The 71,753-nt window shown below is 49.5% G+C and overlaps 10 non-coding genes across 10 annotated transcripts; 5 read left to right on the top strand and 5 right to left on the bottom strand.

Annotated features, from left to right (window-relative positions):
• Positions 1-1,923: 1,923 nt before the first annotated feature.
• On the bottom strand, positions 1,924-1,996 carry TRNAV-CAC (transfer RNA valine (anticodon CAC)). Its single transcript has one exon. It is a non-coding gene; the product is annotated as a tRNA-Val (tRNA).
• Positions 1,997-2,814: 818 nt separating this feature from the next.
• On the top strand, positions 2,815-2,897 carry TRNAL-CAG (transfer RNA leucine (anticodon CAG)). Its single transcript has one exon. It is a non-coding gene; the product is annotated as a tRNA-Leu (tRNA).
• An 11,861-nt stretch (positions 2,898-14,758) lies between these two features.
• TRNAV-CAC (transfer RNA valine (anticodon CAC)) lies at positions 14,759-14,831 on the bottom strand. The gene has a single exon. It is a non-coding gene; the product is annotated as a tRNA-Val (tRNA).
• Positions 14,832-20,231: 5,400 nt separating this feature from the next.
• Positions 20,232-20,314, top strand: TRNAL-CAG (transfer RNA leucine (anticodon CAG)). The gene has a single exon. It is a non-coding gene; the product is annotated as a tRNA-Leu (tRNA).
• A 10,725-nt stretch (positions 20,315-31,039) lies between these two features.
• Positions 31,040-31,122, top strand: TRNAL-CAG (transfer RNA leucine (anticodon CAG)). Its single transcript has one exon. It is a non-coding gene; the product is annotated as a tRNA-Leu (tRNA).
• A 16,885-nt stretch (positions 31,123-48,007) lies between these two features.
• Positions 48,008-48,080, bottom strand: TRNAV-CAC (transfer RNA valine (anticodon CAC)). The gene has a single exon. It is a non-coding gene; the product is annotated as a tRNA-Val (tRNA).
• A 951-nt stretch (positions 48,081-49,031) lies between these two features.
• TRNAL-CAG (transfer RNA leucine (anticodon CAG)) lies at positions 49,032-49,114 on the top strand. Its single transcript has one exon. It is a non-coding gene; the product is annotated as a tRNA-Leu (tRNA).
• Positions 49,115-50,110: 996 nt separating this feature from the next.
• Positions 50,111-50,193, top strand: TRNAL-CAG (transfer RNA leucine (anticodon CAG)). The gene has a single exon. It is a non-coding gene; the product is annotated as a tRNA-Leu (tRNA).
• A 14,487-nt stretch (positions 50,194-64,680) lies between these two features.
• On the bottom strand, positions 64,681-64,753 carry TRNAK-UUU (transfer RNA lysine (anticodon UUU)). The gene has a single exon. It is a non-coding gene; the product is annotated as a tRNA-Lys (tRNA).
• Positions 64,754-65,837: 1,084 nt separating this feature from the next.
• Positions 65,838-65,916, bottom strand: TRNAV-CAC (transfer RNA valine (anticodon CAC)). Its single transcript is given in 2 exon segments — positions 65,838-65,873; positions 65,880-65,916. It is a non-coding gene; the product is annotated as a tRNA-Val (tRNA).
• Positions 65,917-71,753: the final 5,837 nt, after the last annotated feature.

Here is a 71,753-nt window from a genome sequence, read left to right as displayed (position 1 = left end):
GCTCCCGTTCCCGTTGCAGAGGCTAGCTCTCCCCGCTGTTGTTTTAAAAGCCGGTGAGCGCTGTGTGTATCGTATGGGAAACATGTATGACCCTGCATGGGAAACATGTAAGCCCCTGCATTAACTCTTCATAGAGTTCCTTTATAAACTAGTCCTCTGAACCCTGAAATCTCAGTGACTAGACGCCCTGGGTGGATGAGTGTCTCACAAGGAGAATATATCAAATACATGATGACTGTGAAATGCCCAATAGGGCCAAGCCTGCTGCAAAGAGCTGCCTGTCATCTGCAGGTCTCATCTTCATCTCTAAAGATGGGCGGTGCCAGCATCCTTTCAGCTCCCCTTGGGTTAGAAGCCGCTCTCAGGCTCCCACCTGCAGCCACAAGCAGGTCAGGGAGATTCACTCTGGGTGCAAACACCTGCCTGTCCCCCAGCGAGGCATCAAAGTGTGAATCCTTGCAGGGCAGTCCTGTGGTTTATTCTTATGAGGTCAATACAACGAGTGCCGCTGGGGTAGGTGGCACATGAAAGAAGTAATGCAGCTTGCAGTGTTTGCTATCAAAGCCAATTATTAATTCATGTAATACATATAGCACTCTAAGTCACATAAAATCTGCTTCATATGGGCGGGATATTTTCTCTATACAGCCCCTTCCTGCACCGACTGAGTTGCTTTTTCATCTTAAGGTCATTGCATGCCAACACCTTCAAAAAACACCTTCCCTCACCCGCTATCTATTAACTTTCAGTACCGGACGCCACCCCCCCCTCTACCAAAGCATAAAGAAACATATGGTTCACTGACCATCTGGCAGCCCTAAGACATCACTTTAGGGCACTTAAAGGTGCTAAAAAGAAACGTATTTATAAGTAACCAAACATTTCCATTACAACGCCAATAGCTCTAACTCTAAAAAATGCGCGACCAATTGCATTGCCAATGCTTGTTTATCTTGGTTGTATTGGGCCCTGCGCGCCCTGGCCTCCTCTCGGCGCTTTAATACAGAGATGCGCAATGCCAGCTTCACACTCTTGTTGGCACTTTAGATGGATTGAAGAGAGGGCATGTTTTCTTTTGATTCCACTCAGTCTATCATTTCTTCTGTATCTGTCGGATTGGACCGGTATAAACCATATACCTTTCAATTCGTTTAGCTCCTATATTGAATAGAATTCAGAACATGATTTTTAGTCAGTTATGTCTTTTGAACAGCAAATTCATTGGGAGTGTGTGATTTTCTTTGTTTTGCAGACATTAATAAGAGTTTACTGCCGAAGTAAAATGGGAAACATCATTTATTTATTATTAATAATTTAATATATTATCATATATTCAAAATGGGAAACATCATTTACCACGAACGCATTACCACGCTTTACGTTTACAACGAGTCACTTACCACGCAAACGTATTTTCACCGCGGGTGCATTCCACGAACGTTTTTACAACGCAAGCTTCATTGCTTCCAGTCTTCGTTCCTTCGTCCTGCGTGTATATCATTAGGTGAAAGGGACAATAAAAAGAGGGGGTTCTCCCCCCTAAAAAACAAGCGGATTTAAAAAAAAAAGAAAAGTTTAGAAAAAAAAACACTATTCAGTGCCAAAGGAGAGAAAGGAAAGAGCCTCAACAACGATGTGGCGTGCACGTCCACATAGAAGTCCTATCTCTATTTTGAAAGACGTGTTTTGACGCTGGTTATCGTAACGTAAATATGGCGGAGTATAGTCTTGCGTGCTCAAATGCTGCGTGGTAAAGACACATGCGTAGTAAAATACGCGTGGTAAGCCATGCGTGGTACAGGTAAGCGTTGGATTATCATATATTCAAGTAAAATGAAGTCACCTGCCAGTCGCCTTTGATAATCACTTTCTTTTCTAGCTATATTCTTTAACTCATCTTTGAGTATATATTTCCGTAAAAAGTGTTTCCGCCCGGTTTCGAACCGGGGACCTTTCGCGTGTGAGGCGAACGTGATAACCACTACACTACGGAAACCCACATGGACAGTTGGACGGGCCTTTTACACACATTGCTGATCAGCGCTCCTGGTATGTGCTGAAGAGCCATGATTATAACTCTTAGCTTCAGAAATTATTTCCAAATCTGTTATCGCTACGTTTATTCGCTTATTCGCTGTCTTTCTTTGCAATCTGTGTTTTGCTCCTGTCCGGCTGCAGCAAAAACATTACTAAGCCCTTTTCTTCGTAAAAAACAAATATTTTATTCTGACTTTTTATGATCAAGCTAACATTTAGCTATGATTAGTAAGTTCACCGCTCAGTTTCGGAGACACCTCGGCTCCGAGTCAGCCGGCGGCAGCTGCATGCTGGGGGTGTGGGGCTGACGGAGCCTTTATGCTTCCAGCGCCCTGAGGCTGCTCAGCCGAGATCCGGGCGCTACAAGCCCCGAGCCCGGGCAGAGCCCCGGCTGCGGGGGCAGAGCTCGCCTCCACGGGTCCCTGAATCTCGTCTCCTTCGCTGTGAATCCCCCTCAGAACCCGGTTCTTCGTCTTCAGTTGTTTTGTTCAGTTTGAAAAACATGAAAACCCGAAACTGGAGGCCGCCAGTGTGCGCAGGAGCTGTGGGGATTGACCGCACCCACCGCGCCCCACAACTGTGCAGCCCTGAACCCCGCTCTACCGCGATCTGCCGCAGGGGCTCAACTTTCCAGGAACGCGAGTTATCTTTAAAAACATCTCCAGCCCCCGGGACAGGAAGTGTTGAAACTACAGAGAGGCAATACAACCACAATAGACTCTGTGAGACGCATTCATTTGAGGAACAAGAAAGAGGGTCATAGCTGAAAAGAGACATGTCAGGATGGCCGAGCGGTCTAAGGCGCTGCGTTCAGGTCGCAGTCTCCTCTGGAGGCGTGGGTTCGAATCCCACTTCTGACAGTTGATTTTGTAACACCCATTTTTGGACTTTTAATTCGATGGTTTTTTTTACCAAGCACCCGTGTCTCAGACAATGTCAACATTATATATAAGCATAACATAGTTCTGTAAATCGTTGCTAAGCTCTATCGTCCGTTTTATTCCGCCAATTGCCAGCAGGGGGCTCTTGAAACCGTAGATCCAAGAATCTTCATCAAATCGCTGAAGAGGGACTGCGATAAAAGGCTTCACTCTCCGCATCAAGCGTAGCTATCAATAGTGCAGCAGGTGCAGTGGCACCAGGGTCCACTGTGTTTCAGTTCTAGCTGTGCTCATTCATTGTATTAGGAAGCCCTCCTGACTCATATTGAAATAGTCCGTCCAGAAATGTGGCCCTCGGATGTCGGCACAGCCGAATACATACAATCCTCACCGCAGAATGTGCCATGGTGCTCTGAACAGTGTTACTGCAAACAAATGATGGACGGAATGCTGACAATGCAAACATTCTCCGCCAGTCAAAAGATCTGGCTTAAATCCATTGTTCTTTTGCCCACTCCGCCACCCCAGTTTGGTACCCAGCCATATGCAAATCTGTCTTGACCCTGCGCCTCATGGGAACAGTCCAGACCGAACTGCCAGGCCTGGTCCTCCCTGGACCGGAAACAAGCATCCTGGGACCGGTTTCAGGGTATGTCACCCTTCTTCAGCCAGGATAGCTGGAATCATTATTTCACCTCACCAGTAATGCTCAGCAGCTTTCAGAGTGGGGGTGCCAGTGTTATTAGTGCCCTGTGGTGGCCTCAGTGTCGGGGGAGACCTGTTCTTAGGGCTCAGAGGTAGGGCTTCAAGTGGGATTAAAGAAGTGGGGGGGCGGTCTCTAAAAGGGTTTTGGGTTATATAATATAAACACAAACTACACTTCTGTGATTCCCACAGTGTGCCAGGTGACTGGCATTTTTGTTGTTCGGATATATTATCGCATCCGGAAATAACACAAAACTGAGGTACATTTAAGGCAACCCAGGATTATGGCCTTTGTCAATGGTTGTTGCTAGCTGTTTAAGATAAACTAGTAAAAATAATAGTTTTGCTGTAAATAATATTGAATTATTGAGGTCTGTAGAAGGGGAAGTGGTCTTCAGAGGTAGACGTGCCCACCCTTTTAATCCCCACCTCTCCTCAATCTGGGTACCACCCACACCTCATCTTCTTCAGCACCCTCTCCCCGCTCTCACCCTCTTCTCGCTCTCACCTCTCCTCGCCTCTCACCCTCTCCTCGCTCTCACCCTCTTCTCGCTCTCGCCCTCTTCTCGCTCTCGCCCTCTCCTCGCTCTCACCCTCTTCTCGCTCTCACCTCTCCTCGCTCTCACCCTCTTCTCGCTCTCGCCCTCTTCTCGCTCTCACCCTCATCTCGCTCTCACCCTCTCCTCGCTCTCACCCTCTTCTCGCTCTCACCCTCTTCTCGCTCTCACCCACTTCTCGCTCTCACCCTCTTCTCGCTCTCACCTCTCCTCGCTCTCACCCTCTTCTCGCTCTCACCCTCTTCTCGCTCTCACCCACTTCTCGCTCTCACCCTCTTCTCGCTCTCACCTCTCCTCGCTCTCACCCTCTCCTCGCTCTCGCCCTCTTCTCGCTCTCGCCCTATCCTCGCTCTCACCCTCTCCTCGCTGTCACCCTCTCCTCGCTCTCACCCTCTCCTCGCTCTCGCCCTCTTCTCGCTCTCGCCCTCTTCTCGCTCTCGCCCTCTCCTCGCTCTCACCCTCTCCTCGCTCTCACCCTCTTCTCGCTCTCACCCTCTTCTCGCTCTCACCCTCTTCTCGCTCTCACCCTCTTCTCGCTCTCACCCTCTCCTCGCTCTCACCCTCTCCTCGCTCTCACCCTCTTCTCGCTCTCACCCTCTTCTCGCTCTCACCTCTCCTCGCTCTCACCCTCTCCTCGCTCTCACCCTCTCCTCGCTCTCAACCTCTCCTCGCTCTCACCCTCTTCTCGCTCTCGCCCTCTTCTCGCTCTCGTCCTCTCCACGCTCTCACCCTCTCCTCGCTCTCACCCTCTTCTCGCTCTCACCTCTCCTTGCTCTCACCCTCTTCTCGCTCTCACCCTCTTCTCGCTCTCACCCTCTTCTCGCTCTCACCCTCTCCTCGCTCTCACCCTCTCCTCGCTCTCACCCTCTTCTCGCTCTCACCCTCTCCTCGCTCTCACCCTCTCCTCGCTCTCACCCTCTCCTCGCTCTCACCCTCTCCTCGCTCTCACCCTCTTCTCGCTCTCACCCTCTTCTCGCTCTCACCCTCTTCTCGCTCTCACCCTCTCCTCGCTCTCACCCTCTCCTCGCTCTCACCCTCTCCTCGCTCTCGCCCTCTTCTCGCTCTCGCCCTCTTCTCGCTCTCGCCCTCTCCTCGCTCTCACCCTCTCCTCGCTCTCACCCTCTTCTCGCTCTCACCCTCTTCTCGCTCTCACCCTCTTCTCGCTCTCACCCTCTTCTCGCTCTCACCCTCTCCTCGCTCTCACCCTCTCCTCGCTCTCACCCTCTTCTCGCTCTCACCCTCTTCTCGCTCTCACCTCTCCTCGCTCTCACCCTCTCCTCGCTCTCACCCTCTCCTCGCTCTCAACCTCTCCTCGCTCTCACCCTCTTCTCGCTCTCGCCCTCTTCTCGCTCTCGTCCTCTCCACGCTCTCACCCTCTCCTCGCTCTCACCCTCTTCTCGCTCTCACCTCTCCTCGCTCTCACCCTCTTCTCGCTCTCACCCTCTTCTCGCTCTCACCCTCTTCTCGCTCTCACCCTCTCCTCGCTCTCACCCTCTCCTCGCTCTCACCCTCTTCTCGCTCTCACCCTCTCCTCGCTCTCACCCTCTCCTCGCTCTCACCCTCTCCTCGCTCTCACCCTCTCCTCGCTCTCACCCTCTTCTCGCTCTCACCCTCTTCTCGCTCTCACCCTCTTCTCGCTCTCACCCTCTCCTCGCTCTCACCCTCTTCTCGCTCTCTCCTGAATGCACTTCCTTACTTCACCTTAATTTCATCACTCCCCAAACACAACACACACACTCATTTGTAAGAACTACAGTTCTTTCACTTATTTATGTATTTTTATTTTATTTATTTCTAAAGCGCAACTCTTAACCCCAAAGGTATGTCACTCCACTGAGTCTTCGTCTGACCCAACCACTGAGAGATGACCTTGGATAAGACCCATCATATCATCCATTACCCTGGAAAAAGCCAGGTTTTCAATTTCTTTCTAAACCTGGTATAAGTTCTGCCTTGTCAATGTTTCGGTGACTCTGCACCCCCATCACACATTTGCACAGAACAACAATTGCAACCAGAATACAAGACCATTGTCTGTGTGCTTGGCAGAGAGGCCATGGTTTGGATGATCATGTACCCTGAACACCTTTTTAACCCACTGACAGGCACTGTGAGAAACAGGCACTGCCTTCTGCCTCCACTCCAGAGCACTTGTTCATGCCCTGTTATACGCACCTGGAGGCGGCTCGGTTCAAAGTGTGCACTGCCCAGGAGTAGAGCCCTGCACTGACAAAGTACAGAGACCCAACGTCCTGGAAATAGCAAACACTCCTAGGAAATGCAAAATTAGGTAAAGCTTGTAAAGTATAAACATGAACTAAACCGCTGTTGAGGATTACCTTAATGTTTACTATGTACATTGTTCAGATATCGTTCAATGTTTGGACGGCAAAAAAGTTAAGGACATGAACGTGGAGCCTGACAGGGACCCATTCCAATCTCCGCTATTAATTACTACTGGGAATGAGACCCAGAGTGACCTGGCCCACTTAAAGCCCTGCTCTGAGGCTGTCTCCGTGTAGTGAGAGTCCTGTTATTAGTGCTCTGAGGCTGTTTTGGTGTAGTGCAAGCCCTTTTATTAGTGATCTGAAACTGTCTCACTCTAGAGTGAGCCCTGTTATTACTGCTCTGAGGCTGTCTCACTGTAGAGTGACAAATGCTGGCTGAAGAGGGGTGAAACCCCAAAACCGGTCCTAGGATGCTTGTTTCCAGTCCAGGGAAGACCTGGCTTGTCAGTTCAGGATGGACTCTTCCCATGAGGCACAGGGTCAAGACTGATTTGCATTTGGCCAGGTCTAAACTGGGGTGGCATGGTGAGCAAAAGAATCATGGATTTAACCCAGATCTCTTGACTGGGGGGAATGTTTTGATTTGTCCTGCATTCCGTCCATCAATTGTGTGTCTTTTACTCACTGTAGAGACAGCCTGTTATAAGTGGTCTGAGGCTGTCTCGTTGTAGAGTGTGCCCTGTTATTAGTGCTCTGAGGCTGTCTCTGTGTAGTGCAAGCCCTGTCGTTTCTGCTCTGTGGCTGTCACACTCCAGTGCAAGCCCTGCCATTAATGTTCTGAGGCTATCTCAGTGCGGTGGGAGCCCTATTATTAGTGCTCTGAGGACTTCTCGCTGTAATAGGAGTCCTATTGTTAGTGATCTGAGGCTATCTCACACTAGTGCGAGCCCTGTTGTTAGTGCTGTAAGGCTGACTCAGTGTAGAGGGATTCCTGTTGATAGTCCTCTTAGGCTGTCTCACTCTAGTGGGAGCTCTATCGTTACTGGCATGAGAGTGTCTCAGTGCAGTGCGAGCCCTATTATTAGTGTTCCTAGACTGTCTCACTGTAGTATTAGTGCTCTTTGGATGTCTCACGGTAGTAGGAACCCTATCGTTATTACCCTGTTGATGTCTCACTTTAGGAGAGGCCCTATTAGTGTCATGTAGATGTCCCACGGTAGTAGCAGCCCTGTTATCAGTGCTCTGGGTCTGTCTCAGTGTAGTGCGAGCCCTGTTATTAGTGCTCTGAGGCTGTCTCAGTGTAGAGGGAGGCCTAATAGTGCTCAGTGGATGGCTCTCAATAGTAGGAGCCCTATCATTGCTGCCCTGTGACTGTCTCACTGTAGGGGAAGCCCTATCACTGTCACACGGATGGGATATCACGAAGAAGCCCGAAGACACCAGACTCTGTTTCCAGGAAGGAAGGAAGGACGTTGCAGCCTGGATGAAGGACAGCTGTTTGAAGCTCAACTGTGAGAAAACCGAGGTTCTCATCCGCGGACCCTGCACCTCCCCCTGGGACAACACCTGGTGGCCCGCCACCCTCAGGAACCAGCCCACCCCCAAAGACCATGCACGAAACCTCGGCATCATCCTCAACTCATCCCTCTCAATGAATTGCCAAATCAACGCCATCGCCTCCACCAGTTTCAACTGCCTACATGTCCTCCACAAGATTTTCAAATGGATCCCGCTGACTGCAGGAGAACCGTTACCCACACACTCGTGACCAGCAGACTGGACTACGGCAACGCCCTATAAGCCGGTATCAACAGAACCCTGTTACACAAACTCCAAACCATCTAGAACGCCGCAGCCAGACCCATCCTTGGGACACCACGTCACGAACACACGACCAAACACCTACGAGACCTCCACTGTCTCCCCGTCGAGAAGAGGGTCACCTTCAAACTCCTCACCCACGTCTACAAATCACTCAACAACATCGGACCCAAATACCTCAACGAAAGATTATCCTTTCACGCACCCAAGAGGAACCTCTGCTCCACCGACCTCGCCCTGGCAGAGGTCCCCACATACGCAGAAACAGAACAGGTGGGAGAGCCTTCTCCTACATCACTTGTAATTTTCTCATCATGTATCATTACTTTTTCTATTGTGAAGCGCTCTGACACCTTCGGGTAAAGTCCGCGCTATATAAAAACGCATAAATAAATAAAAAACAGCCAAGACCTGGAAGGAGCTCCCAGTGAACATCAGACGCCCCCCGACCCTGCACACGTTCAGGAAGGACCTCGAGACCTTGCTTTTCAACTGATCCGGAACTGTCGCCCCTACGCCTTATGGAGAAGTGTGGCTCAATGGCTAGAGCGGCAAACCCTGATGCAAAGGTCTAGCCCGGGACCAGGGTTCAATTCCCCACCTCAGCGGGTCTTGGGCTCAAAATTCCACGGACCTGATCATTCTCGCCTTTGTGCCTATTCCAATCATGGAGTCCCACTCTGCAACTCTGGGCAACAGCTTGCTTAATCTCCACATCGGCCCCCACAATGCTAAGGATGCCTGGCCTCCACCTTGGGAGTGCCCAGGAGTGGACACCTCACAGGGAAAGCCAGGATGGGTTCCACAGCGGTATTCGTACAAGCGCGTTGAGACCCTAGCGGGTGAGTAGTGCACTATACAAGTATCCATTTACATTTACGCCTTGAGACCCTCAAGGGTGAGTACAGCGCTATCTAAATCCCTGATTGATCAATATCAGTGCATGACGCTGATCTACATAAGCTTCTAGACTACACAAATGCATTTAATTGGACATATGAATTGACGACAGGACGTCCCAGACTACAGAGTCAGATGCACCCTCTTATCTGCGCCACACACACTTCCCTTCCATAGACTGTTCCTCTGGTCGTGACTACAAGTTGAGAACTCTGTAGGCCAGCAGCAGTCTCACTGGCAGCAGAGAGCGCTGTGGGCTGGGAGCACTCTCACTACAAGCAAAGATCGCTGTGGGCCGGCAGCAATCTCACTGCAAGCAGAGAGCGCTGTGGGCTGGCAGCACTCTCACTACAAGCAGAGAGCGCTGTGGGCCAGCAGCAGTCTCACTACAAGCAGAGAGCTGTGGGCTGGCAGCAGTCTCACTACAAGCAGAGAGCGCTGAGGCTGACAGCAGTCTCACTACAAGCAGGGAGCGCTGTGGGCCGGCAGCAGTCTCACTACAAGCAGAGAGCTGTGGGCTGGCAGCAGTCTCACTACAAGCAGAGAGCTGTGGGCTGGCAGCAGTCTCACTACAAGCAGAGAGCTGTGGGCTGGCAGCAGTCTTACTACAAGCAGAGAGCGCTGGGGCTGGCAGCAGTCTTACTACAAGCACAGAGCGCTGGGGCTGGGGCTGGCAGCAGTCTCACTACAAGCAGAGAGCGCTGTGGGCCGGCAGCAGTCTCACTACAAGCAGAGAGCTGTGGGCTGGCAGCAGTCTTACTACAAGCAGAGAGCGTTGGGGCTGGGGCTGGCAGCAGTCTCACTACAAGCAGAGAGCGCTGTGGGCTGGCAGCAGTCTCACTACAAGCAGAGAGCGCTGTGGGCTGGCAGCAGTCTCACTACACTCAGCCCTGCATGCTGGTGATTGACAGGAGCAGCCATGGCTGTGTCACTCTGCACACTGAGGTCAAGTGACACGTGTCAGAAGGTCTAGCAGTGCAGCTCAGCAGGTTAATGCTCTTTGATATTGATGTTTGCGCCATCTGCTGTTACAAGTATCCCTTTTCAGTCAGAGCGCTCCTAATTTGCACATTCTTCTGCAGGCTCTGCGTACAGAGCCCCACATACTACTACTGAAGTTCTGGGAAACATGAGAGACCCTGTATGGAAACATGTAAGACCCTGTATGGGAAACATGTGAGACCCTGCATGGGAAACATGTAAGAGCCTGCATGGGAAACATGTGAGACCCTGCATAGGAAACATGTGAGACCCTGCATGGGAAACATGTGAGAGCCTGCATGGGAAACATGTGAGAGCCTGCATGGGAAACATGTAAGAGCCTGCATGGGAAACATGTAAGAGCCTGCATGGGAAACATGAGAGACCCTGCATGGTAAACATGTGAGACCCTGCATGGCAAACATGTGAGAGCCTGCATGGGAAACATGTGAGAACCTGTATGGGAAACATGTGAGACCCTGCTTGGGAAACATGTGAGACCCAGGGAAACATGTGAGACCCTGCCTGGGAAACATGAGAGACCCTGCATGGTAAACATGTGAGACCCTGCATGGCAAACATGTGAGAGCCTGCATGGGAAACATGTGAGACCCTGTATGGGAAACATGTGAGACCCAGGGAAACATGTGAGACCCTGCCTGGGAAACATGTGAGACCCTGCCTGGGAAACATGTGAGACCCTGCCTGGGAAACATGTGAGACCCTGCCTGGGAAACATGAGAGACCCTGCATGGGAAACATGTGGGACCCTGCATGGTAAACATGTGAGACCCTGCATGGGAAACACGTGAGACCCTGCATGGGAAACATGTGAGACCCTGCATGGGAAACATGTGAGACCCTGCATGGTAAACACGTGAGACCCTGCATGGGAAACACGTGAGACCCTGCATGGGAAACACATGAGACCCTGCATGGGAAACATGTGAGACCCTGCATGGGAAACATGTGAGACCCTGCATGGGAAACATGTGAGACCCTGCATGGGAAACATGTGAGACCCTGCATGGGAAACATGTGAGACCCTGCATGGGAAACATGTGAGACCCTGCATGGGAAACATGTGAGACCCTGCATGGGAAACATGTGAGACCCTGCATGGGAAACATGTAAGACTCTGCATGGGAAACATGTGAGACCCTGCATGGGAAACATGTGAGACCCTGCATGGGAAACGTGTGAGACCCTGCATGGGAAACATGTGAGACCCTGCATGGGAAACGTGTGAGACCCTGCATGGGAAACATGTGAGAGCCTGCATGGGAAACACGTGAGAGCCTGCATGGGAAACATGTGAGACCCTGCATGGGAAACATGTGAGAGCCTGCATGGGAAACATGTGAGACCCTGCATGGGAAACATGTAAGAGCCTGCATGGGAAACATGTGAGACCCTGCATGGGAAACATATGAGGCCCTGCATGGGAAACATGTGAGAGCCTGCATGGGAAACATGTAAGAGCCTGCATGGGAAACATGTAAGAGCCTGCATGGGAAACATGAGAGACCCTGCATGGTAAACATGTGAGACCCTGCATGGGAAACATGTGAGAGCCTGCATGGGAAACATGAAAGAGCCTGCATGGCAAACATGTGAGAGCCTGCATGGGAAACATGTGAGAGCCTGCATGGGAAACATGTAAGAGCCTGCATGGGAAACATGTAAGAGCCTGCATGGCAAACATGTGAGAGCCTGCATGGGAAACACGTAAGAGCCTGCATGGGAAACATGTGAGACCCTGCATGGGAAACATATGAGACCCTGCATGGGAAACATGTGAGAGCCTGCATGGGAAAGATGTAAGAGCCTGCATTGCAAACATGTGAGAGCCTGCATGGGAAACATGTGAGAGCCTGCATGGGAAACATGTAAGAGCCTGCATGGGAAACATGTGAGACCCTGTATGGGAAACATGTAAGAGCCTGCATGGGAAACATGTAAGAGCCTGCATGGGAAACATGTGAGAGCCTGCATGGGATACATGTGAGACCCTGCATGGGAAACATGTGAGACCCTGCCTGGGAAACATGTGAGACCCTGCCTGGGAAACATGTGAGACCCTGCCTGGGAAACATGTGAGACCCTGCCTGGGAAACATGTGAGACCCTGCCTGGGAAACATGAGAGACCCTGCATGGTAAACATGTGAGACCCTGCATGGGAAACGTGAGACCCTGCATGGGAAACATGTGAGGCCCATCATGGGAAACATGTGAGACCCTGCATGGTAAACATGTGAGACCCTGCATGGGAAACACGTGAGACCCTGCATGGGAAACATGTGAGACCCTGCATGGGAAACATGTGAGACCCTGCATGGTAAACATGTGAGACCCTGCATGGGAAACACGGGAGACCCTGCATGGGAAACATGTGAGACCCTGCATGGGAAACATGTGAGACCCTGCATGGGAAACATGTAAGAGCCTGCATGGGAAACATGTGAGACCCTGCATGGGAAACATGTGAGACCCTGCATGGGAAACATGTGAGACCCTGCATGGGAAACATGTGAGACCCTGCATGGGAAACATGTGAGACCCTGCATGGGAAACATGTAAGAGCCTGCATAGGAAACATGTGAGACCCTGCTTGTGAAACATGTAAGACTCTGCATGGGAAACATGTGAGAGCCTGCCTGGGAAACATGTGAGACCCTGCATGGGAAACATGTGAGACCCTGCATGGAAAACATGTAAGACCCTGCATGGGAAACATGTGAGACCCTGCATGGGAAACGTGTGAGACCCTGCATGGGAAACATGTGAGACCCTGCATGGGAAACATGTGAGAGCCTGCATGGGAAACACGTGAGAGCCTGCATGGGAAACATGTGAGAGCCTGCATGGGAAACATGTGAGAGCCTGCATGGGAAACATGTGAGAGCCTGCATGGGAAACATGTAAGAGCCTGCATGGGAAACATGTGAGACCCTGCATGGGAAACATATGAGACCCTGCATGGGAAACATGTGAGAGCCTGCATGGGAAACATGTAAGAGCCTGCATGGGAAACATGTAAGAGCCTGCATGGGAAACATGAGAGACCCTGCATGGTAAACATGTGAGACCCTGCACGGCAAACATGTGAGAGCCTGCATGGGAAACATGTAAGAGCCTGCATGGGAAACATGTAAGAGCCTGCATGGGAAACATGAGAGACCCTGCATGGTAAACATGTGAGACCCTGCACGGCAAACATGTGAGAGCCTGCATGGGAAACATGTGAGAGCCTGCATGGGAAACATGTAAGAGCCTGCATGGGAAACATGTGAGACCCTGCATGGGAAACATGTGAGACCCTGCATGGGAAACATGTAAGAGCCTGCATGGGAAACATGTAAGAGCCTGCATGGGAAACATGTGAGAGCCTGCATGGGAAACATGTGAGACCCTGCCTGGGAAACATGTGAGACCCTGCCTGGGAAACATGTGAGACCCTGCATGGGAAACATGTGAGACCCTGTATGGGAAACATGTAAGAGCCTGCATGGGAAACATGTAAGAGCCTGCATGGGAAACATGTAAGAGCCTGCATTAGAAACATGTAAGAGCCTGCATGGGAAACATGTAAGAGCCTGCATGGGAAACATGTGAGACCCTGCATGGGAAACATGTAAGAGCCTGCATTAGAAACATGTAAGAGCCTGCATGGGAAACATGTAAGAGCCTGCATGGGAAACATGTGAGACCCTGCATGGGAAAGATGTGAGCCCCTGCATTATCTCTTCATAGAGCGCCTTTATAAACTAGTCCTCTGAACCCTGAAATCTCAGTGACAAGACGCCCCGGGGTTGCCGAGGCCTGGGTGGATGAGTGTCTCACAAGGAGAATATATCAAATACATGATGACTGTGAAATGCCTAATAGGGCCAAGCCTGCTGCAAAGAGCTGCCTGTCATCTGCAGGTCTCATCTTCATCTCTAAAGATGGGCGGTGCCAGCATCCAGTTATGTCTTTTGAACAGCAAATTCATTGGGAGTGTGTGATTTTCTTTGTTCTGCAGACATTAATAAGAGTTTACTGCCGAAGTAAAATGGGAAACATCATTTACCACGAACGCATTACCACGTTTTACGTTTACAACGAGTCACTTACCACGCAAACGTATTTTCACCGCGGGTGCATTCCACGAACGTTTTTACAACGCAAGCTTCATTGCTTCCAGTCTTCGTTCCTTCGTCCTGCGTGTATATCATTAGGTGAAAGGGACAATAAAAAGGGGGGGTTAGGGGGGTCTCCCCCCTAAAAAACAAGCGGATTTAAAAAAAAAGAAAAGTTTAGAAAAAAAAACGCTATTCAGTGCCAAAGGAGAGAAAGGAAAGAGCCTCAACAACGACGTGGCGTGCACGTCCACATAGAAGTCCTATCTCTATTTTGAAAGACGTGTTTTGACGCTGGTTATCGTAACGTAAATATGGCGGAGTATAGTCTTGCGTGCTCAAATGCTGCGTGGTAAAGACACATGAGTAGTAAAATACGCGTGGTAAAGCCATGCGTGGTACAGGTAAGCGTTGTATTATCATATATTCAAGTAAAATGAAGTCACCTGCCAGTCGCCTTTGATAATCACTTTCTTTTCTAGCTATATTCTTTAACTCATCTTTGAGTATATATTTCCGTAAAAAGTGTTTCCGCCCGGTTTCGAACCGGGGACCTTTCACGTGTGAGGCGAACGTGATAACCGCTACACTACGGAAACTCACATGGACAGTTGGACGGGCCTTTTACACACATTGCTGATCAGCGCTCCTGGTATGTGCTGAAGAGTCCTGATTATAACTCTTAGCTTCAGAAATTATTTCCAAATCTGTTATCGCTACGTTTATTCGCTTATTCGCTGTCTTTCTTTGCAATCTGTGTTTTGCTCCTGTCCGGCTGCAGCAAAAAACTTACTAAGCCCTATTCTTCGTAAAAAACAAATATTTTATTCTGACTTTTTATGATTAAGCTAACTTTCCGCTATGATTAGTAAGTTCACCGCTCAGTTTCGGAGACACCTCGGCTCCGAGTCAGCCGGCGGCAGCTGCATGCTGGGGGTGTGGGGCTGACGGAGCCTTTATGCTTCCAGCGCCCTGAGGCTGCTCAGCCGAGATCCGGGCGCTACAAGCCCCGAGCCCGGGCTGAGCCCCGGCTGCGGGGGCAGAGCTCGCCTCCACGGGTCCCTGAATCTCGTCTCCTTCGCTGTGAATCCCCCTCAGAACCCGGTTCTTCGTCTCAGTTGTTTTGTTCAGTTTGAAAAACATGAAAACCCGAAACTGGAGGCCGCCAGTGTGCGCAGGAGCTGTGGGGATTGACCGCACCCACCGCGCCCCACAACTGTGCAGCCCTGAACCCCGCTCTACAGCGATCTGCCGCAGGGACTCAACTTTCCAGGAACGCGGCAAAGAAAACAAGCATTTGCAATGCAATAGGTCTCGCATTAGGAAAGTTTAAGCTATTGGTATTGTAAATGACAATTTTTTTATTTATGTTTTGTTTTTGAAAATAGCGAAATTAATAGCTTTGTCATTTACAATGCCAATAGTTATAACTTTCGCCAATGTGACACCTATAGCATTTGTGTTTTGTTATGTTATGCTATGTTTTGTTGTGTTTTGCTATGTTTTGTTATGCTGTTTTGTTTTGCTATGCTTTGTTTTATGTTATGTTATGCTATATTTTGTTATGTAATGCTATGTTTAGTTATGCTATGTTTTGTTATGCTATGCTTTGTTATGCTATGCTTTGTTTTAGATTATGTTGCTATGTTTTGTTATGTTATGCTATGTTTTGTTCTGCTATGTTGTGTTGTGTTTTGTTATACTATGCTATGTTTTGTTATACTATGCTTTGCTTTCTTATGCTATGTTTTTATTATGCTATGCTATGTTTTGTTGTGTTTTGTTATGCTATGCTATGCTTTATTGTGTTTTGCTATGCTATGTTTTGTTATGCTATGTTTTGTTTTGCTATCCTATGCTTTGTTTTGTTCTGCTATGCTGGTGAAGGTGTGTGAGTGTGTGTGAGGATGAGTGAGGGTGAGTGAGGGTGTGTGAGGGCGAGGGTGTGTGAGGGTGAGAGGGTGTGAGGATGTGAGGGTGAGGGTGAGGGTGGGTGAGTGAGGGTGTGTGAGGGTGAGGGGGTGTGAGGGTGAAGGAGTGTGAGGGTGAGGGTGTGTGAGGTGTGAGGGAGTTTTGAGGTTGTGTGGGGGTGTGAGGGTGTGTGGGGGTGAGGGTGAAGGGGTGTGAGGGTGAGAGGGTGAGTGAGGGTGTGTGAGGGAGGGTGAGGGGATGTGAGGGGATGTGAGGGTGAGGGGATGTGAGGGTGAGGGGATGTGAGGGTGAGGGGATGTGAGGGGGTGTGAGGGTCAGAGGATGTGTGGGGGTGAGGGTGAAGGGGTGTGAGGGTGAGAGGGTGGGTGAGGGTGTGTGAGGGTGAGGATGGGGGTGTGAGGGTGAGGGGGTGTGAGGGTATGGGGGTGTGAGGGTGAGGGTGTGTGTGAGGGTGAGAGGGTACATGAGGGTGAGAGGGTGTGTGAGGGTGAGAGGGTTTGAGGGTGAGGGTGTGAGAGGGTGATAGGGTGGGTGAGAGGGTGTGTGAGGGTGACAGGGTAAATGAGGGTGAGAGGGTGTGTGAGGGTGTGGGGGTGTGAGGGTGTGTGAGGGTGAGAGGGTGTGTGAGGGTGAGAGGGTGTGTGAGGGTGAGAGGGGTTGAGGGTGAGGGTGTGAGAGGGTGTGTGAGGGTGACAGGGTAAATGAGGGTGAGAGGGTGTGTGGGGGTGAGGGGGTGTGAGGGTGAGCGGGTGAGAGGGTGTGTGAGGGTGAGAGGGGGTGAGAGGGTGTGTGAGGGTGAGAGGGTGAGGGTAAGGGTGAGGGGGTGTGAGAGTAAGGGTGAGGGGTGTGAGGGTGAGGGGGTGTGAGGGTGAGTGAGGGTGTGTGAGAGTGGGTGAGGGTATGAGAGGGTGTGAGAGGGTGTGTGAGGGTGCTGAAGGGACGTGAAATATTGTGTCCCATCTGTAATGTACTGGACGGATGGGAGAGAGGTCTTCTGTGCATGCGGTTCGAAGACCTGCTCCAAACATTGTGGCGGGTGTTGGCAAAGTGAAATAAACCTGGTTCGGGAACAATCAGATCAGTAAATGAGGGAGGTGTGGCTCTAATGCATGCTGCTTGCTTTATCTACTTCAGAAGGATGAAAGGCAGAGCCCACTCACAATTCTGAAGCAGGACTCCCTTAAAACGCATTTGGAAACTTGGTTTTCTCACTACAGTTCCCTTACTTCTTGGTTGGTTTGAGTCTGTAGATTAGTCTGTCTCGCAATAGCGCTTTGGTACCTTGGGTTTTAGTGTGCTTTATAAAACAATATCATTTCACGTCATTCCTGGGAATGATTTTGAAACCTGCAGCTTTAAAAAAGATCCCTTCAGGGGATTACTTTCTGGGGGAGCTGTCTGCATGGGCATGAAGTAGAGCAGATTTGCACATCACGTGTGAGTGGGGACGAGCTATAAGAACCCCAGCTTGGCGCATAAAGTTAGCCCTGAATCAAGCAGTGCTGAGTCAAGAAGAGACATGAAGGGGGCGGAGTGCAGCGCAGCAGTACTGAAAAGCTGTCACAGGAGTACACGTAATAGGCCTGCCTGCCTCTGTCACTCTATCAATACACACCCGCGTGCAATTAACATGGTGTAAACCGTCCGCATTCAATGTAATGTGGGGGAGGGGGGGTGGTGGATGGGGGATCCAGGCGCTAACCCCTCAAATATAACCAGGGCAGGAAAAAACGATTCATCAAATAAAAGTGAGGTGCATTCATCAGTATAATCGGTTTCCGCTCTGTGGTCTCTGTTACTCACAGGTAATGTGTAGCTTTTAGTTGCTGTAATACAGCAGATAGTGGGTTAAATGGACTTGGGACTGCTCACCTACAACAGCAAAGTCAGGGAGCAACAGGCTTTCTAAATATGCATCAACACAGTCCAAACTGCTGCCCACAAACTCCCATAGCGCTTGTGGATACAAAACAAAAGGAGGGATGGGCGACATCGCATGTCTGGCCCACGCTGTGCAGTGTAAAAAGTGGAACTACAAATCCCAGAAGGCAAACTGCTTTAGACTTTTTTTAAAAAAAGACAGTGGCTCCAAGTGTAACTCGTGGTATACGGACATCTGTGCAAGGCCCTCGGAATTGTGTTACCTTAACCGGGAATGGCCTTTCAGGTGTAGGCAGAGAACACTGTTTGGGATTTGCCATTGACCTTATTGCTTGAGGGTCTATGCATCAAGCTATATATTGTTTAGGTGTACTGCTTGCGTTTTTTTTAATCGGTATCTGTCTGTTACTTTAAGTGTTTGTGAAAGAGTTATGAATCTGTTGAAATCAGAGCTTCCGATCTCAGCAGAACAAAACGCACACTGGTCCTGCTCACTGCAAGTTCACATACTGCTCATTCAATTGGTGGCCTCTTTGCTGAGGCATCGAGTGGAAACGCTATTTAGAAATAAATTGTAATAGCACAGAAATTACAAGAGCACCGAGTAGTGAGAACACCCAACCATGGTCACCCGTTGCCAAGTAGGGAAACTAGAACTTGCTTTCTTTATAGTCAGTTTCACAGATTCCAGATTAGGTACAATTGTCTGCTGGTTGAAAATGAGAACTCGACATCTCCATGTTTAAAATACTGTCCTGGGCTCTGTAGAGCGCTTGATAAAGCAGTTGATTAGTTTCATAGCGCTTTAATAAACTTTTGTTACTATTTTCTAACTCAGTATCAATATCACAGCACTCCTTAGTATGAAAAGTATAATTGGGCACAGTGGGATTCCAGCTGTGAGCAGCTTGTTACATGCCTGTTTCTGCAGCAAGAACTTAACCAGCTGTGCTTTCTAGCCAGCACTCATCAGGAATGCTCATCTACCTCGCTCGGCTATCGTGTTCCGTGCTGACACGATGTGTTTTCTTTTTCAGGGATAGGCCCTTTGAAGACTAAACGCTCCAGGGACAAGGGTCCATTCAAGGTTGCAGGTTTGTTACGTTATTGGCACAAATGCACTTGCTGTGTCTAAACACGCAAAGACATCGCCGACTGTTGGGAACTAGACGTCATATAAATGATTAATCAGAGTACAACAAGGCAAGTCGCAGTGATGGTCAGCACACAGACTGCGCACTCCCTAAAGAAGGCACGGACGCCAATCTGATAACAAAAATAACACACAGAAGAAGACAAGGTATTACCCGTGAAAGGAAACCCGGGGACCTACCTGTGGGCTTTATGTCTGCAGTCCGGATTAGAACGGAAGCCAGGCAACTTGTTTTGGGACGGGGGCGGGGCCGCAAACAGGAAGCGGACGGGAGCCCCGCGCTTCTGTAATCAGCCGGAAGATTTGCCTGTGAACTAGCGGAGCTCCCGTGGTCGTGGAGAGCCCCGCCTGTTGTCAAGACTGACCCGCAGGCTGCCGAGGGAGACAGGGACACACGAAAAGACCCTGGTAAGTGTGGGGGGAGGGGGTGCATGCGTGTATGTGTATGTGCGTGTGTCTGTGTGTGTGCGTGTGTCTGTCTATGTGTGCGCCTGTATGTGTGTGCGTCTATGTGTGCGCCTGTATGTGTGTGCATGCAGAGGGGTGGGGGCTGGCTGTGTCTGTGTGCCATTAATGCATGCGAGCAGAGCGACGCGAAAGCAGGGGCTGGGAGTTCATCTGCGCAGGCGCGGCTCAGACGCGCGCTCCCGCGGTCAAAACTGAGACTGCAAAAGCGCGCGTCTGAGTCGTGTCCACATTCCTAAAAAGTGATCACAATAGTTGTCGAAGCACTGCAATCAATGCTTTGCATTGAATGCAGGTCGTGCTTCGACCTAAAAAGATTCCCCCCCCCCCAATCAAGACGATATTTTTACACACTATCCCGAGTGTTGGGTGGTAAATTACGGAGCTGTGTCCAGAGCCGAGGCCACAGTGTAGAGGTATCCATGGTCAGGAGTCCTTAGAAACATCTCTGACCCCACCAGGCCCCGGACAGGAAGTCTTTTTAACTGCAAAGACTGAAATCCGAAGACTATCATAAGGCAGTCATTTTATCAGCTGGGAAACACGCCCCCTGTGCGCTGTTGTGGAAGTCAGGATGGCCGAGCGGTCTAAGGCGCTGCGTTCAGGTCGCAGTCTCCTCTGGAGGCGTGGGTTCGAATCCCACTTCTGACATCAGTTTTTGTAACATGCAATTTAAGACTTGATTGCAGTGTTTTTTCCAAGCGCCGGTATTTCAGATAATGCAATGCATAACATACTTTCGTAAATTAGCGCTAAATTCTTTTTCCCCTTGCTTGTTTTAAGTGCCAGCAGGGGGCTCTTGAAACAATAAATCACAGAATCATCTTCTTATCGCCTTGAGAGACTGAAAAGACAAACAAGCATTTACAATGCAACGGTTTCGCCTTTGGAAAAGTTAGAGCTATTGGCATTGTAAATGACAAAATTTGTATTTATGTGTTGGTTTTGAAAACAGATAAATAAATGACATTGTCATTTACATTGCCAATAGCTTAATCTCTCGCAAATGTGAGACCTATTGTACCCTACGGACGAGCTCAGCAGACAGCAATTACTACCACACACACACACACCCAGAGCCACACACACACACCCAGAGCCAGCCACACACACCCAGAGCCAGCCACACACACACCAAAAGCCCCCCCCCACACACACCCAGAGCCGTCACATACACACACCCACTGGAGCAGTCACACACACACACTGGAGCAGTCACACACACACACACACTGGAGCAGTCACACACACACACACACATACTGGAGCAGTCACACACACACACACACACTCTGGGGCAGTCACATACACACACACACATTCTGGAGCAGTCACATACACACACACACACTCTGGAGCAGTCACATACACACACACTCTGGAGCAGTCACATACACACACACCCTGGAGCAGTCACATACACACACACCCTGGAGCAGTCACATACACACACACCCTGGAGCAGTCACCCACACACACACACACACACACACACTCGGGAGCAGTCACATGCACACACACACTGGAGCAGTCACACATGCACACACTCTAGAGCAGTCACATACACACACACTGGAGCAGTCACACACACACACACACTCGGGATCAGTCACATACACACACACACTGGAGCAGGCACACACGCACACATTCTGGAGCAGTCACACACACACACACATACACACACTGGAGCAGTCACACACACACACACACTCGGGATCAGTCACACACACACACACACACTGGAGCAGTCACACACACAGACATTCTGGAGCAGTCACACACACACACACATACACACACTGGAGCAGTCACACACACACACACACACTGGAGCAGTCACACACACACACACTCTGGAGCAGTCACATACACACACACACACACACACACACACACACACACTGGAGCAGTCACACATACACACACTCTGGAGCAGTCACATATACACACACACACACACACACACACTGGAGCAGTCATACACACACACACACTGGAGCACTACTACTTCTCAAGACAAAAATTAAGCATGCAATAATTTTAATGAACTAAAAAAATTTTTTACGCAAAATATACATTTTACTCATACTGTAAGACAAGGTTGAACAGAGGCTTGAAGGGGATACTAGCTCTGAATTATGAAACCAGGGGTCCTAACGGGCACCTGGCGATTCCTTAGTCCGATACTGGCGGGCAGTAGAGAGGACTTAGTTAGTTTACAAACCTGCTACAGACATCGGTTTACACTCCAATTAAGCCTTTTATGCTTCAAAGGTAGAGCTAACAAACCGCACGAGTTTGACAATAAACACAAATTAGTAACCAGAATATTTTTTGATATAGACGATCACGTTTTTGATGTTTTCCGAGCCCTTCCGTTCGCATAAATAACAAAACTGACGTCCATTGTTTAATCAAATATTGGTCACCACTACGGTGACAGGATATTTAGTGTATGGAAAGGTCTTAAACATGTAAGAAGTGTAAACACTGTTCTGGCAGTGTGAATCACGTCACTCATCAGGCTTTGTCACGTCACTGATCAGGCTTTATATCAATTCAGTGAAAGATTGTCTATATCCATTTTCTAAGAACATTTGCCACTTTGATAGGGAAGATCCGCAGTAAACACAGAGGTTTCCCAACTCTACCACGTGGCCCTTTTTCCACATCTTAAAATTATTGTACCAGCCGACGCACTTCTTCAGCACAGACATTTATCCGCCTATACTAAGGGTTTGTTAAATTATGCAGCAAGAGAAGACAGACTTCATGGCCTAATAAGGCCCATTCTGCGGTAGTCTTATTTCGCCATTTTAACATATTAATACTATCTGTGTAGAGGCTCCACCTCACTGATGCCTGAATATAGGCAATAAGCAAGTGAAATGTGGCGAGTTAACCCTACAGGTGTGTGCCACTGCACGGAACGACGTTTGTGGCGTATTAAAGTCACTAGTTCCGTTCTAGTTACAAACCTCACTTAGTTTGGAATCTGCAAATTATGAAGCAGTTAGTGGATTATTTGGCAAATATGGTAATTATACATGCGAAAACGTTGCTGCCGCATAATCAGAGTCGCTGCCTATACCCAAGCACCATGGTGAGGTAGTTACACCAGAGAGATGTTACCCAAAGGAGAATAACTGCTCCCACCACAAACCATGCTCAGTAACACATCAAACGAACACATCAGTAGGGAAGTGAGCAATTACGCGCACTATGACACAATCAAAAACACTAACGCATAGGTCACACAGGAATATGGAATTAATTAATAAAAGCGACTCTCTTCTGGTTTTGCACGAAAACGACATTAAAATTCACACATAGGGAAGAAAAACACATTTATGCACACAAAATGCACAGGAGTGCCCCCCCCCCCCCCCACAATAATCCAACGACAGCTGATCTATCATATATTAATTAGATCATCGGTGTAACTTAGACAAGTATCCAGGATGCGCGTTTACAATTTGTTATTTAAGAGCCATCATTGATGTGAAACGAACAATTCCTATAATGCAAGAGACAAAATCAAGGATGAACAAGCACCTACGGGCACACGGACAGCGGGAGGGGGGCGGGAACGGACAGCGGGAGGGGGGGCGGGAACGGGGACACGGACAGCGGGAGGGGGGGCAGGAACGGGAAGACGGACAGCGGGAGGGGGGGCAGGAACGGGAAGACGGACAGCGGGAGGGGGGTGCGGGAACGAACGGGCACACGGAAAGCACTCACCTGGACCTGGACTTCCGGCGGCGGCGGTCGGCCGTGGAATGACGTAATTATAAATGCGAAAACGTTGCTGCCACATAATCAGAGTCGCTGCCTATACCCAAGCACCATGGTGAGGTAGTTACACCAGAGAGATGTTACCCAAAGGAGAATAACTGCTCCCACCACTGAAACCACGCTCAGTAACACATCAAACGAACACATCAGCAGGGACGTGAGCAATTACGCGCACTATGACACAATCAAAAACACTAACGCATAGGTCACACAGGACTATGGAATTAATTAATAAAAGCGACTCTCTTCTGGTTTTGCACGAAAGTATTGGGGGTCGGGGGTGTTGGTTGGCAGAGTTGGAGACCCGCACACGGAGGGGGGATGGCACATGGACAGCGGGAGGGGGGCGGGCAGACACTCGGACAGCGGGAGGGGGGCGAGAATGGGGACACGAACAGTGGGAGGGGGGGCAGGAACGGGAAGACGGACAGCGGGAGGGGGGTGCGGGAACGAACGGGCACACGGAAAGCACTCACCTGGACCTGGACTTCCTCCGGCGGCAGTCGGCCGCGGAATGACGGAAAGAAACCTCGACGAACACAAAAATAAACCCCGCCCACCGCCGCACTGACGTGTCCAAAGGGGCCGGATGAGAAAAAATGGCCGGAACGCCCCCGAATCTGCTCCGCAATTGACGGACAGATCTCTGTTCCAATGGCTAGCCTCCCGTTATGGAGCTAGCCAGTGGAACAGAGGGGCGGATTCCCAGCCACACAGTGTAAAACATAAGATTTCGCCTGCGCGAAACGCTGCTTGCGCAGCTTTTCGCCAGGTCGAAACCTAAAAAGGCCCTGACTCTCTGTATCGAGAGTAGCTATCTATAGTGCAGCAGGTGCAGTGGCACCAGGGTTGCCTGCGTACCAACTAAAGCTTTGCTTTTAATTTTAAAAAGGTGAGGTGGGTTGGGGGTGGGGCTGTGGGGGCTCATCATTCCTTCTATTAGGAAGTACCCATGCCTATTATTGAAAAAACGCCGCCCTTAAATGTGGCACCGAATATTTGGGGGAGGGAGCAAAGCTTTAAGTGGGATGAATAAAGTGTAGGGGAGGGCTGTAAAAGGCAGAAAGTGGAGGCAACATGTTTGCAGCAGCAGAGGGATTAACCGCACCCAGCGCAGCTCACAACTGTGCAGCCCTGAACCCCACTCGACCGCAATCTGTGGGAGCTGCACCCTCTGAGCCCAGACTGAGTGAGAAACACACTCTTTCTGATGTATGTTTTGTGACTTTTACAATTTCCTGCTGCAGTGACACCTTCCCAGTAATGCAGCACAGAAAAAAAAAAATTACCCGCAGAATTAAAGGCAACTTTACTCACAAGATCCAGAATATCTGGGTGTGTGTGGCGAGCATGGGAGGGGGTGGAATGATGGAGCTGTGTCGAGCCGAGAGTGTAGAAGCTCTTGGTATCCAGGCTCACAAGTCATCTTTAAAAACATCTCCAGCCCCCGGGACAAGAAGTGTTGAAACTACAGAGAGGCAATAAAACCACAATAGACTCTGTGAGACGCATTCATTTGGGGAGCAAGAAAGGGAGTCATAGATGAAACAAGCATTTACAATGCAACGGTTTCGCCTTTGGAAAACTTAGAGCTATTGGCAATGTAAATGACAATGCCATTTATTTATCTGTTTTCAAAACCAACACATAAATACACATTTTGTCATTTACAATGCCAATAGCTCAAACTTTTCCAAAGGCGAAACCGTTGCATTGTAAATGCTTGTTTTATAAAGCTGCAGTGTACTGGAATGGTAATGTTTTCAAATAAGCATGCTGCATTTGAGGTATGCGTAATACAAGTGGATGCCTGATGAACCTGTAAGTCTACATTTATCTGTGAAATACATATGGAAATATCGGAGTAGCAAATTAACTTGTTTACACATCTCCAAAAATATGGATACAGACAAAATTATTTCAAAATAAATTTAGAGAAATATTCAGACTGATGTGTCTACAAAGTAAACACTGTAAAGTGGGATGCAAATTATAATGCAGAATGCATTACCAATCAAATGAGATTGACAAACTCCGATTGGCCTATGGCAATATTTATGGCTCAACAAGAACACCGCCTTGTCCTTTAGAATAGAGTGTCCGAAATCCCGAAAAGACCTAGATGCTGGTTCTACCACTTTTGTACTTACTAGCATCACCAGTCTAGAGGAATTAACACAAGTCCTCAAAAAAAAAAAAAAAAACAGGATGGCTGGTGCAAGTCTCACAATTTACTCATGAAAAAAATAACGTATTCATTTTTAACTTTTATAAAATCATAAATTTCCCCAAATAGCTAAGACAACGCCAAGTATTATCTTTAAGATAAGTCTTTAAGTATTGTCTTTAAGTATATTATTTTTATTCAATAATCCCATTCTCATGCCTAATTTAGATAATTTGCATGCCACTGGAAGGTAACCTAAAGACAGTATATTAGACTACTTTTTATGAATGACTTGAGTGAGTGACTGAATCTAGATTCCGAAAACTGCAAAAACGATACCTGTGAAGACCTCAAGGCCAACACAAAAAAAACCTTATGCCAGCGACAGGATGTTTATAATACATGTTAGGTATTATAACATTGGGTATCTTAACCAAAGTTTTTCAGGGAATTTCCTGATTTTTAAAGATACATTTTAACGATTCCTCTTCTTACCACCATGACAAGTGATTACTACTCAAATGGGATGAAACTTGGTCATGCCCTGTGACATATCCCCTGCCAGCACTCTAAACTGTGGAATAGGCAAGACCCTCGTGGTGTACATCGGTGTCTCTTAGGTACAGAACATGCCTTTTTGCCACGCCCGTCACTAGGTACTCACGCCCAGAGAACCCATGACCATAGGACTAAAACCTATACACAATGTTTGTATAATTAGTCTGTCTGGTCGTTGTATGGTGTACCTGCTTCTAGCATGAGCCTTATGGAGACCATTTGGTAAAGGCTATTAAACATCTCTCTTATTGAATCTCAAGTGGCACAGGACTGGAAACACGCCATGGTGGTTCCTCTGCTTAAAAAATCTGGTGCCGACATCACAAACCTTGCCAACTTTAGGCCTATATCCCTGCTGCCAGCGTGCTCCAAAATATTGGAACGTCATGTTAACACTCAGCTCAACGAGTTTGTTGAAAATGTGGGATAACTCCATCCATCCCAATCAGGCTTTCTCGCTAATTACTCAACTGAATCCGCACTCCTCGGGGTGACCGAGCGACTCCGACACGGTATCGATCGCGGTGAGACCTTCGCGCTTATTCTTCTTGACTTAAGCGCGGCGTTCGATACCGTGTCTCATTCCATCCTTTTGGAGTCCCTCCGCTCCCTTGGTGTTACTGGATCTGCGCTTGCCTGGGTGGCCTCATTTTTGAATGAGCGCACCTTTCAGGTTTTCTCAAACAAGGCTGAATCTGCGATTTATTCTTCAACCTACGGCATCCCTCAAGGGTCTATATTAAGCCCATTGTTGTTTAATATTTACATCCGACCTCTTGCTTCCATCGTAGAGGATGCCGGTCTGTCCATATACTCATATGCTGACGACACTCAGATTGTGTTTTCTCTTTCTGGCAGCAGGGTTCAGGAAGCTTCCGCCCTTAAAGTTGGCCTATCTCGCGTCGCAGCTTGGATGCAAGACCATCTGCTAAAGCTAAACGGCGAGAAAACGGAGGTTATTATATTAGGCAAGCACAAAGATCTATGGGGCTCTAGCCATTGGCCATGTGATATGGGTCCTCTGCCTACCCCCGTGCCTGTCGCTCGTAACCTCGGAATCTTACTTGACGACAAACTCTCGATGAGGCAGCAGGTGACTAAGGTCGCTGCAGTCTGTTTTAACACCTTACGTTGGCTGCAGAAGATCTTATGGATGCTGCCCGAATCCACCCGAAGAACAGTCGTACAGGCTCTTGTGATGTCACGGATCGACTATGGCAATGTGCTTTATCTTGGAGCGGATAAAGCAACAATCCACAAACTACAAGTGGTACAGAATTCAGCTGCTCGCCTCTTGCGTAATGTTCCACGGAGAACGTCCGCAACGCAAGCCTTACGTGATCTACACTGGCTGAGAATCTCTGAACGTGTGACCTTCAAAACACTGTGTCTTCTGTTTAAGATCCGTCAGGGTTCTGCTCCTACATATCTGCATAATCTCGCTCAGCCTTATTTACCTGGCCGTTCCTTAAAGTCTTCAAATAATGGCGATTTCCTGATCCCCAGAATTCGACTGGCAAAAATGGGAGGCCGTTCTTTTGCATATCTTGGACCAAAGATGCGAAATGCCCTCCCATTGGCATTAAAAACAGAAACTAATCTTCTGGCCTTCCGAAAAAAGTTGAAGACTTTTTTGTTTTAACTTTTTTCATCCTTTGTGATTCCTTTTAGTGTTACCTGATTTCTCTCTCCAGTCTGTCCCTGGCGCCGGGAAACCCATTGCGGGTAGCTGTGCGCAATATAAATTCAATAAAATAAAATAAATAAAATAAATATAGGTCAGATAAGAGTGTTTCTTTTTGATACTCCTGCTGTTGGAGTCACGATGAACAAATTGGGTTGATCCCACTATCCTCGAAAGCGGTAAGAGGTCTGCGCTCTCGATTTTGAGCTGGATAGACATCCTTCGGCGTTTGGCGACACATCACTTTGTATATCCAGATCGCATTCTGAGTCATAAGGGCACACTCCTCACAGGCCTTGGAGTTGTGCACTGAACCCCAATACCAAAGGCACATATCTGGGGATGTGTCTCAAACATGTGTCTGAAACTGTCGTTCTAAGGCTTAAACCACTATAGATTTAGGGGGACTCTGTTCCCTTGCACCCTGGAAAAAAAAGTATTTTGTAAGACATAAAACTTGGCAATGGATGAGGAAAAAGTTGAAAGTAAGCTCAAGATCTGCGTACGAAGGCACAGAAGGAAAGTAACTGAAGTCGATGTGCAGTAGTGGCACTTAGATGCTGCTCCATCTGCACTTCCGGGATCAAACAAAGTCAGCATGGTGCCACCTTCTGGCACGCGACTAATGCGGGTTAAGTCTTCTAGAGCCAGGCTGGCCCCTGGGGATAAGATCCAGGCTGGCACCTGGGGATATTTGAAAGGTGAGGAATCTTCGGTTAGAAGTATCCATCAGAAGCAACATTTTTGATGACCTCTACAAATTATGTGGCAAGTGTGGCAAAATCATAATTCTGTGGTAAACACGGCAGCCACCGTCGCATAAATCCAGTGGCACTGACTACTGTTTTATCCACAAAATAATAATATATGGGAAACAGAACCTAAACCGAGCCTGTTCCCATTGTTAGCTGCACTTCGAAAAGAGCAGCTTCAAGAATATCCCCATTTGGCAGCAGAATGTGTTTAACAATTTCTTTATTCCCTCTAAAACTATACATTTTTTATATGCAGTTCTAATTTTGACTGGAGACAATCAAACACTATAATAAAGCATTTCATGCATTCTAAAATAAATGAAACATCCTTTTTCAAACCAAACACCCTAAAAATAAATATGAAATGTAAAAAGTATATAACTGGTAATACTCATAATATGGACCTATATTGCTATCCTGGGGTTCTGGTCACATTTACAAAAATCTCGCAGTTTAGGATGTCATCAAAACCCCTCTTTGGCAACTTTGGATCAGATTACATGGTTACCTGCTATGTATCCTCTATGTATAACACAATACTGGTCTACAAAAATCAGTACTGTGTACGTCATAGCACTACTCCCTGGCATGCACTGAGAAAGTATGTAACTGTTAGTGACAGTATTGATTAAGAGTAAATAAATGTTACTGCATTGAACAAAACCTTTAATCTAATACCGTATACTGAGCATTCCCTGCAAGATAATTTTTGGTATACTCCTTTTTTGCTTTTTTTAAAAAAGATTTATGAAAACTCGTTTATTTTAAGAAAAGCTAACCGGTAATTAATAAATATGGACCATTGCATTTTATTGATTTCCGTACAACAGATAGACACCAAGAAGTGATGAAGGAGCCAGCAAATACAGGTGTCACTTAAAGTTCATACTCGTATGGCCAGCCGCCTGGATTTTTTCTTTTAATAAACGCATTCGCCAGAGCTCACTAACTCCCAGCCTCTGACTGAAACAGAAAAATCTCTAAAGATTTAGGCACATTAACAAACTGAGCACCGTCACTGCAGGCTGCACGTGGTCCCTCTTGGAATCCCATATTAAATTCTAGAGCTATCTGATTAGAATCAGACGTTGTAATTTTCACATCAATGCCTGCAGCAGGCGCATTAGCCAGACGTGCTATATCGATGTGTAATGTAAGTGACAAGCTTCCGCATTCGGCCGAATAGCCTACAAACCTGGGTGATACGTATTTAGTATCCAGCTGTGGCCAATCGGAAGGCACGACGATCTCCGCAGCAAAAGCATTAGCCGCCCGAGCTGCCCCGCCGACGGCGGCTGGCCCTTTAAGTGTCTTGCCTGCTGCAGCCCTGAGGAGCGCGCGCGGCCCTGCTGATGCCACACCGCGCGCGCTGCGCAGCTCAAGGGTCGGCTGGCGACAGTCGCGCTGCACGGGCGGGGCCGAGGGTGCGGCTCAGGTGGGCGGGTGCGCGCGGCTCAAGGGCGCGCGGCACCTGGGCTCGCCCACCCGAGCGGGCCGCCGCCCAGGCCGAACAAAGAGGGGAGGCAGGCGGGAGCGGGAAGGCGAGGCGGGCCCCAGCGATGTCTGCGCGCCCTGGGGGAGCCTGGAGGTCACACCCGGCCGGCGCCAGGAGCCGGGGGCGGAGTGTCCTGCCGCGGAGGCCGTGTGAGGAGAGGGGAGGGTGCCAGTGGAGCTGGGGCTAGACAAGGGGGTCAATGTGCGAGCTGCACAAACATGAGCACAGCTACGGGATTAAAAGACAACTCGGTGGGTTGGTGTGCTTCCGGCAAAGATCTGTACACCCAGCTCCCAAGTGGCCTCGTGTCAGGTGCATGTTGCTTATGGAGTGAAAAAAAATTCTTGCCATTCAAGTTATTGTAGTTTTGTAATCCCCCGAAGCAAATATGTTTTTTTTAACAAGGGGGGCGGGGTTGCACATGGTAATGAAAGGTGCTGTCTGCCACACATCCATACCCTGCCGTATTGGTAGGTTTTAGTGCAGTTTTACACAGAATCGTTTAGTGTTTAACTCGATCTTTGCTCTTACTGGGAATGTCTTTAAAACCATATCATTAGAATTCTAAAAATATTTCTTAACATACAATAAACAAGTCAGGTCCCGGGCCGGCCAGCCAATCACAGCGCGGCCCGGGGAATGACATCACGGGGGTGTCCCGGGCCGGCAGCCAATGACAGCGCGGCCCGGGACAAAGGGGCGGGACTTAAAAAAAGTCCCAGAAACGCCCCCGAATCGCGTTTTCACCAGAAAGCGTGATTGACAGCCTCTGTCTCCCAATGGCTAGCCTCCATTTATGGAGCTAGCCAATGAGAGACAGAGGCGGAACCAAAGTCGATATGTAGGATCATGAGGATTCGCCGTGGGCGGAGCAACTGCTACGCAGTTGCAACGCCCAGGGCGAAACCTAAAAAGACATGTCAGGATGGCCGAGCGGTCTAAGGCGCTGCGTACAGGTCGCAGTCTCCTCTGGAGGCGTGGGTTCGAATCCCACTTCTGACAGTAGATTTTGTAACACCCATTTTTGGACTTTTAATTCGGTGGGTTTTTTACCAAGCACCCGTGTCTCAGACAATGTCAACATTATATATAAGCATAACATAGTTCTGTAAATCGTTGCTAAGGTCTATTGTCCGTTTTATTCCACCAATTACCAGCAGGGGGCTCTTGAAACTGTAGATCCAAGAATCTTCATCAAATCGCTGAAGAGGGACTGCGATAAAATGCTTCACTCTCCCCATCAAGCGTAGCTATCAATAGTGCAGCAGGTGCAGTGGCACCAGGGTCCACTGTGCTTCAATTCTAGCATTGCTTTTAATTTCCAAGTTCAGGGGATCGGGCGGGGGTTTGGGCGTTGGGGGGTAGATGGGCTCATTCATTGTATTAGGAAGCCCTCCTGACTCATATTGAAATAGTCCGTCCAGAAATGTGGCCCTCGGATGTCGGCACAGCCGAATACATACAATCCTCACCGCAGAATGTGCCATGGTGCTCTGAACAGTGTTACTGCAAACAAATGATGGACGGAATGCTGACAATGCAAACATTCTCCGCCAGTCAAAAGATCTGGGTTAAATCCATTGTTCTTTTGCCAACTCCGCCACCCCAGTTTGGTCCCACCCATATGCAAATTTGTCTTGACCATTAGCCCCATGGGAACAGTCCAGACCGAACTGCCAGGCCAGGTCCTCCCTGGACCGGAAACAAGCATCCTGGGACCGGTTTCAGGGTATGTCACCCTTCTTCAGCCAGGATAGCTTGAATCATTATTTCACCTCACCAGTAATGCTCAGCAGCTTTCAGAGTGGGGGTGCCAGTGTTATTAGTGCCCTGTGGCGGCCTCAGTGTCGGGGGAGACCTGTTCTTAGGGCTCAGAGGTAGGGCTTCAAGTGGGATTAAAGAAGTGGGGGGGCGGTCTCTAAAAGGGTTTTGGGTTATCTAATGTAGGGCACGGTTTAAACACAAACTACACTTCTGTGATTCCCACAGTGTGCCTGGTGACTGGCATTTTTGTTGTTCGGATATATTATGGCATCCGGAAATAACACAAAACTGAGGTACATTTAAGACAGCCCAGGACTATGGCCTTTGTCAATGGTTGTTGCTAGCTGTTTAAGATAAACTAGTAAAAATAATAGTTTTGCTGTAAATAATATTGAATTATTGAGGTCTGTAGAAGGGGAGGTGGTCTTCAGAGGTAGACGTGCCCACCCTTTTAATCCCCACCTCTCCTCAATCTAGGTACCACCCACACCTCATCTTCTTCAGCACCCTCTCCTCGCTCTCACCCTCTCCTCGCTCTCACCCTCTCCTCGCTCTCACCCTCTTCTCGCTCTCACCCTCTTCTCGCTCTCACCCTCTCCTCGCTCTCACCCTCTTCTCGCTCTCACCTTCTCCTCGCTCTCACCCTCTCCTCGCTCTCACCCTCTCCTCGCTCTCACCCTCTTCTCGCTCTCACCCTCTTCTTGCTCTCACCCTCTTCTTGCTCTCACCCTCTTCTCGCTCTCGCTCTCACCCTCTCCTCGCTGTCACCCTCTTCTCGCTCTCACCCTCTCCTCGCTCTCACCCTCTTCTCGCTCCCACCCTCTCCTCGCTCTCACCCTCTTCTCGCTCTCACCCTCTCCTCGCTCTCACCCTCTTCTCCCTCTCACCCTCTCCTCGCTCTCACCCTCTCCTCGCTCTCACCCTCTCCTCGCTCTCACCCTCTTCTCGCTCTCACCCTCTTCTCGCTCTCACCCTCTCCTCGCTCTCACCCTCTTCTCCCTCTCACCCTCTTCTCGCTCTTACCCACTTCTCGCTCTCACCCTCTTCTCGCTCTCACCCTCTCCTCGCTCTCACCCTCTTCTCCCTCTCACCCTCTTCTCCCTCTTACCCACTTCTCGCTCTCACCCTCTTCTCGCTCTCACCCTCTTCTCGCTCTCACCCTCTCCTCGCTCTCACCCTCGTCTCGCTCTCACCCTCTTCTCGCTCTCACCCTCTTCTCGCTCTAAACCCTCTTCTCGCTCTCACCCTCGTCTCGCTCTCACCCTCTTCTCGCTCTCACCCTCTTCTCGCTCTCACCCTCTCTTCGCTCTCACCCTCTTCTCCCTCTCACCCTCTCCTCGCTCTCACCCTCTTCTCGCTCTCACCCTCTCCTCGCTCTCACCCTCTTCTCGCTCTCACCCTCTCCTCGCTCTCACCCTCTTCTCGCTCTCACTCTCTCCTCGCTCTCACCCTCTTCTCGCTCTCACCCTCTTCTCGCTCTCACCCTCTCCTCGCTCTCACCCTCTTCTCGCTCTCACCCTCTTCTCGCTCTCACCCTCTCCTCCCTCTCGCCCTCTTCTCGCTCTCACCTCTCCTCGCTCTCACCCTCTCCTCGCTCTCACCCTCTTCTCGCTCTCACCCTCTTCTCGCTCTCACCCTCTTCTCGCTCTCACCCTCTCCTCGCTCTCACCCTCTCCTCGCTCTCACCCTCTTCTCGCTCTCACCCTCTCTTCGCTCTCACCCTCTTCTCGCTCTCACCCTCTCCTCGCTCTCACCCTCTCCTCGCTCTCACCCTCTTCTCGCTCTCACCCTCTCCTCGCTCTCACCCTCTCCTCGCTCTCACCCTCTTCTCGCTCTCACCCTCTCCTCGCACTCACCCTCTTCTCGCTCTCACCCTCTTCTCCCTCTCACCCTCTCCTCGCTCTCACCCTCTTCTCGCTCTCACCCTCTCCTCGCTCTCACCCTCTCCTCGCTCTCACCCTCTTCTCGCTCTCACCCTCTCCTCGCTCTCGCCCTCTTCTCGCTCTCACCCTCTCCTCGCTCTCACCCTCTCCTCGCTCTCACCCTCTTCTCGCTCTCACCCTCTCCTCGCTCTCGCCCTCTTCTCGCTCTCACCTCTCCTCGCTCTCACCCTCTCCTCGCTCTCACCCTCTTCTCGCTCTCACCCTCTCCTCACTCTCACCCTCTTCTCGCCCTCACCCTCTTCTCGCTCTCACCCTCTCCTCGCTCTCACCCTCTCCTCGCTCTCACCCTCTTCTCGCTCTCTCCTGAATGCACTTCCTTACTTCACCTTGATTTCATCACTCCCCAAACACAACACACACACTCACTTGTAAGAACTACATTTCTTTCACTTATTTATGTATTTTTATTATCCTTATTTCTAAAGCGCAACTCTTATCTCCAAAGGGATGTCACTCCACTGAGTCTTCGTCTGACCCAACCACTGAGAGATGACCCTGGATAAGACCCATCATATCATCCATTAGCCTGGAAAAAGCCAGGTTTTCAATTTCTTTCTAAACCTGGTATAAGTTCTGCCTTGTCAATGTTTTGGCCACTGTGCACCCCCATCACACATTTGCACAGAACAACAATTGCAACCAGAATACAAGACCATTGTCTGTGTGCTTGGCAGAGAGGCCATGGTTTGGATGATCATGTACCCTGAACACCTTTTTAACCCACTGACAGGCTCTGTGAGAAACAGGCACTGCCTTCAGACTCCACTCCAGAACACTTGTTCATGCCCTGTTATACACACCTGGAGGCGGCTCGGTTCAAAGTGTGCACTGCCCAGGAGTAGAGCCCTGCACTGACAAAGTACAGAGACCCAACGTCCTGGAAATAGCAAACACTCCTAGGAAATAAATGCAAAATTAGATAAAGCTTGTAAAGTATAAACATGAACTAAACCGCTGTTGAGGATTACCTTAATGTTTACTATGTACATTGTTCAGATATCGTTCAATGTTTGGACGGCAAAAAAGTTAAGGACATGAACGTGGAGCCTGACAGGGACCCATTCCAATCTCCGCTATTAATTACTACTGGGAATGAGACCCAGAGTGACCTAGCCCACTTAAAGCCCTGCTCTGAGGCTGTCTCCGTGTAGTGAGAGTCCTGTTATTAGTGCTCTGAGGCTGTTTTGGTGTAGTGCAAGACCTGTTATTAGTGATCTGAGAATGTCTCACTCTAGAGTGAGCCCTGTTATTACTGCTCTGAGGCGGTCTCACTGTAGAGTGACAAATGCTGGCTGAAGAGGGGTGAAACCCCAAAACCGGTCCTAGGATGCTTGTTTCCAGTCCAGGGAAGACCTGGATTGTCAGTTCGGGATGGACTCTTCCCATGAGGCACAGGGTCATGACTGATTTGCATTTGGCCAGGTCTAAACTGGGGTGGCATGGTGAGCAAAAGAATCATGGATTTAACCCAGATCTCTTGACTGGGGGTGAAAGTTTTGATTTGTCCTGCATTCCGTCCATCAATTGTGTGTCTTTTACTCACTGTAGAGTGAGCCTGTTATAAGTGGTCTGAGGCTGTCTCGTTGTAGAGTGTGCCCTGTTATTAGTGCTCTGAGGCTGTCTCTGTGTAGTGCAAGCCCTGTCGTTTCTGCTCTGTGGCTGCCACATTCCAGTGCAAGCCCTGCCATTAATGTTCTGAGGCTATCTCAGTGCGGTGGGAGCCCTATTATTAGTGCTCTGAGGACTTCTCGCTGTAATAGGAGTCCTATTGTTAGTGATCTGAGGCTATCTCACACTAGTGCGAGCCCTGTTGTTAGTGCTGTAAGGCTGACTCAGTGTAGAGGGATTCCTGTTGATAGTCCTCTTAGGCTGTCTCACTCTAGTGGGAGCTCTATCGTTACTGGCATGAGAGTGTCTCAGTGCAGTGCGAGCCCTATTATTAGTGTTCCTAGACTGTCTCTCTGTAGTGTTAGTGCTCTTTGGATGTCTCAGGGTAGTAGGAACCCTATCGTTATTACCCTGTTGATGTCTCACTTTAGGAGAAGCCCTATTAGTGTCATGTAGATGTCCCACGGTAGTAGCAGCCCTGTTATCAGTGCTCTGGGTCTGTCTCAGTGTAGTGCGATCCCTGTTATTAGTACACTGAGGCTGTCTCAGTGTAGAGGGAGGCCTAATAGTGCTCCGTGGATGGCTCTCAATAGTAGGAGCCCTATCATTGCTGCCCTGTGACTGTCTCACTGTAGGGGAAGCCCTATCACTGTCACACGGATGGGATATCACGAAGAAGCCCGAAGACACCAGACTCTGTTTCCAGGAAGGAAGGACGTTGCAGCCTGGATGAAGGACAGCTGTTTGAAGCTCAACTGTGAGAAAACAGAGGTCCTCATCCGCGGACCCTGCACCTCCCCCTGGAACAACACCTGGTGGCCCGCCACCCTCAGGAACCAGCCCACCCCCAAAGACCATGCACGAAACCTCGGCATCATCCTCAACTCATCCCTCTCAATGAATTGCCAAATCAACGCCGTCGCCTCCACCAGTTTCAACTGCCTACATGTCCTCCACAAGATTTTCAAATGGATCCCGCTGACTGCAGGAGAACCGTTACCCACACACTCGTGACCAGCAGACTGGACTACGGCAACGCCCTATAAGCCGGTATCAACAGAACCCTTTTACACAAACTCCAAACCATCTAGAACGCCGCAGCCAGACCCATCTTTGGGACACCACGTCACGAACACACGACCAAACACCTACGAGACCTCCACTGTCTCCCCGTCGAGAAGAGGGTCACCTTCAAACTCCTCACCCACGTCTACAAATCACTCAACAACATCGGACCCAAATACCTCAACGAAGGATTATCCTTTCACGCACCCAAGAGGAACCTCTGCTCCGCCGACCTCGCCCTGGCAGAGGTCCCCCACATACGCAGGAACAGAACAGGTGGGAGAGCCTGCTCCTACATCACTTGTAATTTTCTCGTCATGTATCATTACTGTTTCTATTGTGAAGCGCTCTGACACCTTCGGGTAAAGTCCGCGCTATATAAAAACGCATAAATAAATAAAAAACAGCCAAGACCTGGAAGGAGCTCCCAGTGAACATCAGACGCCCCCCGACCCTGCACACGTTCAGGATGGACCTCGAGACCTGGCTTTTCAACTGATCCGGAACTGCCGCCCCTACGCCTTATGGAGAAGTGTGGCTCAATGGCTAGAGCGGCAAACCCTGATGCAAAGGTCTAGCCCGGGACCAGGGTTCAATTCCCCACCTCAGCGGGTCTTGGGCTCAAAATTCCACGGACCTGATAATTCTCGCCTTAGTGCCTATTCCAATCATGGAGTCCCACTCTGCAACTCTGGGCAACAGCTTGCTTAATCTCCACATCGGCCCCCACAATGCTAAGGATGCCTGGCCTCCACCTTGGGAGTGCCCAGGAGTGGACACCTCACAGGGAAAGCCAGGATGGGTTCCACAGCGGTATTCGTACAAGCGCGTTGAGACCTGTTGGACAGGCCACATGAAGGGCCGCTCTCCCCCGGCCCAACCAGGCCCGAACCAGCCACGCAAGTACCACACACCACCATTGCACGTCCACCGTCCCCGCAGGGACCCCTACACTCGAACCTGTTGACCGCGTAGGCCGACCCACTACCGGCCTGCGCGCCCATCCTGGGCGCCATCTTGGACACTCCACCACGAGGCCGCCTGGCCCCCGATCGACCTCAACCCTGGGCCTGGCCAGGCCTCAGACATTCCGGCACCAACATCCACCCAGGAGGTGAGCGGGCTACTTGGTCAGTCAATGGGAGCAAGAGGTGTCGATGGCTCTCCCCCGCCAAGTGCCGCTCACCCATCGCCTCCCCGGGCGCTGGCTCCACCCCCCTGCTGGGTGTCTGAACCCCTCATCCCGGACCTCCCGACCTCCAAGTGCGAGGGTCCGGACATCAAAGCACACCAGCCCTATAACTGGGGCAGCTCCAGAGCAGGACGGGAGTTGTATCTTGGAGTCGAGAGACGCAAAGAAGAACTCATCCTTGACGGACTACTGGCGCTGCCGTAGCTCTGTCTTGTGCACCCTCGTCCTGCCTGCTGGCGCTGCCGCGGCTTTGGGAACCACCCTATCCTTCATCGTCGTCGGGACCTGCTGGCGTGGCCGCGGACCGTTTGTAACCACCACCTTCATCGGGACCTGCTGGCTCTGCCGCGGACCGTCGTCTTCCTTCATCCATCTCGGGACCCGCTGGCTCCGCCGCGGCCCGTTCATCTACACCACCGAGCTCGAGGATTGAGAGCTATTTCCATCTTTTTGGTAACAAGACTGTCCCGCTACCCTTTTCCCAAACAGAGACCAGAATAGAGGGGACCCCTGAGTCCAGACCTCCTTGTACCATTCTACCGTACTTAAAGAATTGCCTATAAAGTATCGTTGAACTTTATCATTGTGTGGTGTCCGTCTGTGGGGGGGAAGTTACTCGTCTGTACGGTTCGCTGGAGACGGCTCTCCCCGGAGACCTCTCCCCTTGTCCTCGGCCGACCCTCCCGGTCCGTCTAACATTGGTGGCCAGCGACGGGATCCGAATCACCGCATAAACCGTACAGAGAGTAGCTCACCCCACGGCGAATCACGATGTCAACTAAAGACAGCGGATCAACGGAGAAATTCCAGATGGAGAAATTGGACGAATACAGCCATCGTGAACTTAAACAGTTCTGTATCGAATTAGGTATCGCTACCACCGGACTAAATACCAAAGATGACTTTAAGCAGGCCCTAGAATCTTGGGCAGAAACCGGGGCTGCCGGAACCCCCGATCAAGACATCGCAGCACAAACCCCCATGGCCCCTGAAGAACGAAGAACGGGTCTCTCGCCAGACGAGATCCAGGAACGAGAAAGAACCCGACTACACGAGCTGGAAATGGCCCGGCTCAAAATGGACGTTGAACTAAAGTTGGCCGAACAGAAAATCAACTTAGAGCACCTGCGTCTCCGAGAAGAAAGAGAGGAGAAACAGAGACAAAGGGAGCTCGAGGAAAAGAAACTGGCATATGAACATGAGCGGAAATTAGCTGAAATCGACCTACGCAAACAGAATAAAGAAACAGGGGTGCCCGAGCAACCCCACACTCCAGGGGCAACAGAGAAGAAGGTACACATCCCCAAGGATGTCGTTCGAGAATACTTCCGAGAGGACGACATCCAGCAATGGTTTAAGGCCTATGAAATCGCTATGACTGCACACCGGATCGATAAAAGCGATTGGGGGGCCGGTCTGTGGGGGAGATTCCTCAATGAGGGCCGCGACGCCCTGCTGCAACTCCCGGACCACCAGATGACCTCCTATGACCATATGAAAGCTGCACTCCTCACCCGCTATGGCCTCACACCCGAAATGTACCGTCAGAGGTTCCGAGACTGCACCCGCATCCCGGGTACAACTTGGGTGGACTATGTCAATTACTTTAGCCGAGCCTTCGAGGGCTGGATCAAAGGAAGCAAGGTCACAACCTACGAACAACTGTTCAATCTTATGGTATGGGAGCATCTGTCGAACAATTGCTTCATTGAACTTCGCCAGCACCTCCTCGACAGCAAGTTAACGGATCCCCGGCAGCTCGCAGCCGAAGCAGACCGGTGGGAGATCACCAGAGTGAGTCGAAATGGGTCCTCCGAACAGAACAGGAACAACAATGGTCAGCACCGTCCCCGAGGAGGTGGAGGCCAAGGACGCGGAAGGAGCAACGCTCCGGTCACCCCCACTACCAGCACCACCCCCCCGGCCAACCGGGGCAGCACCCCAGCGCGACCGGGACATCGAGCCAATGTTACCTGCCATCGATGCCAACGAGTCGGACACTATGCAAACGACCCAAACTGCCCCCAGTACCAGAGCCCAAGACCCCGCCAAGTAGCCGCTGCTGCTCTGGGGGAGGAACAGATCTCAGAGGAACAAGAAGAATATGAACAGGAACACCAAGAATGGGAGCCAGCCGCCATGGCTCTCGCCTGCCTAGGAGGGAGAGACATGGTCCCGCGGGTCCCCCTACCCGCTAATACCCAGAAGTACAGCCAATGGGTGGGCATCAATGGACGCCGGGCTGAAGCCCTTCGTGACACTGGGGCCAGTGTAACAGCCGTCCGCTGTCACCTGGTGACCCCCGAACAATACTTACCAAACATTCTCTGCCCTGTACGTTCAGCCGATAACTCAGAAAGTCTGTGTCGGATGGCCTGCGTCCCCTTCGAATGGGGAGGGGTCTCCGGCATGTTGAAGGTGACGGTCCGAGATGATGCCCCCGTAGACTGCCTCCTGGGTAATGACCTGGAAAGCTCTCCATGGGCAGCAGTCGAACGAAAAGAGCACCTGGGGATGCTGGGCGTCCCGGACTGGGCGTGCGTCACCACCCGGTCCATGACCGCCCGTGCCAACACCCGCCCAGAGGAACTCGAATGGCCGGCGCCACCGCCTCCGGTCGCCCCCGCCGAAACCACCGACCGTGACGTCCCCCCCGAACCAGCTCAACCTCCAGACCTCGCTAACCTCGACCAGTGGCCTCAAGAGGGGGGGCCCACGCAAGAACAATTTCGCCAAGAACAAAAGACCTGTCCCTCCCTCGAGGGACTCCGCCAGCAAGCGCTAGCCCAAAGCGCAGGGGATACCTCCGGAACTCACTGGGTCTACTGGGACAATGATCTGCTGTACAGTGAGCAAAGAATCGCGGAGCTGGGGGCCAGTCGAGTCCTAGTGGTACCCCTCCGTTTTAGAGACTTTCTGCTAAACCTGGCCCACGATGTCCCCCTGGCAGGACACTTGGGTCAAGACAAAACCTATAGCCGCCTGGTGACCCACTTCTTCTGGCCCAAAATGAGGGACAATGTACACCAGCATTGCCGATCTTGCCCCACGTGCCAAGCCAGTGGGAAGAGCGGCCGCAAACTGAAAGCCCCCCTGCAACCTTTTCCCGTGGTCACCACCCCGTTCGAGAGGGTCGGAATCGATATCGTAGGGCCCCTGGACCCGCGCACAAAACAAGGCCATCGATTCATCCTGGTGCTAGTGGACCACGCCACCCGCTACCCGGAGGCTGTTCCCCTACGGACTGTGACAGCCCCGGTAGTCGGCCGGGCTCTGATGGGAATCTTCTCCCGGGTGGGCTTCCCCCGGGAGGTCGTCAGTGACAGAGGCACGAACTTTATTTCGAAATATATGAAATCTCTCTGGCAACAGTGCGGGGTTACCTACCGGTTCACGACCCCCTATCACCCTCAAGGAAACGGACTCGTTGAGCGGTTCAACCGCACGCTCAAAGGGATGATCGGGGGGTTGGAAGAGCCCCTCCGTCGCCAGTGGGATGTGCTGCTGCCGTGCCTCCTCTTCGCATATCGAGAGGTTCCCCAGAAGTCCCTGGGCTTCAGCCCATTTGAACTGCTATATGGACACCCCGTACGCGGGCCGCTCAGCCTAGTTAAGGAAGGCTGGGAGATGCCCCCTCTAAAGAACCCACCAGATGTTTTCCGCTACCTCCTAACACTCCGCAACCAGACCCGGCGATTCCGAGAACTAGCAAAAGCCAACCTAGAGGCCAGTCAGGAGGACATGAAAAGGTGGTATGACCGGAATGCCTCCTCCATCGAATTTGAACCTGGGCAACAGGTATGGGTGATGTCCCCCACCGAACCCTGCGCCCTACAAGACAAGTGGACAGGGCCCTTCAAAGTGGTCGAGCGCAAGGGTCCGGCTACCTATCTCATCGACTTGGAATCTTCCCGGAACCTCCACGCTAACAGACTGAAACCGCACTTTGTACGGACAGAACTCAGCCTCCTGATGGCCACAGACAATGGGGCTGAAGAGGACTCCGAGCCCCTCCCGGACCTCCTACGAACGCGGGAGAAAGACGGTTCCGTAGATGGGGTCCGACTCTCAGAGGCCCTCACCCGAGAGCAACACCAGGAGTGCCAAGTGCTCCTGTCACAATTCGCCAGCCTGTTCTCCCTCACCCCAGGTGTCACTTCCTGGTGTACGCACGATGTGGACACTGGGGACAGCCCCCCTATCCGCCACCGGGCCTACCGCGTGCCAGATCGGGTACGGGCCTGCATCCAGGAGGAAGTAGCCAAAATGCTCACGCTCGGGGTCATCGAGCCCTCAGACAGCCCCTGGGCCAGCCCGGTAGTACTGGTCCCCAAAGCAGCTGCCCCCGGCACCACCCCAGAACTCCGGTTCTGCGTCGACTACCGGGGCTTGAATGCGGTCACCAGGACAGACGCACATCCCATCCCCCGGGCAGATGAACTAATCGACCGCATGGGAGCTGCCCGCTACCTCAGTATCTTCGACCTGACGGCGGGCTACTGGCAAATCGGCCTCACACCCCGGGCACAAGAACGTTCTGCCTTTTCCACTCCCGATGGCCATTACCATTTCACAGTCATGCCCTTCGGCATGAAGAATGCCCCAGCAACATTCCAACGGCTCGTCAATCAGGTCCTGGCGGGGCTCGAAGGATTCAGCGCCGCCTACTTAGACGACATCGCTGTATACAGCAACCAGTGGTCCGAGCACCTCCACCACCTCCGAGCAGTGCTGCACGCCCTTCAGCAAGCTGGCCTCACGATCAAGGCCAGCAAATGTCAAATTGGGCAAGGGTCTGTAACCTACCTCGGGCACCAGGTGGGAAGCGGCCTGGTGGCCCCTCTGCAGCTAAAAATTGCCGCCATCCAGTCCTGGCAGCCCCCCATTACCCAGACCGAGGTACGAGCCTTCCTGGGCCTCACGGGCTATTACCGAAGGTTCGTGAAAGACTATGGTACTATCGTGAGGCCCCTCACAGAGCTCACGTCAAAAAATCAGCCCCAGAAAGTCAACTGGACCCCAGAGTGTCAAGCTGCATTTGAACAATTGAAAGCCGCCATGTGCTCCGCCCCTGTGCTCCAGGCCCCCGACTACAGCCGGGAGTTCATCGTCCAGACGGATGCCTCCGACCATGGCATTGGGGCAGTCCTGTCTCAAGTGAACACCGAGGGCCGTGATCAGCCGGTGGCCTTCATCAGCCGGCGACTCCTACCACGGGAACAACGCTGGAGCACCATAGAGAGGGAGGCCTTCGCGGTGGTATGGGCCCTCAAGAAGCTCCGGCCCTACCTTTTTGGCACACCCTTTCGGGTACAGACCGACCACCGACCCCTGCAGTGGCTGATGCAGATGCGGGGGGAAAACCCGAAGTTACTACGCTGGTCCATCTCCCTACAAGGGATGGACTTCACAGTTGAACATCGGCCTGGGCCAGATCACGCCAACGCAGATGGCCTGTCCCGGTTCTTCCGCCTCGACGAGAAGAGTCCCCAAGAGAATGGGTAACTCTCCCCGCCTTCAGCTGGGGGGGACGCATGTTGGACAGGCCACATGAAGGGCTGCTCTCCCCCGGCCCAACCAGGCCCGAACCAGCCACGCAAGTACCACACACCACCATTGCACGTCCACCGTCCCCGCAGGGACCCCTACACTCGAACCTGTTGACCGCGTAGGCCGACCCACTACCGGCCTGCGCGCCCATCCTGGGCGCCATCTTGGACACTCCACCACGAGGCCGCCTGGCCCCCGATCGACCTCAACCCTGGGCCTGGCCAGGCCTCAGACATTCCGGCACCAACATCCACCCAGGAGGTGAGCGGGCTACTTGGTCAGTCAATGGGAGCAAGAGGTGTCGATGGCTCTCCCCCGCCAAGTGCCGCTCGCCCATCGCCTCCCCGGGCGCTGGCTCCACCCCCCTGCTGGGTGTCTGAACCCCCTCATCCCGGACCTCCCGACCTCCAAGTGCGAGGGTCCGGACATCAAAGCACACCAGCCCTATAACTGGGGCAGCTCCAGAGCAGGACGGGAGTTGTATCTTGGAGTCGAGAGACGCAAAGAAGAACTCATCCTTGACGGACTACTGGCGCTGCCGTAGCTCTGTCTTGTGCACCCTCGTCCTGCCTGCTGGCGCTGCCGCGGCTTTGGGAACCACCCTATCCTTCATCGTCGTCGGGACCTGCTGGCGTGGCCGCGGACCGTTTGTAACCACCACCTTCATCGGGACCTGCTGGCTCTGCCGCGGACCGTCGTCTTCCTTCATCCATCTCGGGACCCGCTGGCTCCGCCGCGGCCCGTTCATCTACACCACCGAGCTCGAGGATTGAGAGCTATTTCCATCTTTTTGGTAACAAGACTGTCCCGCTACCCTTTTCCCAAACAGAGACCAGAATAGAGGGGACCCCTGAGTCCAGACCTCCTTGTACCATTCTACCGTACTTAAAGAATTGCCTATAAAGTATCGTTGAACTTTATCATTGTGTGGTGTCCGTCTGTGGGGGGGAAGTTACTCGTCTGTACGGTTCGCTGGAGACGGCTCTCCCCGGAGACCTCTCCCCTTGTCCTCGGCCGACCCTCCCGGTCCGTCTAACAAGACCCTAGCGGGTGAGTAGTGCACTATACAAGTATCCATTTACATTTACGCCTTGAGACCCTCAAGGGTGAGTACAGCGCTATCTAAATCCCTGATTGATCGATATCAGTGCATGACGCTGATCTACATAAGCTTCTAGACTACACAAATGCATTTAATTGGACATATGAATTGACGACAGGACGTCCCAGACTACAGAGTCAGATGCACCCTCTTATCTGCGCCACACACTTCCCTTCCATAGACTGTTCCTCTGGTCGTGACTACAAGTTGAGAACTCTGTAGGCCAGCAGCAGTCTCACTGGCAGCAGAGAGCGCTGTGGGCTGGGCGCACTCTCACTACAAGCAGAGAGCTGTGGGCTGGCAGCAGTCTTACTACAAGCAGAGAGCGTTGGGGCTGGGGCTGGCAGCAGTCTCACTACAAGCAGAGAGCACTGTGCTCTGGCAGCAGTCTCACTGCAAGCAGAGAGCACTGTGGTCTGGCAGCAGTCTCACTGCAAGCAGAGAGCGCTGTGGGCTGGGAGCACTCTCACTACAAGCAGAGAGCGCTGTGGGCCGGCAGCAGTCTCACTACAAGCAGAGAGCTGTGGGCTGGCAGCAGTCTTACTACAAGCAGAGAGCGTTGGGGCTGGGGCTGGCAGCAGTCTCACTACAAGCAGAGAGTGCTGTGGGCTGGCAGCAGTCTCACTACAAGCAGAGAGCGCTGTGGGCTGGCAGCAGTCTCACTACACTCAGCCCTGCATGCTGGTGATTGACAGGAGCAGCCATGGCTGTGTCACTCTGCACACTGAGGTCAAGTGACACGTGTCAGAAGGTCTAGCAGTGCAGCTCAGCAGGTTAATGCTCTTTGATATTGATGTTTGCGCCATCTGCTGTTACAAGTATCCCTTTTCAGTCAGAGCGCTCCTAATTTGCACATTCTTTTGCAGGCTCTGCGTACAGAGCCCCACATACTACTACTGAAGTTCTGGGAAACATGAGAGACCCTGTATGGAAACATGTAAGACCCTGTATGGGAAACATGTGAGACCCTGCATGGGAAACATGTAAGAGCCTGCATGGGAAACATGTGAGACCCTGCATAGGAAACATGTGAGACCCTGCATGGGAAACATGTGAGAGCCTGCATGGGAAACATGTGAGAGCCTGCATGGGAAACATGTAAGAGCCTGCATGGGAAACATGTGAGACCCTGCATAGGAAACATGTGAGACCCTGCATGGGAAACATGTGAGAGCCTGCATGGGAAACATGAGAGACCCTGCATGGTAAACATGTGAGACCCTGCATGGCAAACATGTGAGACCCTGCATGGCAAACATGTGAGAGCCTGCATGGGAAACATGTGAGAACCTGTATGGGAAACATGTGAGACCCTGCTTGGGAAACATGTGAGACCCAGGGAAACATGTGAGACCCTGCCTGGGAAACATGAGAGACCCTGCATGGTAAACATGTGAGACCCTGCATGGCAAACATGTGAGAGCCTGCATGGGAAACATGTGAGAGCCTGCATGGGAAACATGTAAGAGCCTGCATGGGAAACATGTAAGAGCCTGCATGGGAAACATGAGAGACCCTGCATGGTAAACATGTGAGACCCTGCATGGCAAACATGTGAGAGCCTGCATGGGAAACATGTGAGAGCCTGCATGGAAAACATGTAAGAGCCTGCATGGGAAACATGTGAGACCCTGCATGGGAAACATGTGAGACCCTGCATGGGAAACATGTAAGAGCCTGCATGGGAAACATGTAAGAGCCTGCATGGGAAACATGTGAGAGCCTGCATGGGAAACATGTGAGACCCTGCATGGGAAACATGTAAGAGCCTGCATGGGAAACATGTAAGAGCCTGCATGGGAAACATGTAAGAGCCTGCATGGGAAACATGAGAGACCCTGCATGGTAAACATGTGAGACCCTGCACGGCAAACATGTGAGAGCCTGCATGGGAAACATGTGAGAGCCTGCATGGGAAACATGTAAGAGCCTGCATGGGAAACATGTGAGACCCTGCCTGGGAAACATGTGAGACCCTGCATGGGAAACATGTGAGACCCTGTATGGGAAACATGTAAGAGCCTGCATGGGAAACATGTAAGAGCCTGCATGGGAAACATGTAAGAGCCTGCATGGGAAACATGTAAGAGTCTGCATTAGAAACATGTAAGAGCCTGCATGGGAAACATGTAAGAGCCTGCATGGGAAACATGTGAGAGCCTGCATGGGAAACATGTGAGAGCCTGCATGGAAAACATGTAAGAGCCTGCATGGGAAACATGTGAGACCCTGCATGGGAAACATGTGAGACCCTGCATGGGAAACATGTAAGAGCCTGCATGGGAAACATGTAAGAGCCTGCATGGGAAACATGTGAGAGCCTGCATGGGAAACATGTGAGACCCTGCATGGGAAACATGTAAGAGCCTGCATGGGAAACATGTAAGAGCCTGCATGGGAAACATGAGAGACCCTGCATGGTAAACATGTGAGACCCTGCACGGCAAACATGTGAGAGCCTGCATGGGAAACATGTGAGAGCCTGCATGGGAAACATGTAAGAGCCTGCATGGGAAACATGTGAGACCCTGCCTGGGAAACATGTGAGACCCTGCATGGGAAACATGTGAGACCCTGTATGGGAAACATGTAAGAGCCTGCATGGGAAACATGTAAGAGCCTGCATGGGAAACATGTAAGAGCCTGCATGGGAAACATGTAAGAGTCTGCATTAGAAACATGTAAGAGCCTGCATGGGAAACATGTAAGAGCCTGCATGGGAAACATGTGAGACCCTGCATGGGAAAGATGTGAGCCCCTGCATTATCTCTTCATAGAGCGCCTTTATAAACTAGTCCTCTGAACCCTGAAATCTCAGTGACAAGACGCCCCGGGGTTGCCGAGGCCTGGGTGGATGAGTGTCTCACAAGGAGAATATATCAAATACATGATGACTGTGAAATGCCTAATAGGGCCAAGCCTGCTGCAAAGAGCTGCCTGTCATCTGCAGGTCTCATCTTCATCTCTAAAGATGGGCGGTGCCAGCATCCAGTTATGTCTTTTGAACAGCAAATTCATTGGGAGTGTGTGATTTTCTTTGTTCTGCAGACATTAATAAGAGTTTACTGCCGAAGTAAAATGGGAAACATCATTTACCACGAACGCATTACCACGCTTTACGTTTACAACGAGTCACTTACCACGCAAACGTATTTTCACCGCGGGTGCATTCCACGAAAGTTTTTACAACGCAAGCTTCATTGCTTCCAGTCTTCGTTCCTTCGTCCTGCGTGTATATCATTAGGTGAAAGGGACAATAAAAAGAGGGGGTTCTCCCCCCTAAAAAACAAGCGGATTTAAAAAAAAAAGAAAAGTTTAGAAAAAAAAACGCTATTCAGTGCCAAAGGAGAGAAAGGAAAGAGCCTCAACAACGACGTGGCGTGCACGTCCACATAGAAGTCCTATCTCTATTTTGAAAGACGTGTTTTGACGCTGGTTATCGTAACGTAAATATGGCGGAGTATAGTCTTGCGTGCTCAAATGCTGCGTGGTAAAGACACATGCGTAGTAAAATACGTGTGGTAAGCCATGCGTGGTACAGGTAAGCGTTGTATTATCATATATTCAAGTAAAATGAAGTCACCTGCCAGTCGCCTTTGATAATCACTTTCTTTTCTAGCTATATTCTTTAACTCATCTTTGAGTATATATTTCCGTAAAAAGTGTTTCCGCCCGGTTTCGAACCGGGGACCTTTCGCGTGTGAGGCGAACGTGATAACCACTACACTACGGAAACCCACATGGACAGTTGGACGGGCCTTTTACACACATTGCTGATCAGCGCTCCTGGTATGTGCTGAAGAGCCATGATTATAACTCTTAGCTTCAGAAATTATTTCCAAATCTGTTATCGCTACGTGTATTCGCTTATTCGCTGTCTTTCTTTGCAATCTGTGTTTTGCTCCTGTCCGGCTGCAGCAAAAAACTTACTAAGCCCTTTTCTTCGTAAAAAACTAATATTTTATTCGGACTTTTTATGATTAAGCTAACTTTCCGCTATGATTAGTAAATTCACCGCTCAGTTTCGGAGACACCTCGGCTCCGAGTCAGCCGGCGGCAGCTGCATGCTGGGGGTGTGGGGCTGACGGAGCCTTTATGCTTCCAGCGCCCTGAGGCTGCTCAGCCGAGATCCGGGCGCTACAAGCCCCGAGCCCGGGCAGAGCCCCGGCTGCGGGGGCAGAGCTCGCCTCCACGGGTCCCTGAATCTCGTCTCCTTCGCTGTGAATCCCCCTCAGAACCCGGTTCTTCGTCTTCAGTTGTTTTGTTCAGTTTGAAAAACATGAAAACCCGAAACAGGAGGCCGCCAGTGTGCGCAGGAGCTGTGGGGATTGACCGCACCCACCGCGCCCCACAACTGTGCAGCCCTGAACCCCGCTCTACCGCGATCTGCCGCAGGGGCTCAACTTTCCAGGAACGCGGCAAAGAAAAAAAGATTCCCCCCCCCCTCCGAATCAAGACGATATTTTTACACACTATCCCGAGTGTTGGGTGGTAAATTACGGAGCTGTGTCCAGAGCCGAGGCCACAGTGTAGAGGTATCCATGGTCAGGAGTCCTTAGAAACATCTCTGACCCCACCAGGCCCCGGACAGGAAGTCTTTTTAACTGCAAAGACTGAAATCCGAAGACTATCATAAGGCAGTCATTTTATCAGCTGGGAAACACGCCCCCTGTGCGCTGTTGTGGAAGTCAGGATGGCCGAGCGGTCTAAGGCGCTGCGTTCAGGTCGCAGTCTCCTCTGGAGGCGTGGGTTCGAATCCCACTTCTGACATCAGTTTTTGTAACATGCAATTTAAGACTTGATTGCAGTGTTTTTTCCAAGCGGCGGTATTTCAGATAATGCAATGCATAACATACTTTCGTAAATTAGCGCTAAATTCTTTTTCCCCTTGCTTGTTTTAAGTGCCAGCAGGGGCCTCTTGAAACAATAAATCACAGAATCATCTTCTTATCGCCTTGAGAGACTGAAAAGACAAAAAGACCCTGACTCTCTGTATCGAGCGTAGCTATCTATAGTGCAGCAGGTGCAGTGTCACCAGGGTTGCCTGCGTACCAACTAAAGCTGTGCTTTTAATTTTAAAAAGGTGAGGTGGGTTGGGGGTGGGGCTGTGGGGGCTCATCATTCCTTCTATTAGGAAGTACCCATGCCTATTATTGAAAAAACGCCGCCCTTAAATGTGGCATCGAATGTTTGGGGGGGGGGGGGGAGTCAGAGCTTTAAGTGGGATGAATAAAGTGTAGGGGAGGGATGTATAAGGCAGAAAGTGGAGGCAACATGTTTGCAGTAGCAGAGGGATTAACCGCACCCAGCGCAGCTCACAACTGTGCAGCCCTGAACCCCGCTCTACCGCGATCTGTGGGAGCTGCACCCTCTGAGCCCAGACTGAGTGAGAAACACACTCTTCGGATGTATGTTTTGTGACTTTTACAATTTCCTGCTGCAGTGACACCTTCCCAGGAATGCTGCAAAGAAAAAAGTATTTTTTACCCGCAGAATCAAAGGCGACTTTACACACAAGATCAAGAATATTGGGTGTGGGTGGGGGGAATGATGGAGCTGTGTCCAGTGATAGCCGAGCCGAGAGTGTAGAAGCTCCTTGTATACAGGGTCCTGACTCATCTTTAAAAACACCTCTGAACCCCTCCAGGCCCCCCCCCCCCCAGAAAGTTTTGTAACTACAAAGAGAGGCAATAAAACCAAAATAGAGTCTGTGAGAGGCATTCATTTGAGAACGAAGAAAGTAGGTCATAGAGCACAATGAGGCATGTCAGGATGGCCGAGTGGTCTAAGGCGCTGCGTTCAGGTCGCAGTCTCCTCTGGAGGCGTGGGTTCGAATCCCACTTCTGACATCAACTTTTGTGACATGTATTTTTGGACTTCAGCTTCAGTTTAGTGTTTTTTTTCCAAGTGCAGGAATCTCAGACAATGCATAGCATACTTCCGTAAATAGGCGCTAAATTATATTTTCAGTTGCTTGTACTAAGTGCCAGCAGGTGGTTCTTGAAACAATAAATCCCAGAATCATCATCTGATCGCCTGGAGAGATTGAAAAAACAACAAGCATTTTCAACGCAATAGGTCTCACATTTGCGAGAGTTTGAGCTATTGGCATTGTCAATGACAATGTCTTTTATTTAAGTGTTTACAAAACCTGAAAGCGGTGCATAAGCACCCACTTTATTCTTATAGTCCTTGCAAGAAGCAAGGTAGGAAGTAAACGAGATGCAGTTACTGCCAGCCTTGCTTCTCATAAGTAACCAGTATAAGTACAAAGTACGTGTTTACGCAGCGCTTGCAGGGTTTCCAAACACATAAATAAAAAAGCACTGTCATTTACAATGCCAATAGCTCAAACTCTCGCAAATGCGAGACCTATTTCATTGCAAATGCTTGTTTCCTCTGTTGTTCATGCTGTACAATGAACAAAAGACATTGTAGAGCCAGCTCTAAGGACAGACCTATTGCCTTTGCTAGTGCTTGTTTTATTTTTGCTCACCACTCTCGCTCAATGGCCACAGCCATGCCGGATTGAAAGACCTTATAATTCTTTCACCCACCCCCCCAAAGCAAAGCACACAGTGCACATTGCACATTATGAAAGGGAACTAATTTGAAATAAAAGGACTTTGTGAATGAGTGGGTGGATGGACGGGTGAGTGGGTAAGGATGAGTGAATGGATAGGTGGATGGACAGGAGAAAGGATGGCAGAGTAAATGGAAATCTGAGATGATGGATGAATGGATGGATGACATTTACTGATGGGTTGGTAAGTAAAAGGATGCATGCATAGATAATGAATGCTTGAATAGGTGGATGGATGAAATGGTGAACGGTTGAATGATGGATGACAGATTAATGACGTGCCTGTGGATGAAAGCGCTATATATTGTTCAATACTGCACGTTTTCTTTGTACATTCCGAAGGCTGGTCCTTATCAGGGCCTTTTAGAGCCAAGCTTAACCACAATTGCAAACATAGAGAAAGATTGCATCATTACCCTTAAAGTGTGGAATTGCGCTCTCACACTTGCACAGTCAAGTATTCCCTAGAGCACTCCCTCAACTGCGAAATGCCTGAGAGCGATGCTTAATTTGTGGAAGAAAGAGTGCTTGTGCCACAAGCTCTTCCCAGAAGCCTGCGACCAGTGCAATTAAGCATTGATGCAGTGAATATCAAGGCTGTGTGCGCTTAAATCCACCTCATCGCCCCCTTTAATGCACTAGCAGAAACTCCCTGCCCCTTCATTCCACCGTGGCAGGTCCCTGCTTTCTCCCTCAATGCCTTTCTTCTGCCTTGCTTTTCCTCTGCTTTCGGATTTCTGTATGTGGGAACATAAGTCCGGAGCCTCCACCACCCCGGGCAAAACTAACGGCGATTACAGCGGCGGATCGGCCCCCAGCAAGACACGCACGAAGGAGGAGGTGTCTGAAGCAAAGAGGCACAAAGCGGTCTAACGAAACACACGAAAGAAGGAAGAAGGTACAACAAGGGAAAAAAAGGAACAAGGAAGGAAGCGGAGGGCGGAGAAGAAGGAGCGCAAGATGGCGGCGCGCGGGTGTGGGGGCGACTAACAACTGAAACCGAGAAAAGGCAAAAGAGCAAGAAGGCGCGCAAGCTGTGAGTCCGGGAAAAGAGCGACACAGAAGCGGCGAGAAGCACAGACACAAGCGCAGGCCCGCACCCGCCGCTGTGAAAAGAAGCGAAGGGCAGCGTCCCGACCCCCAGCAAAACACAACTGGAACTCCCGGCGTGGCCATCTCCAAGGGGGCCAACACCATAGGGACAAGCACGGCAGCTGCAATGGCACAGGTACGCCTGTAACGCCAGGACCGTGGGAAGCGGGGAAGCGCACCAGAGACCAGCAATCTAAGTAGCCCCCCCAACAAACCCGGGAGGGGGAACCGGGAGGGAACACCACCCCGACTCTCAACCGATAAAAGCGAGACCGGAACTCCCAGGAAGCTCCCCTGAAGCGGCCATCTTGGTTGGGGACAAGCAAGCACAAGCGCACCAGAGGGGGAGGCTGGAAGAGACAAGCCACAAACCCCGGGGCACGAAAGGCACGTAGCGCACAACAACGAAACCGAGGGGGAGGCAAACAGATCCTCGACGCCCTCAAATAAAACAAAAGAAAACAACAACCGGACCGAGGCGGCCATCTTGGAGGGGGAGCGACACGAGTGAGGCAACAAATAAAACTTTTATCGAGACAAGGGCGGCCATCTTTGGAAAGAGGAGGCAAGACCACCAAAGAAGAGAATACTCGCGCTGGAAGCCGCACGAGGGCACAACAAGGCTCCCCAAACCTCCCGAGCCCGGCACTCAGACCGTCGCGGAACCGGAGAAAGACCAAACACACAAGGGCTGTAGGGCAATCCCTGCAAACAGACGGGGAAGTGCCATGGGGAGCAGACCAGGTGAAAAGGAACCAACACGCTAAAGAAACTGCGCAAGGCAGACTAGCCCTCTGAGCTGGCGGGGGCGAAAACAAGGACAAGAACGGTCAAGTGGCCAAGAAGATTCCGCGATTACCCTGCACCCATGCAGAGAAGCACCACCACGAAAACAGTGAAAGAGGATTCAACCAGGCAACAGAAAGAAGGCAGACTCCACACATACCTGGTCAGGAGGGGCGTTGACACAATGGCGGCACGAGATGAGAAGAACACCAATGATACCAAAAAAGTCAAGAAAGACTACCCGGAATCACCAAACAAGCTCAAGAACGGCCAGCACAACGAAACAACGCTAGACACTCTCCTCAAAAAAAATCAACGAAGGCAACGAGCTGGCCAAAGCAACGAAAAAGACAATTGACAACATTCAGATGGAACTGGCAGCACTTAGGGCAGACCAGAGCAAAACAAACAGCAGAATTGACGTTGCAGAGAAAAGGATCAGTGATCTGGAAGACCTAACCAGCGTAACCCACAAAGACCTAGGCATAGTAATAAGAACAACAAACAGCCTGCAAAAGATGATGGCGGCAGAAGACGACCAAAGCAGGAAGGGGAACATTAGACTCCTAGGTGTGCCAGAAGGAGAAGAGGACCTCCAGGGCTCATGCGCAGCCCTACTGGAAGACCTCCTGCCAAAACTGACCGGCCTGAAGTTCGACAGACCCTTCGAAGTGGATAAAGCCTACAGGGTACCCGCAACAAAGCCAACAAACAGCAGAGGCCCAAGACCTATCATCTGCAAGCCACTGCGAGCAAGTCACACTGAAGCAATCTTCGCTTTTGCCTTGAAAGGGCAAGCCCTGCGTTTCAACGGGCAAAAGGTAATCATCACACAGTACTTCTCCAAGCTCACAGTCGAGACCAGGAAAGGCTTCTGTTACATCCAGTCTTCAATAAAGAGCGGAGAGAAGATTGGTGCAGAATGAAGGTTCTTTAATACTTGTCCTTCACAGCAATCACGAAGCACGTCAGCCAGGAACAGAAGTCAGGCAGTAACTGACAACAGGTAGAACACTAAACATAGAACCCTCAATACATTCTAGGCAATAGAGACAATTGGTAAATACAGATGGTCTATAACTCTAAACCATAGATACCACACATCTCCCTTCCCCAAAACAAAAACAAAAACAAAATTAAAGATAAAAGTCCTTGAGATAAGCAGGAATACAGGTGTTGCGAGTACTCCGTCTGAGAACAGGTGGAAGATCAACTTGAGCAGAATTGATTTTTGGAACAGAGTTAGAAGAATCAGAAATGATATTTGAGGCAGAACAATCTGGTAAAATATTAAAGGTACAACTATCATCAATGACATCAGGAAGCGAACATTGGTCCGACAGCAGGGAAGAAGGACCAATTGGACCAGGACGTTCCAAATTCTCAGCTCCAGAAATGAAGTAAGAATCTTCTTGAGAGGAAGATGTGGAGGGTTGCAAATCCGGAGATAAACAGGCTGAAAGATTGCTGTCCTTCAAGCCTTTGCAGTCTTTGGAAACATGAGGATTGACAACCACCACATTTCTTTTGCTCCACCATTTCCCATTTGAAAGTAATACAGCATTCTTAGAAACTCCGATAACTTTTGAAGCAGGATAGAACTTAGATGTCTGACTACTGTTTTTCAAAGGTCTTTTGACTTTGACCGAGTCACCCACCTTGAAGGGAACAATTTTGGTTTTAAACTTATCATCATAAGCAACTTTCATTTTGTTTTGCATAGCAACAACTTTGTCACGAACGTGATCAACATTAGGTAATTTTCCATCAACTTTTGTCTTGTCAAGGACCCAAGGAGGACTAAGTTTGGAAGAACCAAAACGTTTCTTTAACAAGACAAAAGGGGTAACACCAGTCGTGGAGTGAGGCGTGTTATGATAACTCCACAACCTTTCTTTGACAGCTTTAGAAACATCCAAATTTTGCATGCAGGCTAGTTGGATGGTGTCTTTTAACATTTTGTTAACCCTTTCAACCATGCCATTTCCTTGTGGGCTGTACAGAGCAACAGTTAAGTGTTTGATGTCAAGATTAGATAAAAAAATTTGGGTAACATGGGATTTGAACTGAACACCATTGTCAGAAACTAGACATTTGGGAATCCCTTCTCTATGAAAAAGGTCATCCAAAAAATCAATAACACCGACAGTGGAGGGATCAGACATGAACCTGCACTCAACCCACTTGGAAAAATAATCCACAATGACTAAAGCAAACCTTAAATGAGGCTTTAAATTATACATGGGACCAATAAAGTCAATGCCCAGTTTCTCCCAGGGACCCTGAGGATAAGGAACAGGACGAAGAGGAGTATTCCGCAGCTTGAGCGATTTGTCAGCTTCAAAACAACAAGAACACCTACCCACATAGTTTTCCACATCAACATCTAAATTTGGCCACCAGTAGTAGAGTCTTAATCTTTTCTTGGTACCGGTGATCCCCAAATGCCCAAGGTGAGCCAAATTCAACAATTTCACTTTAAGTTTGTTAGGAGGAATTAACAAGGAGCCCCTCATCAAAAAATCATCCTCTACAGTAAGTTCGTCTTTGACTTTCGAGAACATCCGTAACCCAGGATCAAGATTCCTATCATCGGGCCAGCCCTTGAATATGTGACCCTTGATTATGTCTTGGGCCTTATCTAATTTGACACAATCTAACCACTCATCTTTACTGATGATACTCTCAGAAAACATCAAACCATCAACCATACCCACAACGCACTCAGAGTCTTCACTAAGAGAAAAAACACCATCAGAATCCTTAAGTGGACATCTAGAAAGGAAGTCAGCACGAGTATTTTTCCCTCCAGGGATATGTGTAATAGAGAAGTTAAATTCATACATTCTTGAAAGCAACCTAACTAAGCGAGGACTGAGATTATTGTGATCTTTGTTTGATAAAAGGAAAACTAAGGGTTTATGGTCTGTCACCAAAATAAATCTTCGACCCCAAAGGTAAGTTTCGAAATGCTTGGTAGCCCAAAGACAAGCCAGAGCTTCCCTCTCAATGGTGCTGTATCTGCGTTCTGCAGGAGAAAGGGACCTGGAAGCAAAACCAACAGTTTGTTCCACACCATCAATTAACTGAGACAAAACAGCCCCTAACCCGATGCCGCTTGCATCCACCGTGACAATTGATTGAATGTCATCTCTAAAAGAATGAAGAGAGGGGGCCTGTACAATGAGTTTTTTTAAATGTACAAAAGTTTTGTTGAGAGAATCATCCCAAACAAATTTTTCACCTTTTCTGAGTAATTTCCTTAAAGGTTCAGTTTGTAAAGCAAAACAATCCACAAATCTTGATTAATACTCACACAGACCGAGGAAAGACCTAAGTTGATCTTTGTTCTCGGGATTTGGACTATCTACAATGGCTTTAATAAGATCTTGTTTGGGAGATATGCCACTGCTGGAAATGTGATGACCAAGGTAATCGATGCTGTCAACCATAAATTTACACTTCTCTTTTTTTACAGTGAAACCATTGGTTTCAAGAATGTTCAACACTTCAGACAGTTTCTTTATATGATCATTATCACATTTGGAATACATCAGAATGTCATCTTGGTAAGCTAATACATTGCTACAATTTCCAAACATTTTGTACATGAGCTTCTGGAAGACAGAAGCAGCAGACGCGAGCCCAAAAGGCATGCGTAGGAATCTGTAAGGACCAAATGGTGTATTAAAAGAAGTCAAATCACAGGAGTCTTCACAGAGTTCAACTTGGTGATATGCAGATCTCAAGTCCAGACACGAAAAAACTTTAGAATCACCAAGTTGGGCTAACATGTCCTGGATCTTGGGAAGGGGAAAGCAATCAATTAAAATATTTTTATTTAATGATCTTAAATCAATGCATAATCTTATGTCTTTGCTACCCTTTTTCTTCGCGATAACAATGGGGGCCACCCATTCTGATGAATTTATAGGCTCAATAACTTTGTCTAGGCAAAGTTGCTCTAAGTGTAGCTTTAGTTGAGACCTAACAGATAGGGGGACATTCCTTACTTTATGGATAACAGGAATGGCATCCTTTTTGAGGACAATGCGATGCTCAAAGTCATGTACAAGACCCAGCTTGTCTTTGAAGAGAGCACTATGTTTGGTAAGAAGTTGGTTTAAGGCAAGATTGGTGGAAGAACAAACATCAACTAAGGAGATGGGACAAGAAGTGCCAGGTCTTAAAACCATACCGAATTTGCCCTGATCTTTCCATCCTAATATGTTGTATCCATTTTTAGCTACGTATATTTTAGTAGCAATGCATCTGTCCTCAAATTTTATGGTGTCATTGAAAAATCCTAACATGTCAATGGAATGACCACCAAATGAAATGGTGTGTATGTCAGGAGGAAATAGTTGGGAAGATTTCCAATGCAAATTACATAAGATGTCAGTGACAAAGGTGATTGGAGATCCAGAATCCACCGTCACTTGAATTACAATATCACCAATGGTGATGTCACAGATAGGACCACCATCATCTAATTCAGCATCAATGTATAGAATAATCTTATTAGATGGAACCACTGTACATACATTTTCTGGTTCAGAAAATTCAACATTTTCAATCGTATTAACTTTTATAGGGTTTCTGTTACACACCCTGGTGAAGTGACCAGTACGTTTACAATTAAGACAAATTTTATTAAGAGCTGGACAACTTTTGGAATTGGCTAGATGTGAAGAAGAGCCACACCTGAAACACGCAAAATTTTTCCTAGGTTCTCTGGAATCTTTGTTTTTAAATTGGAAAGATTTTGGTTTAATATTTAAAGCACTGACAGTTTCAGCCACGGTTTCACTTTTATTTTTGTTTAAAACTCTTTGTGAAGAGACAGATCTCTCAATTCCTCTAGCAAGTTCAAGAGTTTCTTTGAGAGATGGATCTCTGCAACACAGTAATCTCTCTTGGAACTTTTTATTATAACAATTAACAATTATTTGATCTCTGAGGTAAGAGTCTATGTTGCCATCAAATTCGCACGTTGCGATCAAAACTCTAAGTTCAGTTAGGAAAGTGTCAATTGACTCATACTCAAATTGATGTCTGGTATAAAATTTGTGACGTTCAACAACTACACTGGTTTCATCAATAAAATACTTAGCTAGTCTGGAAACAGCTTCTTGAAAAACATCCCAATCAGTTTCATGAGGTTGGGGAGAGACAGGTAAATGATCAAAAATGCGCTGGCCTTCAGCTCCAAGACTGTTATATAGTAAGGCTAACTTCCTGTCTGGTTCATATTTTTGACCATCTAAGGCAATGATATAACTACCAAAACCTTTGAACCATTGTTTCCATTTGGTTTTGGGTACACCTGGATCAGAAAGAAAATAAGGAGGAGTGACAATATTTTGAGACATTTTCGTATAAGATGTGAATAATGAATATAATAAAGTTAAATGATATGAAATGTAAAAATGTGTTTTTCTCAAATAACTATACTGAATAATTTTTATAGTACTTTGTAAGATGTGCACATCATCGAGTAGAATTCCAAAAAGATGTGCTGTGAAATATGTAGAACCACAGTTTTTAAACTAAAATAGAATCCAAACCTGAAGACGACTGAATTGCTTGAAGTCCAGAACTGGGCTGACAAGTTTAAAAATGAAAAACGTTTTAAAATGTTGTTAAATGCGATTGGCCCCTATGCGATGATAAAATTATGAGGAAACGAACGATGATAAAAGTCTTGAAAAAACGAGCGCATGAAACTGATTGCGCACGTTAATTAGGTTGTGGAATCTGCGTGAACCGCTCCAAGATGGAGGCACGTAGGGTGATCTGACGTGAAAAGCGTCACTCCGTCGTGACCTGGACGGAGTTTTATGACGTCAGCAGCTGACTGGGAGTATGAGACGAGGATGGCAGGAGACTCTGAATACGTCCGATGGAATGCTCAAGCCGTGAATCGCTCGAGCGGTAGGAACGTGGAGTCTTTGTGGCGCTCGAGCAGCAGTTCGCTCCCGATTTTGAAAAGCGCTACGATGATTAAGTGTCTTTGGACAGGTAAGAATTGTCCGACAAATAAAATTTTCATACGACCTTAAGTGGTTGACGGGCGCTTCTTGAAAGTAATGTTCCAGCGCACTCGGGTCGTTGAGAAAGTCTCCCAGTGCTTTGGTGGTTGCTGGTGATGTGAAGGCAGAAATCCCAAACGTCGCCAAATGTTACATCCAGTCTTCAATAAAGAGCGGAGAGAAGATTGGTGCAGAATGAAGGTTCTTTAATACTTGTCCTTCACAGCAATCACGAAGCACGTCAGCCAGGAACAGAAGTCAGGCAGTAACTGACAATAGGTAGAACACTAAACATAGAACCCTCAATACATTCTAGGCAATAGAGACAATTGGTAAATACAGATGGTCTATAACTCTAAACCATAGATACCACAGCTTCCTAGCCCTGAGAGACAAGCTGCGGAAAGACAACATCACCTTCAGCTTTGCCGGGCCGGCAAGGATGAAGATAACAGACAGGCAAGGCACCATAATTTTTGGCGAGCCGAACGAACTAAGGAACTATTTGAGAGGTCCAGAACCAGAAACCATGGAAGCACAGAACCCCGGAGAAAAACGGAGAGCCTCCTCAGACGCAGCGGGCGGTGGGACAGAGGAACGCTGACACAACAAATGGACAGAAAGAACAAGTACCTCAGGCACAAGCAAAAGCACAAGCCCCTACACTGGAAACAAATGGAGCGTACCCGGCGCCCAGGACTATGTTTCGAGACCATGACTGCATCTACCTCAGGCCCTCGCAGAGAAGAAGACTGAACAGACTTACTTGAAGCACAATCTACCTCTTTTGATCTACCTCAGAGCAGAGGAGGCGACGCAGGAAGACACGAAACGACACACCCATATCCTTTTAACACTAACCCTGTTGTATATAAGACTTTCTTATCTGTGACATTCGAGCCAAGCATAAGCAGCAGGCACAATGGCGACTGGGGGTTGTGTGGACACAGATTCGGGGGGGGGGGAGGAGGGAGGACCCTTGCTGTCGCACGTCCACAGTTCTAAATGTGGGGGAGGAGGGAGGGAGCGGCGGGGGGAGGGGAGGGGAGGGAGAGGTCGCAATTCCTAGTACAGAAGTATGCTTTTCTTTTTCTCTATGTCTTTACTATTACTATTACTATGTCCCTATCGGAACACACCCATCATGGAGGGGGGGGTGACTCAACCAGCACACATATAAAAGTACCTGCCAACACCAGAACAAGACCTGGCAAAATCCCGAGTATGCAGCAGCCAAGTAAGGTAGCAAAGTTAGTAACACCAGAAAGAAGAAGCGAACATGACAAACCACCATGATGACACAAACGAACACCAAGATATCCTCAAACCTCAAAGTAGTGTCCCTCAACGTGAAGGGCCTCAACCATCCCATCAAGCACAGGAAGACCCTAGATTACTTAGCGAAACTAAAGGGGGATGTGTATGTCCTACAAGAAACCAAACTCTCAGAAGAGGACGCGAACCGCCTCAGGGCGAGGTGGATAGGCGAGATTTTCTGCTCACCAGCCAAACACAAAAAGCGAGGGGTTATAACCATAGTCAGCAAGAAAGCCAACATGACCCTAGTAAACAGCCACAGAGACGAGGAAGGCAGACTACTACTAACGAGCCTAAATAAAGGGGAAGAAACCATACACGTCGCCAACGTATACGGGCCTAATGCAGACGATAAAGACTTCTGGCATAGCGTAGGAAACAAACTAGCTGAGCTACCTCAAGGAGACCTTCTCCTACTAGCGGGAGACATGAATCAAGTCCTGGATCAACCCCTAGACAGGCACCCATACAGACCCAGCCATGACTCCCACAACCAGAACATCCTCAAAGATATATGCACCAAACTCCAGCTTAGAGATCCGTGCAGGCTACAACACCCAGACGCGAGGGAATACACGTTCTACTCACACCCACACAACTCATACAGCAGGATCGACTACATCCTGATGTCAGACACACACACTCACCTGATTGACCAAATGGACATTGCCCCCATAACCATTTCAGACCATGCACACATCTCACTCGCTCTGAGCGGAAGACCCAATGATACACCAAGTCGCAGATGGAGGCTTAACAGTGACATTCTACAACACCCAGACAACATAACTGAAATCAAGTTAGCCATAAAAGAATCCTGGGAACTCAATAACAACGATGAGGTGAACAAAGCCACCATCTGGGACACCCTAAAAGCCACACTCCGAGGCAGACTCATCAACATCAAGGCAAGAAGGAACAAAGGCAGAAACAAGAAGATAGCAGAACTAGAGGAACAAACAGGTAACCTAGAAAAAGGGCACTGCGCAAACCTCACAGACAAAAACACACTGACCACACTAACAAAGAGGAAGTACGAACTCAACAAGATCCTGAGCGAACGGGCGGGCACGTGGATCAACAAATTCAAATCAATAAACCTCTGATCCGCCAACAAAGCTGGGAAACAACTAGCTTCATACTTGAAGACCAAACAGAGACAACACTTGATCGCGGCGATTACGGACAGAACGAACAAGTCACAGACAACAAACAAGGGAATCCTAGAAGTCTTCAGACAATTCTATCAGGAGCTGTACAGTGCGGACAAAGGTCTAGCGGCAGACGGAGGGGCAGAACTACTCAGCAAAATTACCTTACCAACACTAACAACGACCTAGAAGGAAACATTAGAGGGAGACATCACAGACGCAGAGATAGACAAAGCAGTTACAACACTTAAACCAAACAAAGCGCCGGGACCAGACGGGTACACAGCGGCGTTCTACAAAACATTCCTAGTGGAACTAAAACCCACCTTATCAGAGGTCTTCAACCACTGCACCCGCGAAGGGCGCATGACTGACACCATGGCGGAGGCCAATATCATCGTGATCCCCAAAGATGGGAAAGACCCGCAATACCCGCAGAGCTACCGCCCGATCTCACTCATCAATGTAGACTGCAAGATTTACGCAAAGATTCTGGTGAATAGACTAAACAGCGTCCTTCCCCACCTCATCCACAACTCACAAGTGGGATATATTAAAAACAGACAACACAAGATTACTCTGCCACCTCATCAACCAGACAACACACAGCTCTGACCTGGCAGTGATGATAGCGCTGGACGCGGAGAAGGCCTTCGACAGAGTCTCCTGGCCCTTCCTGGACCTATGCATGGGTAAATTCGGCCTTGGCACCAAATACAGAGGCATGGTCATGGCACTATACAACAAGCCGCGAGCAAGGGTTGTAGTCAACGACAGAACATCAGAACCACTGACTCTAGAGAGAGGAACAAGGCAAGGGTGCCATCTATCCCCAGGCCTCCTTCGACTAGCGCTAGAGCCACTGCTATCAATGATAAGGGAAAACCCAGATATAGCGGGAGTCCAAGTCAAGAACAAAACAGTGAAATTGGCAGCGTATGCAGACGATGTGCTAATAACGACGAAAAAAACATCCACATCCACCGCTGATGACCTCCATAGACGAGTACGCCAAAGCCTCAGGATACAAATTAAACAAGGACAAGTCGGAGTGTAAACCCATGAACACGCACACAACAAGAGCGGTATTGGGCAAATCAGGTCTAGCCTGGCAGACAAAACCTCTCAAATACCTGGGCCTCCTCTTCAGTAGGGACCTCAAAGCAACGCTGGAGCACAACGAAGAAGCCATCCTGAGGAAGATAAAGGAGAGACAAGACCTGTGGTCCCCCAAGTACATCAGCTGGTGGGGTAGAGTGGAGACAATAAAGATGATGGTAACACCAGTGGTCAAATACACGCTCAGCATGCTGCCCCTAACAATGACCGATGACTTCCACAAAAGACTTGACAAACTGCTAAATAAGTTCATTTGGAGAGACAAAAAGCCAAGAATCAGCCTACAAAAACTGAGGCTCAGCAAGGATCTGGGTGGTCTGAACGTTATGAACTTCAAAGACTTTCAAACGGCTTGTCTAGCCAAACAGGGAATCTTCTGGACCACGAACACGCAGGACTATGAACCAGAATGGCTGACACTGGAAAGGAATATTCTGGGAGGGCTAAACCCAATAACAATGCTCACAGCAAACAAACACCCCGCGAAGCAGGACCCCATCATCAAATACACCAGAGAAGCCCTGATAAGAGTAGACAAGCAAATGGGACAACGAATTATAGGCACCAAATGGGAATCAATATGGTCGAACACAAAAGTACAGTACAAAGGGAGGACGATGCACGACGAAACCTGGATAAGTCTGGGCATCACCACACCGGCACAGCTGGAAAAGAACCATACTCCACTCACGTTCCAAAACCTCAAACAACTACACAATCTACCAGACATAGAACTATACACCTTACTCAAACTCAGAACAGCCATAAACAAAGCCAATCTTAACACAGAGAGGCCCACCCTCATACAGTACATGTGCATACTCAACAAGACAGGCCACCACACTGCGCAGATTTACAAACTCCTGTGCCCCCAAAAGTACACACTGAACGCAAAAACAACAAACTACTGGGAAACGCGATACACCAGGCACCTCAGTGAGGAAGAAAGGGGCAAACTATGGAGGTCAGCCACAACAAATAAAGTCACTCCACAACTTGCACAAACAAAGTACTGGCTCCTACACAGAGCTTATTGGACCACGGAAAAACTAGGGAAGGTAGGCGTAAGAGACAATGACAAGTGTTGGAACTGCCACAAAGAAACGGGAACCCTGGAACACATGCTATTCGACTGCTGCAAGGTCAGAGCATTTTGGACAAAGGTAAACAATTTCATCAACACTGTCATAGGGAGCACCATACAACCAGGTTTCATAGGGCTAATCACAGCCTTCATGGCCCCAGACCTAGGAAGCAAAGAGGAGAGAGACCTAGTAGACATCCTACTTACCGCAGCAGTCAAAACCAGACTGGGGAATTGGAAGGACACGGCTAGGGTAACATTCAAGAGCTGGCTAAACTCGGTGACCTTCCTCAGGGGTGCAGACAACATCATGGGGAAGTTCTCGCCAAACCACAACGCAAAAACTGAGATGTGGGCTGCCCTAGACGCACACCTAGGGTCAGACAAGCCGCCGTGAACTGCACCACAATCAGGGGAAACAAACGACCACGAACAACCCCCCCCCCCCCATTCTCTTTCCCTTCTCTTTTCTGTCCTCCCACCTTGTTCCTTCTTCACCACCGGGGGGCCTACAGGCCAACAATTCGACCAGCACGCACAATGGCACAATGTATATGCCAGATGATCAAAAAGACCTTGTAATGAGAAACTCCTACTGTACCCCCCCACCCCCCCCCCCCTTCACCCCCGCTATTCCTGTCGGCATTACTACTGTACTAAACTGTAAATTTGTGTTACTTTTCTAAATAAAAATCTTTTGGAAATAAAAATAAAAAATAAGTGCCAGTTCCTCACACCGGCAGCCACGGCTCAAATTAAGCAGTGCCTGAGTCAACCTAGCAGCTTTAGACACGAACAGAGGAGGCAGGCACCAAGGCCAGATACTCAGAGTTTGTCAATCTTGCCAGATTTTGAAAGTCCCCCCTGCTGCCTTGTTCCCTTCCAGGGTCTGAACTGGAAGGGAACAGACTTGAGAGCCCCTCTAAGCATTGGGAACCATTTCCTGTTCAAGGAGAGTGGGTTTGACACTGGCTCTTACTTTTATAAACTACAGGGCCGATCTTACCCTCCAAATCTCAAATAGGTTAAAAAAAAAAGGGAAATACATTTGCAACTTGGGAGAGAACATTTGTAAGTAACTGAATAATAAATTCATGAGTGAACAAAGAAAGGATTAATTTTAAGTGTGGAACATTTCAATAGAACATAGGCATCATGAAATAAACTTTAGACGCCCGAACAGGGACTTGAACCCTGGACCCTCAGATTAAAAGTCTGATGCTCTACCGACTGAGCTATCCGGGCTTCTGATTTTATCATGTATCGTAATGTGAAATGTATTTCATCATGTTCTCAGCCCAGCATATTTTATGAGTGATAGTCTTTACTTCAGAAGACCTCCCACCATTCCCTTCCATAGATTTCCCATGTTTTCCTTTGAACCCGCAGCCAGGAGCTATCTGCATCACAGAAGCCACCCTGAGTCTCTTTTCCTGACTCTCGCTCTCTTTTGACGCCCTTTGCGTGTTCTTCGCCTTTGATTCCACACCCTGCAAAGAGAGATAAGGGACAGGGCAGCCGAGGGCAGTGACTGAGTCGGCTGCAGCAGGGCAGTGGCGTAGGGCCCCCACCCTGCCTTTAGTTACTGCTCTGTTCTTATCTGTGCCTTATCTCTTCCTACCTTCGGGTCCTCTCAGTCTCACCCTACTCGTCTCAGTTATTAAACCCTGCCCACACTGCCCCTCCCCAAAAGTAGAATTGTGTAACAAAATATGGCCTCCAGGAAAATTGTCATTGCGCCTTTGGGTGCTCCCCTGGACCTTTGGTAGAAGCACCGGCGCTCCCGCAAATGAACATTTTATGTGCCTTTCCTACATACCAGTAAATACACCCTAAAGAGCTGGCGTGTGTGTTTGTATGTAAATATGTACTGATTTACTAAGATTTTGTGTTGGAGGTGCGCCACTTGGCGCAGCCATACGCAAACTCCATATTGGGATTTACCAATACACACAGTTCAAGGTTTGCGTGGCTTTGCCGGGGTTTTCTCCAAAAGTAACTCAGTGCAATGCATAGCGCCGCCTCGTGCTTCCTTGCATCGGGGTACATTACATGGGTGAAGCCTGGGCGTCCACAGCCTTCATCCGTGCACTCCGACATGAATCCATTGCCAATGATTGTTTACCTTGGGTGTTATTGTATTGGTCCAGCGCTCCCTGACCATCCCTGGGCGCTATAACAGGCGCAGAGGTTAAATGCCAGCATCACATTCTTGGGGGTACCCTAGATGAATTGAAGCGAGGGTATTATTAATATTATTTTTTTCTAGTTATTTTCTTTTACTCGTCTTTGAATTCTGAGAACCTCTATAACTTTTTAAAAAAAGGGTTGTTTCCGCCCGGTTTCGAACCGGGGACCTTTCGCCTCAGCGTGTGAGGCGAACGTGATAACCACTACACTACGGAAACCCACATGGGTTCACTTGGGGGCCTTTGGACAAAACCTTACATAAACAAGCATCGGAAATGCAATAGATCTCGCATTAGGAAAGTTTGAGCTATTGGTCTTATAAATTACATTTTTTTAATGTATGTGTTTGTTAAAATAGCTAAATTAATAGCTCTGTCATTTACAATGCCAATAGTTATAACTTTCGCAAATGTGACACCTATAGCATTTGTAATGCAACATGTTTTTTATTTACGTGACTTAGATGTATTAATATTACAAATAACAATGGCTTTTATTTTTTTTTGTTAAATTGTTAAATACTGTATTTAATTTATAATGGCAATAGCTTAAACTTTTGTAAATAACTTTTGTGAAGATTATATTCAGTATTTTTTATTGTGACGAAAATCCAAGAACAGAAGTGAAATATTAACATCTTTTTGTGATTTGTAATAAAGCTTGAAAACAGCTTGAAACAGTGTCACCTGTCGTGAAATGAGGGCTGTAACTCACTGTGTAATGTACTATGTAAAGGTGACCACAAAATACAGAAACTGTGAATTGAACTTTAGAGGAAATGGGAGCCGAACAATGGGGAGAGGGAGGGCGGGGTGATTTATGCTTCCAGATTATGAGGTGGAAGTGCTCTGGCGAATACACCGCCCCCTCCCCACAGTTGCAAGTCAAACTTGAGCGAAGAGAAGAACATGCAGTGTTGCAGATCCTGAGCTAACTTTTGTTTACCTTTGTCAGTGGCAGTGTAATCCCTGTAAAAGATTACATGTTGTTTTTTATTTAATATTTACTTTGTGTTTCAACCTGCCGCTAGTTGTGCTAGTTGTGTGCGTGTGTGTCTGAGTGGGAGTATTCATGTGAGTGTGAGTGTGTGTGCATGTGTGTGTGTGTGTGCATGTGTGTGCATGTGGTGTGTGTGTATGTGAGTGCATGCATGTGAGTCTGTTTGCAAGTGCATGCGTGTGTGTGAGTGCGTGCGTGTGTGTCTGTGTGTGTGAAGAATTCTCTCATGCTGTATTTTGAGAAAGCTTTTGTGTATGCTGTCTGTTTGTAAGCGCTGCGTTTAAAAAACAAGGATACTGTGCTGGACACTAAACTATTATAAGGTCCCAAAAGCGAAACCTATTGGCTATGCCAATGCTTGCTTTAAGTAGGGAGGTGATTACTTGAAGGGAAGCAGCAGGCAGCGCGAGAATAAATGCGTCCTTGCTTGTTAGAGGGAGAATGTATGGCTCATCAACACAAACTAAATACTCGACTAAATGCCAAGAAACCAAAACGGCTGTTTTTTAAAACCGTAATTGAATATATTAATTTAAATGATTCCAATCCTTTCTGAGGCCGTACATAAAGCGAGTCATCAATCTCTATTACGGAGCATTTCTTTTCCCCGGACTTAATTGGCTATTCGTCTTGCGCCGAGGATTTTAAGCTCATTTGCTCAAGCACTCTTCAGTGTCATTGCTGAAGCTTTGACTGAAATTGCACGGAGGCAAAAACGTTCAAAGCAAAGACAAATCGAGCAAGGAAAAGTAGAAGTGTTAATAGAAAATGCAAGAGTGCAAGCAGGAGAGAAGACGACAGATACTCAATGACAACGAGCACAAACACTACAAATTTGAAAGATGTAAACTTTCCACTCCAGCACACTCTATGCATGCAATGTCATAAAACTCACTTTGACTTTACAAAAGTGGAAGCTGCGCGATGCACACAACACTGCTGAGATACAGCACGGCCGGCCAGCCGTGAAACTGAAAGCACGGCCGGCCGTGAAAAAGCCTTTGATGCAGCAGGGGGTAATTAGGGGAGGAGAATGGCTGGGCTGAGGCAGAGCGCCAAGCCTTTGATGCAGCAGGGGGCGGAGCGGGAAGAGCTGCTGGCGGCACTAAGCTGACGATTTGATGCTGTGCACGCGCATTTTAACTAATTGCGCTTGCGCATTGAGTTAAAAGTGCACATGCACTTCATCAAATCGCCAGTGAATCGCCAGTGTAGGTAAGCTTAGTTTAAGCCCCCATAGTCTCGCTCTGCTCAATGCGCATGCGCATTGACAGGCGAGACCTAAAACGTAGAGCAGTGTTCCTCGTCGATGCTCAAAAGTCGTGTTTATATCTTTTAAGGTGACTTTGGAAATTATTTCCAATTCCAAATAGGTATTAGTTCCATTTATTTACTGTCTTTCCCTTTGCGATCTGTTTTTCTGCTCTTATCCTGCTGCAGCAGAGCACTCACTCACTACATACAAAAATAACTTTATTTTGACTTTTTCTGATCAAGCTAACTTTTCACTTTGACTAGTTCACCGCTCAGTTTAGGAGACACCTCAGCTCTGGGGGGCGCGGAGTGAAGGGGGGGCTCAGGCCTGAGCTCTGGAGGGGGAGGAGGTGGGGGGGCTCAGCTCTGGGGGGCGCGGCGTGAAGGGGGGAGGCCTGAGCTCTGGGGGGTGTGGAGTGAAGGGGGGGCCGAGGCATGAGCTCTGGGGGGCGCAGAGTGAAGGGGGGGGGTGAGGGCTGAGCTCTGGGGGCGCGGAGTGAAGGGGGGGTGAGGCATGAGCTCTGGGGGCGCGGAGTGAAGTGGGGGCTGAGGCCTGAGCTCTGGGGGCGCGGAGGGAAGGGGGCGAGGCCTGAGCTCTGGGGGGCGCGGAGTGAAGGGGGGCCGAGGCCTGAGCTCTGGGGGGCGCGGAGGGAAGGGGGCGAGGCCTGAGCTCTGGGGGGCGCGGAGTGAAGGGGGGCCAAGGCCTGAGCTCTGGGGGGCGCGGAGTCAAGGGGGGGTGAGGCATGAGCTCTGGGGGCGTGGAGTGAAGGGGGGGTGAGGCATGAGCTCTGGGGCGCGGAGGGAAGGGGGGCTGAGGCCTGAGCTCTGGGGGGCGCGGAGGGAAAGGGGGGCCGAGGCCTGAGCTCTGGGGGGCGCGGCGTGAAGGGGGAGTGAGGCATGAGCTCTGGGGGCGCGGAGTGAAGGGGGGGCTGAGGCCTGAGCTCAGGGGGGCGCGGAGTCAAGGGGGGGTGAGGCATGAGCTCTGGGGGCGCGGAGTCAAGGGGGGGTGAGGCATGAGCTCTGGGGGCGCGGAGTGAAGGGGGGGCTGAGGCCTGAGCTCTGGGGGGCGCGGAGGGAAAGGGGGGCCGAGGCCTGAGCTCTGGGGGGCGCGGCGTGATGGGGGAGTGAGGCATGAGCTCTGGGGGCGCGGAGTGAAGGGGGGGCTGAGGCCTGAGCTCTGGGGGGGCGCGGAGGGAAGGGGGGGCTGAGGCCTGAGCTCTGGGGGCGCGGAGTGAAGGTGGGGTGAGGCATGAGCTCTGGGGGCGCGGAGTGAAGGGGGGGCTGAGGCCTGAGCTCTGGGGGGCGCGGAGGGAAAGGGGGGCCGAGGCACGAGCTCTGGGGGGCGCGGCGTGAAGGGGGTGAGGCATGAGCTATGGGGGTGCGGAGTGAAGGGGGGGCTGAGGCCTGAGCTCTGGGGGGGGCGCGGAGGGGAAGGGGGGGCTGAGGCCTGAGCTCTGGGGGGCGCGGAGGGAAGGGGGAGGGGGTTGGGGGTTCTCAGCTCTGGGGGGCGCGGAGTGAAGGGGGAGGGTGGGCTCAGCCCCCGTCAGAGCTTGAACGAGTCACCAGGACTGAAGAGTCTCGAGATATAGGACTTTCCAGAGCTCTTTTCACCATATTGGATTAAAAACGGCAACAACGTGAAACTTTGAAACCCGGCTCTTCCTCTTCTGTTTTTTTAGTCAGTTCGGGTTGAAAATAATGAGACCCCGAAAATGGAGGCAGTGAATATTTGCAGCAGCTGTGGGGATTAACCGCACCCAGCGCACCCCGCTCTGAGCCCGGACTGAGCTGCACCCGCTGAGCCCGGACCGAGCTGCAGCCGCTGAGCCCGGGCTGAGCTGCAGCTGCTGAGTATAAAGCACAATCTTTCTTTGAGGGATGTTTTGAGACTTTTGCAATTCCCCTCTACAGTGACACCTTTGCAATAACGCTGCAAAGAAAAACATATTTTATAACCGCAAAAAACAAAGATGCCTTTTACACACACTATCCAGAATGTGTGGGGGGGGGAGGGGACTAGTGAATGATGGATCTGTGTCCTGTGCCGACCCGAGCCCACAGTGTAGAAGCTCCTTGTACCCAGGGTCCTGAGTCATCTTTAGAAACATCTCCGAACCCCACCAACCCCTTGGACGGGAAGTTTTGTAACTGTAAAGACAGAAGTGAGAAGCCTACAATATCCTCTGTGAGAAGCTGTCCTTGCAGGGCTGGAAAGTGAGCCACAGAAGAGACTCGATCATGTCAGGATGGCCGAGCGGTCTAAGGCGCTGCGTTCAGGTCGCAGTCTCCTCTGGAGGCGTCGGTTCGAATCCCACTTCTAACAGCATCTTTTGCGACTCCTATAAATATTACACAAAGATCGGCAAAGCAAATAGGTCAGGCCTATCCGAGATCTACTGACAACGTGTCCTATCTTTTTTTTACATTTCCTCCATGTTGTACAACTGCTGGTGTGCAAAAAAAACGCTGTGACGCGGAGCGTTGTTGCGTCATGACACTTTTTAAAAATAACTTTCAGACACAAAGGAGACTGGGATGTCTCAGTCACAGGGTCCACAACACCTTTGAAAAACACAGTTTCAAATATGTCATTTATGCCAGCACCTGTACACTCTGAAATGCTGTTAAGGGGCATCTCTATGACAACAGACAGAGGTATCTTACCTATCAAAAGCCAACAGCGGCCCACGGTCTAACTCCTTAATAAACGCATTTTTAAACAGCTTTTAATATCCCAGCTCTATGACAACAAATCATAATCCTGTAAACATACAATTCCTTCACATGTCAGATACAGAACCCTGTTATTGCGCAGTTACAGATGCATTTGCTAGTTCATGGTGTATGGTGTGTCCTGTAAATCAGGTGTGTCCAAGAGTTTCTGACTAATGACAGATTTGCATGCAGCACTGGCGCAGAATATGCAAATGAGTTCAATGTAGGGTCAATATACGCGGATACTGCCCAGCGAAAATATGACTTCCATTGAAATTTTGAGTGCTCCGCTGATGGCAAAGGAGTGGCTCTGGGCCAATAATGGCTGCTAGAGGCCTTCTGCGTTAACACGCCGAAGTTTTCACATTGTTTCTCTCAGTTTAATGTTGAACATTTGACCCTTAATGTGAGGAATGCTCTCGAAGCGTTATAGCCCTTCTCCCTCTGGCTTTACCAGTCATTAAATGCCCTCCACATGATTATCAGCCACCGTCTGTGGTTTATACCTAAATCCTGGGTAGAGTTATTTTAAGGGTTAATTTAGTCCTCAGCCGGGAGGTAATCCTAGAATAGTCCAACAAGCCAGGGCCAGGAGTGCGTGCCTACCAGTTTGAACACTTGAGGGCCAGGGCGACCGCATTACAATACAGATTACTATAGCAGCCATCAAAGGGCTGGGGGTTTCATTTTTTGGACCACCATGTCTGCCATTGGCCCATGGGCGTGCAAGCTAACACGTCATATGTACGCAGAGACAAGCAGGCATTTTTATTCTGATGTCTAGATGTAGGGTTTTTAGTATAACCAGGAAGATTGGCGCTCAGACCAGTATGTGTTGTGTTTACTATTCTCAGAATATGCACGGTGCTGCCAGGTCGGGGTAATTACCCTATAGCCCCCGTAGGTGTGTAAGTCGAAGAACCGCAGTGGTCGAAGTGGGGAATAAAAAGTAGGGGAACTGTGAGTGGAGAATCAGGGGGCGGGAATAACCGAAGATTGGATCAGTGGGCGGAGTCAGGGGTGTGGCTAGAAATCGCAAAACATACCAATTTTTTGTACGTTTAGTCTTTTTTACTGACCAGTTACA

Source organism: Lissotriton helveticus, chromosome 1_2, assembly GCF_964261635.1.
Source record: "Lissotriton helveticus chromosome 1_2, aLisHel1.1, whole genome shotgun sequence".
Taxonomy (NCBI): Eukaryota; Metazoa; Chordata; class Amphibia; order Caudata; family Salamandridae; genus Lissotriton; species Lissotriton helveticus.
Note: the sequence above shows the minus strand (reverse complement) of the source record. Positions and strands in the feature narration are given on the sequence as shown.